The sequence below is a fragment of the Salmo salar genome, chromosome 11 (assembly GCF_965601325.2).
Source record: "Salmo salar chromosome 11, fSalSal1, whole genome shotgun sequence".
Taxonomy (NCBI): domain Eukaryota; kingdom Metazoa; phylum Chordata; class Actinopteri; order Salmoniformes; family Salmonidae; genus Salmo; species Salmo salar.
Window position 1 is genome coordinate 47,441,695 of NC_138301.1, and position 71,800 is coordinate 47,513,494.

General features: G+C 45.9%; 3 protein-coding genes across 7 annotated transcripts; 2 read left to right on the plus strand and 1 right to left on the minus strand.

The window, feature by feature from the left end:
• The first annotated feature begins 2,107 nt into the window (after positions 1-2,107).
• LOC106562797 (KH homology domain-containing protein 4) lies at positions 2,108-11,753 on the plus strand. Its single transcript, XM_045689652.2, has 15 exons — positions 2,108-2,237; positions 2,420-2,642; positions 3,440-3,725; positions 4,319-4,438; positions 4,671-4,750; positions 4,832-4,884; positions 5,162-5,373; positions 5,878-6,086; positions 6,727-6,787; positions 8,249-8,306; positions 8,829-9,097; positions 9,956-10,075; positions 10,298-10,392; positions 10,630-10,814; positions 11,220-11,753. Exons 2-15 carry the CDS (start codon positions 2,614-2,616, stop codon positions 11,354-11,356), a joined length of 1,914 nt encoding a protein of 637 aa, XP_045545608.1. The 5' UTR covers positions 2,108-2,237; positions 2,420-2,613; the 3' UTR covers positions 11,357-11,753.
• Positions 11,754-12,314: 561 nt separating this feature from the next.
• Positions 12,315-29,561, minus strand: LOC106562798 (fibronectin type III and SPRY domain-containing protein 2). 4 transcript variants are annotated; one of them, XM_014127814.3, is made up of 14 exons: positions 29,203-29,561; positions 28,435-28,709; positions 27,874-27,976; positions 26,238-26,333; positions 25,350-25,583; positions 24,769-24,791; positions 23,466-23,587; positions 20,749-20,916; positions 20,160-20,294; positions 19,809-19,959; positions 18,803-18,936; positions 17,848-17,980; positions 17,379-17,555; positions 12,315-12,631 (listed from the first exon to the last, which is right to left on the minus strand). In XM_014127814.3, the coding sequence occupies exons 2-14, from the start codon at positions 28,662-28,664 to the stop codon at positions 12,379-12,381; spliced, it is 1,959 nt and encodes a 652-aa protein (XP_013983289.2). In that variant the 5' UTR covers positions 28,665-28,709; positions 29,203-29,561; the 3' UTR covers positions 12,315-12,378. The 4 variants fall into 4 exon arrangements, with proteins under 4 accessions (XP_013983289.2, XP_082814126.1, XP_082814127.1 ...); XM_082958000.1 differs by lacking the exon at positions 17,379-17,555; XM_082958001.1 differs by lacking the exon at positions 29,203-29,561 and having other exon boundaries at positions 27,874-27,950; positions 28,435-28,620.
• Positions 29,562-29,563: 2 nt separating this feature from the next.
• On the plus strand, positions 29,564-59,093 carry LOC106593560 (WASP homolog-associated protein with actin, membranes and microtubules). 2 transcript variants are annotated; one of them, XM_082957999.1, is made up of 12 exons: positions 29,564-30,247; positions 37,933-38,106; positions 41,266-41,416; positions 42,700-42,869; positions 47,069-47,237; positions 50,043-50,056; positions 50,256-50,429; positions 53,285-53,371; positions 54,094-54,189; positions 54,291-54,705; positions 55,281-55,432; positions 57,407-59,093. In XM_082957999.1, the coding sequence occupies exons 1-12, from the start codon at positions 29,669-29,671 to the stop codon at positions 57,566-57,568; spliced, it is 2,343 nt and encodes a 780-aa protein (XP_082814125.1). In that variant the 5' UTR covers positions 29,564-29,668; the 3' UTR covers positions 57,569-59,093. The 2 variants fall into 2 exon arrangements, with proteins under 2 accessions (XP_082814125.1, XP_045545605.1); XM_045689649.2 differs by lacking the exon at positions 50,043-50,056 and having other exon boundaries at positions 29,565-30,247; positions 50,242-50,429.
• The last annotated feature ends 12,707 nt before the right edge of the window (positions 59,094-71,800 follow it).

Consider the following 71,800-nt stretch of genomic DNA (forward strand, 5'->3'; position numbering starts at 1 on the left):
ACGACAGCGTATTCCAGTTCCCGCCAATATTCAGCAACTTCGCACAGCCAGGCAGGCCAGGCGCATGCATGCTGACACGGTCGCCAGTTGTACGGTGTTTCCTCCAAAACGTTGCTGCAGCTGGCTTCCGGGTTAAGCGGGCATTGTGTCAAGAAGCAGTGTGGCTTGGCAGGGTTGTGTTTCGGAGGACTCATGGCGCTAGACCTTTGCCTCTCCCGAGTCCGTACTGGAGTTGCAGCGATGGGACAAGACTAACTATCAATTGGATATCACGAAATTGGGGAGAAAAAGGGGGTAAAAAGTACAAAAATATATATATAATTCGCACAGCGATTGAAGAGGAGTGGGACAACAACCTGATTAACTCTATGCGAATGAAATGGGTCGTGCTCTATGAGGCAAATGGTGGTCACACCAGATACTGACTGGTTTCCTAATCCATGCCCCTACCTTATCTGTGACCAACAGATGCTATCTGTATTCCCAGTCATGTGAAATCCATAGATCAGGGCCTAATGAATTTATATAAATTGACTGATTTCCATGTTGCGCTTACATTTCTGTTCAGTATACTATGCTAATTCCAGCCTCAACCTCATATATCCTTATCCAGATACTTTATATTTTTTATTTATTTTTGTTTTACCTTTATTTAACTAGGCAAGTCAGTTAAGAACAAATTGTTATTTACAATGACGGCCTACACCGGCCAAACCCGGATGACGCTGGGCAAATTGTTGCACCGCCCTACGTGACTCCCAATCACGGCCGGTTGTGATTCAGTGCTGGAATTGAACCAGGGTGTCTGTAGTGTCCCATAGGATTTGTCTAGAGTAAAGAAACTTGTCCTACAGCGGACCTCCATTGGGAAGCAGTATGTTTACAATGCAAATACAGGGCCTATAGAAAGTCAACAACCCCTTGGATTTCTTCAACAAATAAAATGTGTTACAAAGTGGGATTGAAATGTATTTCATTGTAAAAAATAAAAAAATGTCAACGATCTACACAAAATACTCTGTAATGTCAAAGTGGAAGAAAAATTCTACAATTTTTGGGGGAAAATGAACGAAACCTAAAACACTAATATAGATTGATGATAAGTATTAATCTTCCTTAGTCAATACATGTTAGAAACACATTTGGCCCCGATTACAGCTATGAGTGTTCTTGGCTAAGTCTCATAAGAGCTTTGCACACCTGTATTGTGCAATATTTGCCCATTATTCTTTCAACATTCGTCAAGCTTTGTCAAGGTGTTAGGGATCATGGCTAGAGAGCAATTTTCCAAACTTGCCATAGATTTTCAAGCAGATTTAATTCAAAACTGCAGCTTGTCCACTCAAGAACATTCTGTCTTAGTAAGCAACCCATGTTGTAGGTTATTGGCTGCTGAAAGGTGAATTCCTCTCTCAGTATCTAGTGTAAAGCAGAATAAAGCAGATTTTCCTCAGGGAGTTTGCCTGTGCTTAGCTCCATCCCGTTTCTTTTCGTCCTGAAAAACTCCCCAGTCTTTTCCGATGTAAAGCATACCCATACCATGATGCAGCCACCACCATGCTTGAAAATAAGGAGGCAGTTACTCAGTGATGTGTTGCGTTGGATTTGCCCCAAAACATAAGGCTTTGCATTTAGGCCAAAATGCCGTGTTTTGTAGTTTGTAGTTTTTTGTTGCAGTATTACTTTAGTGCTTTGTTTAATACAGATGCACGTTTTGGAAGACTTTTAGTATTATTTGTATTATTATTATTTTCACTCTTTCATTTAGGTCATTATTGTGGAGACACTACCATGTTGTTGATCCATCCTCAGTTTTCTCCCATCACAGCCATTTAACTCTGTAACTGTTTTAAAATCACCAATGGCCTCATGGTGAAATCCTTAAGCAGTTTCCTTCCTGTCCTGCAGCTGTTCAGAAGGAGGACTGCATCTTTGATGTGTCTGGGTGGTTTAATAAATCATCCACAGCATCGTTATTAATTTGACCATGCTTAAAGATATATTCAATGTCTGATTTGTTCTACCAATCACTGCCCTTCTTTATGGAGCTCCCTGGTCTTTGTAGTTTAATCTGTGCTTGAAATTCAAAACTTCACTGAGGTGCCTTACAGATGTTGTACATATGGGGGACAGAGGAAGGGGTAATCATTCAGAAATCATGTCCATAGAATGTATTATGTGATTTGTTAAGCCACATTGTAATTCTGAATTAATTTAGGCTTGCCTAAACAACCAGGGTAAGTACTTATGCAACAACTATATTTTTTATAAATACATTTTAAAAAATGAACAAATGTGCAATGCACTTTCCAAACTGTGAAAGGCAGCAATACGCAACATAGCGTCTAGTCTGTCGGAAAGCCACTGGAAGAAGAAAGATTTGTCCGTTTTTCTTTGACTTTGCTCTGGTGTTATGCAGTAGAGGGTAGTGTGAAGTTCCCGGGGTGTTTTCATTACGAGCGTGACGGAAATCCAGACTGCTCTGTACGACGACGTTGGCGGGCGACTGCCTTTACGACCGGACCGGAGTCCCGTGGAATGAGGACGTGTGCAAGGCTGAGTATAGTAGCTAGCTAGGACACACATTCCTCTACTAATTCAACTGTGCTAGCTATGTCTTCTGGGATGACTGGGCAGACACCGTAAGTTACACTTTTTATTTAGTACCATTTACTTTTATATTCTGAATAAGTTACGGACGCAAGAACACGTATTTTCTTTTTAGCTTCGTGCTAACATGTTAGCTACCTAACTTAGTACAGTTACGTTAGCGGCGGTTGCTGGTTTTACAGCTAGATAACGTTCTTATTCCACTGTATGAAAGTACAATTCATTATAACTAGAATATTTCTTAAAGGTTTATCCGAAATTGATGACCAAGCCACAGTCGTAAATTCTGGTTTTTACCATAGCAGTAAATTGATTCGTGCTAACGTTGCTAGAAAACGGTATGCTAATTGAGCTAACGTGAACTAGCTAACGTTAGTTAACAACACCGGTTTCTGGCAAAGTTTAATTGTCTAACGTCGTTAACTAGACACCTTACATATCGCTAGTAAGTGGAGGGTCAAGAAAGCGGTCTCTCTAAAGTTGTGGTTACCTGCTGATACTACCCTCCAAGATAAATGATTTGTAGAGGAACAGGCCAGAATAGTTTAAGAGACTGCCGAGGCCTACTAACTCTACGAACACTAATGTTGGCAAGCGGCGCATTCGCGACTAGTGTTACGCTAACTAACTTGCAAACACAAGCTAGCCCTCGAACCCGCCCTACAAAATGATCTTGAGTTAGATGAAATGATAGGCAACCGGGCAAATTAGCCCCAAACTGTTGGATAAATTATCTAATCTCAATATGGAGAGCGTCCCAGTTCAGTTATTGTTTCAAGCCACTTGATGTTGAATTGTCTCTCATTTCTCTCCATCATAATGGATCCAGGTGCCTAACCAGTAGCAGCAGATGGGATCAGCCTGCTCAGCCCAAAACTAGAGTAGACGTCATGCAAGGCTTCGCTTCCTCTGCCCAGACCTGCACATCGGCCACTACGACCCCTCAATCAGCCCAGCACCCTGTAGCTGGTCCCATGGGGCCCCAGACATTGCAGGGGGACATGCCAGCAGCACAGGGGGGAGGCGTGGAGATGGCTGCTGCTATGGCTGCTAAGATCAACGCTATGCTGATGGCCAAGGGAAAACTGATGGTTCCTCCACCACTACCTGGCAAGGTGAGAGGGAAAGGGTTAATGTACCTTTCTCTTACTCTGTCCTGGTCCTGAGGAATCACTGTGCAGGTGTTTAATCCAGTCCTAAGGGTTCACCTGGCCAGTCATAAGAGGCTCAAGCCACAGACTAGAATGGTTTCCTTAGGTGGTGCAACTTGTCTCTGAGAACAGGGAGAGTGATGATTGTCATTGTTTTCAACCACATAATATAATGTAGCCATGTCCCATAGCTGGAGGTAATAGAAGGTGAGGCCAGTTGAGACCATGTGACCTTCACTGATACCCACCTCCTAGAGTAACACAGCAGAGAGAACCACCCTGGTCTCCAGACACCACGGTTACTGCTGCTGCTCACAACACTCTAGGCAGTCTCTCTAACTCAGTGTTAGTACTTCTGCACACTGTGATTCCCTGGCTTTTGATCCAGCTCAGTACTAACAAACCTAACTCAACCAAATAGGGCCTTTAGTAGGATCTAAAGCCTGGAACCTGGGTGGCTTCCTAGGAGGGTTAAACACAGACCTAACTGCATGACCACCATGACTTTAGTTATTTAATGTTTGTATGTGGATTCATATGAAACGTGTTGCCCACAGATCCCTCCGTGTATGTCAGCTGCCACTAGTGGAGACGAGACTGTGGTGACAGAGGTGGATATCAACGATGTGCCCATCAACAGCAGAAACCTACTCACCAAAGGAAAAACACAGGAAGAGGTAAAAAAAAACTGCGTTTTCATCTCTCCTTGATTCTTCTCTTGCATCATCTCCACTTGGCTACTTCTTAAAATGCATTGGGGACAAACCTTGGACCTTTCCTCCTATCGGCCTGAATCGCAACCCTTTCTGAATAATATATATCTAATATATTCTATTTAGAAGACGTGTGTACATACATTTTATGTATTCGTTGCCCCAACTAATACTGAAACGTTTCTCTTTGTTTCAGATTCGTCAGTTCAGCGGTGCAGTAGTCTCAACCAGAGGCCACTACATGACCAGTGCAGAGAAGTCCCATGGAAAAGGAGTGTATGTATGCAGTTGATGTTACTGTGTGTATCTGTAGTTGACTCTGACCATGTGGAGATCTAACCGACTCTTCTTATTTAGAGAAAGGCCTTTGTATTTACACGTCCAGGGGAAGAGCCAAGAGGAGGTCAATAGTAAGTAGAATTTCTATAACCCTCCCGTCTACAGTTGCATTAGATACTTTATTGTCCTCAGATCCTGTAAATTACACAACCTAGTCAAGACCACACATCTCAGAAGATGACGGTGGGTTGGTTTGGGTAACTGGCTGTTGTTTTTCTCAGTATATTATTCCCATATTTCTTCCAAGTCCCCTTGTCTATCTATTCCCTGTGTTGTCTTACGGAGGCAGTGCTGAGGATAAAGTCCCCATAGACCCCTTGTCTATCTATTCCCTGTGTTGTCTTACAGAGGCAGTGCTGAGGATAAAGGAGATCATCTCTGAGGATGTGTTGAGGACAGCTGCAGCATTAGGATCCCAGCTGAGACCCGTCATACCCCCCCTGCCTCTCTACCCCCAGCCCCCTCGCCCCATGGCTGCCCCCCATCCACACCTACCCAGGATGCCTGGTGTCAACCCTCCTGTGCCACATGGACACCGGCCCGCCGCGCCACACCAAGGGGTAGATACAGGGGTCCCTGGTCCTCACAGAATTTTCCCCTGAAAGGTTTTTAAGAAATCCTGCTTGGACGATTCCCTCCCTCCTTATTCCCTCCCAATTCTGGGAATCCTCTAACTGGGATTTCTAAAAACCACAGGAACTTTGGGTTTTCACAATTTTGCAGCAGGGAAACGTGTTTTTCAGTTTGCAATCTGGCCCATGTCCCATAGCTGGAGGTAATAGAAGGTGAGGCCAGTTGAGACCATGTGACCTTCACTGATACCCACCTCCTAGAGTAACACAGCAGAGAGAACCACCCTGGTCTCCAGACACCACGGTTACTGCTGCTGCTCACAACACTGTTCTCTAGCTAGTCATTTAGTTGGATTAAAAAGTTAGCAGTTCAGACATCGACCAGCTCCCTACTCTACTGCTTCCTGTTGTCTGTTTGTAATGTGGTGGTTGAACTATGTGTTGACCTGACCCAGGGTTATCCAAATGTAACTGTCATCTCTCCCTGTCAAGAGTTTTGTGCACGTCAAGATTTTTGTGGGTCTGGACCAGTCCCTGCCCTCGTTCAATGTGAATGAGAAGGTGGAGGGTCCTGGAGGGATGTACCTGGGACACATCCAGACAGAGACAGGAGCCAGAGTGTTCCTCAGGGGGAAAGGCTCAGGGTACATAGAGCAGGCCTCACGACGGGAGTCCTTCGAACCACTCTACGTCTACATCAGGTAACAGTGATTTTTACTTCCGGGTCAAACACCTTTATTTCTCCAGCCTATAAGGGCTTAACAGACCCTGATTCAGCCTATAAGGGCTTAACAGACCCTGATTCAGCCTATAAGGGCTTAACAGACCCTGATTCAGCCTATAAGGGCTTAACAGACCCTGAAATTAGAATCATGCAAATTGCATTGAGACAATTTTCATTGGGGGGTGGACTCATCAATATACACCAACCTGTGATGAGTACAAAAGCCATGTGAACTATTTGGAGGTTAAAGAAGGTGAAACTATTGAAGTGTGTAGTTGTCACTGATACCCACCTCCTATAGGAAACAGTAGAGTGAACCATCTGACCTACAGACATAGGTCTACGGTGCTCTGCACCTACTCACATCCAGAACCAGTACAGACTTAACCGTTGAATTCTCTACCATGCTCTACAACTCAGTCGTATGCATTCAGAAGACTGCTCACCACACGTTGGCTAGCTGTCAGTCCTGCTGCTCTCCTAGATGTTTGGTGAACCATCTGTTCGTCTCGTAGGGTCTGAAATAGTTTCTTTCCTCCTGTAGTTGTTCCCTGCTGTGGTGGTGGGTTGTTGTTGTCGGTTTCATTCCATTTCAACACTGTTGTCTTTTCTTGTAGCCATCCCTACTCCACGGGGCTGGAAGCTGCCAAGAAACTCACAGAGAGCCTGTTGGAAACTGTAAGTCAATAAAGTGTTTCTCCCAGATGACTTGTTAGATATTACTGCACTGTCGGAACTAGAAGCACAAGCATTTCACTACACTCGCATTAACATCTGCTAACCATGTGTATGTGACCAATAACATCTGCTAACCATGGGTATGTGGCCAATAACATCTGTTAACCATGGGTATGTGGCCAATAACATCTGTTAACCATGGGTATGTGGCCAATAACATCTGTTAACCATGTGTATGTGGCCAATAACATCTGTTAACCATGTGTATGTGACCAATAACATCTGTTAACCATGTGTATGTGACCAATAACATCTGTTAACCATGTGTATGTGACCAATAACGTCTGTTAACCATGTGTATGTGACCAATAACGTCTGTTAACCATGTGTATGTGACCAATAACGTCTGTTAACCATGGGTATGTGGCCAATAACATCTGCTAACCATGTGTATGTGACCAATAACATTTGCTAACCATGGGTATGTGGCCAATAACATCTGCTAACCATGGGTATGTGGCCAATAACATCTGTTAACCATGGGTATGTGGCCAATAACATCTGTTAACCATGGGTATGTGGCCAATAACATCTGCTAACCATGGGTATGTGGCCAATAACATCTGTTAACCATGTGTATGTGACCAATAACATCTGCTAACCATGTGTATGTGACCAATAACATCTGTTAACCATGTGTATGTGACCAATAACATCTGTTAACCATGTGTATGTGACCAATAACATCTGTTAACCATGTGTATGTGACCAATAACATCTGTTAACCATGTGTATGTGACCAATAACATCTGCTAACCATGTGTATGTGGCCAATAACATCTGCATGTGACCAATAACATCTGCTAACCATGTGTATGTGACCAATAAAATGTGATTTGATACACAGCAAGGGAAACAGACAGTGTAGATGAGAGCGTATGCTAAATGACTCCAATGTACATGATCACGTTTATTTGAACTGGGTCGTGATCATTGGGCACCAAACAGAGGAAAACTGACTGAAACAAGGAGGGACTTCCTGGACTAACTTTGTTTTCTGTTGTAAAACGTTTTCCATTTGCGTGCCCTAATGAACACGCCCCATGATGGAGGTTAAAGAAGGTGAAACTATTGAAGTGTGTAGTTGTCACTGATACCCACCTCCTATAGGAAACAGTAGAGTGAACCATCTGACCTACAGACATAGGTCTACGGTGCTCTGCACCTACTCACATCCAGAACCAGTACAGACTTAACCGTTGAATTCTCTACCATGCTCTACAACTCACTCTGCGTTTTTATACCATGCATGTTGTGGGATTAAAAGTGTGTTATTGATATACCTGCTTGTCTGAGACTTATTTCACAGGATTTCTTCCTCTGCTTACTCTAAACATGATTCACTTCCCTTTTGTTAGAGTTGAGTGTTGTCATCCTGTTCCCTCTGTGTCTGTTGTCCAGGTGAGAGCTGAACATAGCCGCATGGTGTCCATCTACACAGCCACCGGCTCCACCCAACGTAAGTCTCCTCTCTCTCACACACACCAGAACTAACTAAAATACCACAGTCTTAGAACCAGCGTCCGTATTCATAAAGCGCCTCTGAGTACTGAGTGCTGATCTAGAATCAGTTTTGGATTTGAATGGACAAGGGGGGACCTGATCCTAGATCAGCATTCTTACTCCAAGACATTTTATGAATATGGGCCCAGGAGTTTTCCTGATCAGGTGAAATAACCAGCCAGGTCCGGGTTTTCCTGATCAGGTGAATTGACCATCCAGGTTACGTGGACAGAGAAACTCCTGGCCCTGCTCATTTACTTGAATATTATAGAATGACCAGAACGTTTCCGTTCCAGTAAATCACTTCCTATGTTTGTTTAAACCACAGACACAACTAGCTACTGTGGTAAATGAATCTCTTTCTGTCTCTAGTGGCACAACAACAAACAGAACAGTCAGACAGACAACAACCCTGTCTGTGAATGACAACCTCTTCAATCACATCCATTAACCCTGATCTCCTATACTTCCCTTTCAGCACACCCAGCTCATGGATACCCAGCTAATAGCTCTTACTCTAGCCAGGGCTGGTACAGCAGCAGCAGTGGTTACCCAGGGTGTAACGGGCTGGCTGGGGGCTATGCTGCCTCTACCAGCTACCCCACACCGCCAGGACCCTCTGGCTATTGGACTAGTGCTGCTAGTGGTCAGCCCAGTCAATCTAACCTGTCGACAAACCCTCCATCTTCTCAGGCTATGGTTCAGTATCCTGTCTGTCCCAGGAAGACACACGCATACCTATTACAGGTACGTAGTGGCTAGGAAACCATACCTCGACCTATTACAGGTACGTAGTGGCTAGGAAACCATACCTCGACCTATTACAGGTACGTAGTGGCTAGGAAACCATACCTCGGCCTATTACAGGTACGTAGTGGCTAGGAAACCATACCTCGGCCTATTACAGGTACGTAGTGGTTAGGAAACCATACCTCGGCCTATTACAGGTACGTAGTGGCTAGGAAACCATACCTCGGCCTATTACAGGTACGTAGTGGCTAGGAAACCATACCTCGGCCTATTACAGGTGCGTAGTGGCTAGGAAACCATACCTCGACCTAGTACGTAGTGACTAGGGAACCAGTACCTCGGCCTAGTTCTACGTAGTGGCTAGGGAACCAGTACCTCGGCCTAGTTCTACGTAGTGGCTAGGGAACCAGTACCTCGGCCTAGTTCTACGTAGTGGCTAGGGAACCAGTACAGGCATGTATTGACAGGAACATATAGGGTTTAGAACAGACAACACCATGACACTCATAAGAAAGAAGAAAAGGCTTCTCACCTGAAAAGTCAGGACATCAGTTTAGAAACTGTCTGTATCAGTTTCATTAGTTAGTAGCAGCCAGGAGATTGTTGTACACCATTATAAGGGCTAACCAGATGTTTTGATAAGGGACACCATTATAAAGACTAACCAGATGTATTGATGAGGTACACCATTATAAGGGCAGGACTAACCAGATGTATTGATGAGGTACACCATTATAAGGGCTAACCAGGTGTATTGATGAAGTTGTACACCATTTTAAGGGCAGGACTAACCAGGTGTATTGATGGCCCTGGGATTAGACTAACTGTTGTTTGGGTTTGACCTTGGTGTCTCAGGACCCTGGGTGCAGTGACCAGACGGAGAGTGACCTGTCGTCATCCAGCTCCCCTCAGGCAGGGGCAGGAAGTCCTAAACGACGCTTCCAGGAAAAGACTGAGGATAAGCAGGCTTCTCAGGTGAGACGGAGCTAAAACTGCTGAAATATGCAAGAGAATGATTTAAAAGAATGGCTTGTCAACTGAATAACCTGGCTAAACAAAATCAGTAAAGGCTGTCCCCAACCCAGATGTGTTAGCTCAGTGGTTACTCCAAGTGCAGAACGTGTTTTTTTGGTTTTAGGAATTCAAACAGTGCTCAGTGATCTTATGCTAACAGTCCTACCTGTCTCTCTCTCTCAGCCTGCCAGCAGCTCACCTGAGGCCCCGGTGAGAGAGAAGTCTCCTCCTCTACCTCCAGCTCAGAGAGAGGAAGAGCCAGGACAAGGAGCTGAAAGGTTTCTACATTGATCTCTGCTCTAAATCTATAACAATGTTTCTGGTTTTGCCCAGAATGTTGCAGCCACTGGGGTCGTGTTCAAAAGGGCACAACGGGAATAAAAGAGAACCATTGTTTCTTGTTACACATTCAGATCAGTTTTGGGTTGTTTTCGTACATTTTGCTCCTACTGAACACAGCCCTAAATGAAGCCTCCTGATGTTTCTCCACCTGGTTCCTTTGTCTCTGTCTGTAGGATGTTGATGCCACCTCCTCTCCCTGTGTTTCTGGCCCCTGGCCCTGTGGCACGAAAGAGACACAGAGAGACAGCAGTACCAGTGGTCCCACCCAGTCTACCACCTAGCACCCTCGGCCCTGTGGCACACAAGAGACCCAGAGAGGTCCCACCCAGTCTACCACCCAGCACCCCTGCATCACAGGGTACGCTTCTTACTGGGAACATACTTAACTGTACTTGATGCCTGAATGGGCAGACTTTTTGACCATGATGAAGTTGAGTGGTGTTTTCAAAGATGGCTTCTCCCCTCAGTAGTGGAGTAATGGAGACAGACAATCTGTTCGAGCTCCTCTGTGATTGGCTAAGCCATGCTAACTGTCACTTCCTGTATGTGTTCTTTGTCTTCCCCTTGTTCTCTCTCCACATGTCTCCTGGACCTGCTGCTACATAACATGGGTCTATCTCATCTGGTGTCTGTGATCCCTCTGCTCTGACTGGCTGTGGATCAATCCAACCAACTCAAACATGGGCTGGGCTCCTCTTGTTTTGCTCTCTCTCTCTGTGTCGCTCTCTTTTTCTGTCTTGCTGTCTGTCTTTGTTTTCTACAGATTTTCCTCAGGAGGTGAAGAAGATGAAGGTAGTGGAGAACCCTTCAGGTTTAGTGCCCTATGGAGGTAGGGTATTGGACACTTCATGCCTAGTACCCTACGGTGGGGATTCTTCTGATGAAGGAGAGGACTCCTAGCAGTAAGACTAACTCATACGCCCACTACCCTTCACTAATCCCATCAGCCCCACCCTAAAGTGTCCTCATTCCACTTAGACGCTGGGTTGCCGTGTTCAGCCCAAGTCTAGCTAGCTCTGCTATTACCGTCATCGACTACTGGACAGAGTGTTGCATTGCTACGGCCCTGCCCCCAAAAACAAAGCTACTTTATATTATTATAATTATTGAAGACAGTTTTCATTTGAAAAGGTCATTTTTATTTCAAATCTGAAAAAGCATCCACGACCGAGCCCGCTCCACGACCGAGCCTGCTGTACATGAATTCACTGATTATTACTGTTATATTGTATATAATGGAAAATGGTGTGAATCTGTTCCCATGGAATACTTTAATAAATGGATTTGGAAACAGCCATCATCTTGTTTGTTTAATAGTGTTGTGGTAGTCCAGTCCAGGGTTTCATCATGTTAGTCTCTAACAGTGTTGTGGTAGTCCAGTCCAGGGTTTCATCATGTTAGTCTCTAACAGTGTTGTGGTAGTCCAGTCCAGGGTTTCATCATGTTAGTCTCTAACAGTGTTGTGGTAGTCCAGTCCAGGGTTTCATCATGTTAGTCTCTAACAGTGTTGTGGTAGTCCAGTCCAGGGTTTCATCATGTTAGTCTGGAACAGTGTTGTGGTAGTCCAGTCCAGGGTTTCATCATGTTAGTCTGTAGCAGTGTTGTGGTAGTCCAGTCCAGGGTTTCATCATGTTAGTCTGTAGCAGTGTTATTTGAAACAGCTGCGTAGTCCTTGGGTAAAAAAACTGTACCGGGGGCATCAGTTTAGCAAACCCTGGTCTAAACCACTGAAATGTTTTTATTCAGATATGGTTGTTAATCCACTTACACAAAAGGGTCAAACATGTTTTTGTAGTATAATTTTGCGCTAGCATGCAGTGTTGTCCAGAGGGTTAGAATAAAAAACAGACAACAGAAAGATGTTTCCATGGACAATACACCTGTATTCTGTGTGTTTTTAATGTACATCGTGGTAGGTAAGCTCAGACCAAGTGGACATACTGCGGTGCCTCTACCCCAGTGCGAACAGTGAGCGCACCGGGGTTGTCCAGAGCAAAGCAGGGATGAACGTAGTGTAGGAAGCTACAGTAGAAGGTGTGGAGGTGTTGTTCCAGGTCTACGTTGAAGAAGGACAGGATCCCTCTCTCATAGTTCAGACTGAGCCCTATCCTCACAGGGTTCACCGTTATCCGAATGTCTGGGCTCCAGCCGCTGTGGAGGAACTCATACTTGTGTCTGGAGAGGAGGAAGGGGGAGACAGAATGGAAGAGAGGGGGAGACAGAATGGAGGAGAGGGGAGGCAGAATGGAGGAGAGGGGGAGACAGAATGGAGGAGAGGGGGAGACAGAATGGAGGAGAGGGGGAGACAGAATGGAGGAAAGGAGAAGACAGAATGGAGGAAGGGGAATACAGAATGGAGGAAGGAGAAACAGAATGGAAGTAATGATGTCATTTAGAAAGTGATGGTTCTATGTGACTTGTTACACATCATACTTCTATATACACTCAGTGGCCAGTTTATTAGGTACACCACCATGTTCACAAAAATGGTTCTCTCCTACAGACTGAGTCACATGGCCGTGGCGGAAAAGGGTCCGACCTGGTACTAGATGGGTGGAACCTAATAAACTGGCCACTGAGTGTACAGGATATAGAAGAAGAAGAAGAATGTGACAGGAAGTCGTACTTGCGTCTGGATGGAATGGAAGAGAGGGGAGGAAGGGGGAGACTGATGTCATTAAGACCATACAATGTTATGTGACTTACACTTAACTCATTCATAACATGTATGTCTGTGCTGTGATAATATAACATAAGTAACGATACAATCATTTTTAGCAGACGCTTTAAAGCGACATACAGTTAAAAGATTTCTGGATGGTTTTCCCGGATACAGATTAGACTAGTCCTGGACAAAACATCAATTGAGAATCTCACTTGAACATAACCTTTTAGTCCAGGCCTAGTCTCTGTCAGGGAAACAAACCCTTAGGCTTCCTGGTCCCAACGCTATGAAACCGGACCAATAATGTCACAGTAAATTACTACATGAGACCCTTGATGCAGGAATCAAATGGTGTTGAACCTGTAGCTTAAACTAGCAGTACCACGGGGAGACAGTATGTACATCCTCAACCCAACACTGTATCTTAAACTAGCAGTACCACGGGAAGACGGTATGTACATCCTCAACCCAACACTGTATCTTAAACTAGCAGTACCACGGGGAGACAGTATGTACATTATCAACCCAACACTGTATCTTAAACTAACAGTACCACGGTGAGACGGTATGTACATCCTCAACCCAACACTGTATCTTAAACTAGCAGTACCACGGTGAGACGGTATGTACATCCTCAACCCAACACTGTATCTTAAACTAACAGTACCACGGTGAGACGGAATGTACATCCTCAACCCAACACTGTATCTTAAACTAGCAGTACCACGGGGAGACGGTATGTACATCCTCAACCCAACACTGTATCTTAAACTAGCAGTACCACGGGGAGACGGTATGTACATCCTCAACCCAACACTGTATCTTAAACTAGCAGTACCACGGGGAGACGGTATGTACATCCTCAACCCAACACTGTATCTTAAACTAACAGTACCACGGTGAGACGGTATGTACATCCTCAACCCAACACTGTATCTTAAACTAGCAGTACCACGGGGAGACGGTATGTACATCCTCAACCCAACACTGTATCTTAAACTAGCAGTACCACGGGGAGACGGTATGTACATCCTCAACCCAACACTGTATCTTAAACTAGCAGTACCACGGTGAGACGGTATGTACATCCTCAACCCAACACTGTATCTTAAACTAGCAGTACCACGGTGAGACGGTATGTACATCCTCAACCCAACACTGTATCTTAAACTAACAGTACCACGGTGAGACGGTATGTACATCCTCAACCCAACACTGTATCTTAAACTAGCAGTACCACGGGGAGACGGTATGTACATCCTCAACCCAACACTGTATCTTAAACTAGCAGTACCACGGGGAGACGGTATGTACATCCTCAACCCAACACTGTATCTTAAACTAGCAGTACCACGGGGAGACGGTATGTACATCCTCAACCCAACACTGTATCTTAAACTAGCAGTACCACGGGGAGACGGTATGTACATCCTCAACCCAACACTGTATCTTAAACTAGCAGTACCACGGTGAGACGGTATGTACATCCTCAACCCAACACTGTATCTTAAACTAGCAGTACCACGGGGAGACAGTATGTACATTATCAACCCAACACTGTATCTGGGCCAAATAAAACCCTTTCACTGCCAAAGAGAGGATTAGCAGGGGATATGAGAAGTGTGTATTGTCAGGTTCTGCGTAGGCAGTAGGTACTCTCTCTCTCTCCCTTCTCTATCTTTCTCTCCTATCTCTCTCACACACTTTGAGGTGGTGGTGTTCCGTGTTGAGATGTCTCAGTGAATGATCTCCTAGTAAAGAGAGAGTTCCACAGTCCTGTTTAGTGCCAGGAATAGTAGAGTTGCTATGGCAACAGCAGCTATAAGGCAACAGTATTCTATTCTATGTGCTTTTTCACAAGAATAAAAAAAACTTGACTTGTTACTTCTGCCTCAGAAAAGGTTTAGGAGGCGAAATGTGAGAAGAAGCGAGCCAAGCGCATCAGGAAGGGGAGAGATATTTTAATGACCAAAAATCTCCTTGGCTGGCCTACTTTTCAGACAGTGTGTGGTAATGGTGGACCCTGTGGGAAGATAAGCATACATCTCCCTCTGGGAAGCCATGCAGTGGTAGTGGTGAGTCAGCTGAATTTAAAACACCGCCAGGAGTCAGCCCTCTAGAACAGTGTTTAACAACTCCCAGTCTGTCCAGTAGTCAGCTGAATTTAAAGCACCGCCAGGAGTCAGCCCTCTAGAACAGTGTTTAACAACTCCCAGTCTGTCCTGTAGTCAGCTGAATTTAAAACACTGCAGGAGTCAGCCCTCTAGAACAGTGTTTAACAACTCCCAGTCTGTCCAGTAGTCAGCTGAATTTAAAGCACCGCCAGGAGTTAGCCCTCTAGAACAGTGTTTAACAACTCCCAGTCTGTCCAGTAGTCAGCTGAATTTAAAGCACCGCCAGGAGTTAGCCCTCTAGAACAGTGTTTGCCAACTCCCAATCTGTCCAGTAGTCAGCTGAATTTAAAGCACCGCCAGGAGTCAGCCCTCTAGAACAGTGTTTAACAACTCCCAGTCTGTCCAGTAGTCAGCTGAATTTAAAACACCGCAGGAGTCAGCCCTCTAGAACAGTGTTTAACAACTCCCAGTCTGTCCAGTAGTCAGCTGAATTTAAATCACCGCCAGGAGTCAGCCCTCTAGAACAGTGTTTACCAACTCCCAGTCTGTCCAGTAGTCAGGTGAAAGGCCCTGTTTGAGGACTATCAAAATGTTGTGATTGTAGTGTATTGGGGGCCTCAGTCTGTGCAGACTTGAGTTTCAAACCAGCACTCACACGCCGGATTCAACTACCAACTGCTTCTCTGGACCTCCATTAGGTTATTCAGGTGGGATTGTGTGGGGCTAAAACAAACAATCGTAGAACTGACTATCCTACCGATCCTTGACTTCGGCGATGCCATTTACAAAATAGCCTCCAACACTCTACTCAGCAAATTGGATGCAGTCTATCACAGTGCCATCTGTTTTGTCACCAAAGCCCCATATACTACCCACCACTGCGACCCGTATGCTCTCGTTGGCTGGCCCTCACTTCATATTCGTCGCCAAACCCACTGGCTCCAGGTCATCTATAAGTCTTTGCTAGGCAAAGCCCCACGTTATCTCAGCTCACTGGTCACCATAGCAGCACCCACCCGTAGCACGCGCTCCAGCAGGTATATCTCTCTGATCACCCCCAAAGCTAATTCTTCCTTTGGCCGCCTTTCCTTCCAGTTCTCTGCTGCCAATGACTGGAACGAATTGCAAAAATCACTGAAGCTGGAGACTCATATCTCCCTCACTAGCTTTATGCACCGCTGTCAGAGCAGCTCACAGATCATTGCACCTGTAAATAGCCCATCCAACTACCTCATCCCCATATTGTTATTTTTTTGTTGTTGCTCCTTTGCACCCCAGTATCTCTACTTGCACGTTTATCTTCTGCACATCTATCACTCCAGTGTTTAATTGCTAAATTGTACTTCGCCACTACGGCCTATTTATTGCCTCACCCCCCTTATCCTACCTCATTTGCACACACTGTATATAGACTTTTCTATTGTATTATTGACTGTACGTTTGTTTACTCCATGTGTAACTCTGTGTTGTTGTTTGTGTCACACTGCTACGCTTTATCTTGGCCAGGTCGCAGTTGTAAATGAGAACTTGTTCTCAACTAGCCTACCTGGTTAAATAAAGGTGAAATAAATAAAATAAAAATTACAACAGGTTGAGAATCGCTTGTGTAACCTATCACAGCAGTCCGTTACCTGGAGGGAGGGAGGGAGGGAGGGAGGGCGGGAGGGCAGGTTGGTTCTTTCCCGGTTACAGTTAGTGATAGCTAGGTTAGAGGGTTAGAGGGCTAGGGGGTTAGAGGGTTAGGGGGTTAGAGGGTTAGGGGGTTAGGGGTTAGAGGGTTAGGGGTTAGGTTAACGTTAGGGATTCTCACCTGGACGGGTTGAGTTTAGGGTTGAACAGGGATGTGGACATTAAGCTAGGGTTAGGGACCATGCACCAGGACGTGTTGGCTCCTCCCAGGTAGGAGTTAGTGATAGGTTAGGGGTTAAAGGTTAGGGTTTCTCACCTGGATGGGGTGAGGACATGTCTCATGCACCAGGACGTGTTGGCTCCTCCCAGGTAGGAGTTAGTGATAGGTTAGGGGTTAAATGTTAGGGTTTCTCACCTGGATGGGGTGAGGACATGTCTCATGCACCAGGACGTGTTGGCTCCTCCCAGGTAGGAGTTAGTGATAGGTTAGGGGTTAAATGTTAGGGTTTCTCACCTGGATGGGGTGAGGACATGTCTCATGCACCAGGACGTATTAGTTCCTCCCAGGTAGGAGTTTCTCTGAGTATCTTCATAGGCCACTCCAATCCTGTACTCTGTGTCCTCCTCCAGTTCCACCTCCCAGTAATGCCTGCCTCTCACAGGGATTAGGTCCCCTAACACAGCTACACACCTGGACCAAACACACACGCATACAATATACACTATCAGAGGGAGGAGACACATCTACACACAACTACACACACACCTACACAGTACACACACTACACACACCTACACCTATACACTACACACACCTACACACAACACACACGCCTACACATTCACAACACAATCACGGGATGAGTACACTCACATTTTCAGGTGTTTTATTTTGAAAGCAACAGTAAATCTCCCATGTCATTAACAGATCCCTATTAGCTGAGGTGTTCAGCAGGTGTAAACCACCTGGTTGGTTTGTCTACCTGGCGAAGGTGTTGTCATCGAAGGTCATGGCGGAGAGCGGGAGCTCCTCGTCTCCGTAGAACATGGAGAAGCCGTCCTCAGAGATGGACAGACAGGGGTGGGCTGTGTCCTGCAGCAGGTGGAAGATGGTTCCTAAACACACGCAAACAGTAACAACCTCGCTGTCTGGTCTTGACAACTATAAAACACAGTAACAACCTCACTGTCTGGTCTTGACAACTATAAAACACAGTAACAACCTCACTGTCTGGTCTTGACAACTATAAAACACAGTAACAACCTCACTGTCTGGTCTTGACAACTATAAAACACACACAGTAACAACCTCACTGTCTGGTCTTGACAACTATAAAACACACACAGTAACAACCTCACTGATACCTATAAAGGTGCTATGAGACAGAATAATATTTGACAGTGAACAACATCAACTAAACATACTACAGCATCAGGACATGGGGGTCTGTCCTCTCACCTGTAGTAGAGACGGTAAAACACTGAACAACATAAACTAAACATACTACAGCATCAGGACATGGGGTCTGTCCTCTCACCTGTAGTAGAGACGGTAAAACACTGAACAACATCAACTAAACATACTACAGCATCAGGACATGGGGGTCTGTCCTCTCACCTGTAGTAGAAACGGTAAAACACTGAACAACATCAACTAAACATACTACAGCATCAGGACATGGGGGTCTGTCCTCTCACCTGTAGTAGAAACGGTAAAACACTGAACAACATCAACTAAACATACTACAGCATCAGGACATGGGGGTCTGTCCTCTCACCTGTAGTAGAGACGGTAAAACACTGAACAACATCAACTAAACATACTACAGCATCAGGACATGGGGGTCTGTCCTCTCACCTGTAGTAGAAACGGTAAAACACTGAACAACATCAACTAAACATACTACAGCATCGGGACATGGGGGTCTGTCCTCTCACCTGTAGTAGAGACGGTAAAAGCCTCGCTCCTGTCACTGGGTCCTCCGATGTTGACAGCTCTGACGTAGATGAGGTACTGTCTTCCTGACTGCAGCTGGATCAGACTCTCACAGGTAGGAACAGCCACGATGGACCTGCAGGGAGAACAAATCACATTATAGACCAGGAGGGAGAACCAATCACATTACAGACCTGCAGGGAGAACAAATCACATTATAGACCAGGAGGGAGAACCAATCACATGTTATTGGTCACATACACATATTTAGCAGATGTTATTGCGGGTGTAGCGAAATGCTTGTGTTCCTAACTCTAAAAAGTGCAGTAATATCCAGCAATTCACAATACACACAAATCTAAAAGTAAAATAATGGAATTAAGAATTAAATATTAGATTGAGCAACGTCGGAGTGGCATTGACTAAAATACAGTAGAATAGAATACAGTATATACATATGAGATGAGTAAAGCAGTATGTAAACATTATTAAAGTGACCAGTGATTCAGAGCTGCAGGGAGAACCAATCACATTACAGACCTGCAGGGAGAACCAATCACATTACAGACCTGCTGGGAGAACCAATGGGGAGTAGAACTGATGTCAACTCTTTTTCAGTTTAGTCAATTCAGGAAGTGGATTAAATTCACATTTTATATTGAAACTTCAGTGTGTGGGTGTGTATGTGTGAGTGTTTATGTGTGAGTGTTTATGTGTGAGTGTTTATGTCTGTGTGTTTATGTGTGAGTGTGTATGTGTGAGTGTGGATGTGTGAGTGTTTATGAGTGTGTGTTTATGTGTGAGTGTGTATGTGTGAGTGTGTATGGGTGTGTGTTTATGTGTGAGTGTGTATGTGTGCGTGTGTATGTGTGAGTGTGTATGTGTGAGTGTGTATGTGTGAGTGTGTATGTGTGAGTGTGTATGTGTGTGTGTTTATGTGTGAGTGTGTATGTGTGAGTGTGTATGTGTGAGTGTGTATGTGTGAGTGTGTATGTGTGTATTTCTTACTCATTGACCCCACTCTGTCCATCAGTGCCCGTCTCACTCAGCTCTACGGTGTAGGAGTCGACTGGGTTGGTGTTTCCTGACTCCCAGCGAATCAGAGCGGCTTCCGGACAACTGCTACACTCCCTCTGTCTGATGACTGGTGGAGAGGGGACTGGAGGGGGAGGAGAAGAGGAAGCGAGAGAGGGAGATACAGGGGGATTAAAGAGGGAGGGAGAGAGAGCTGAGAGAGCACAGCATTAAAATAGTGCAACCCATTGTATTCAGTTGTGTCTTCCACTGACACATTCCTATTGAAAACCACTGTTAGTCAGTTTGAAAGTGGTGTTCCCTGTAACAGGCCCATGGTTTTACCTGTCACGTAGACAGCCTTCTCACTGGCAGGGCTGATGCCTGTAGTGTTGGTAGCTGTGACCCAGAACTCATACTGCACGTTAGGTAGTAGCTCTCCTACACTACAGTGGGTTTCCTTTACCTTCACATTAAACACTGAGGAGGAGAGACAACTCACTTCAATCATTTACAACATTACAACAATACATTATAAAGTTTTATTAAAGCCTTATACCTGTTGGTTTAGGTAAAGTAACCATAGTCTCCCTCATAGGGGAATAGTTGATTACATTAGATTAAATTAATCCTCTTAGAGAGAGATTGAACATTCCAAATAGTACACCCAATATATTGTCTCTGTGTCGGTCCATAATGTCATGAAACATTCAACTGGAATGTCTGTCTATGTTATGTTCTGAATCTATGTTTTACAGGTTGTGACTACTATTTCCAGATTCTATATTCAGATTCTATGTCCAGATTCTATGTTCAGATTCTATGTTCTGATTCTATGTTCTGATTCTACATTCTGATTCTACATTCTGATTCTACATTCTGATTCTCTGTCCTGATTGTAAGTTGTACTGGTTGTGGTTGTACTAGTTGCTACCATCAGGCCCCTTGGTGCTGTCTGCAGCCGGTGTGTCCTCCAGGACAGGTCTGTAGTAGAGCTCGTAGTATTCCACAGAGTCGTCTGAGAACAGGCTCCAGCACACACGCAGAGACGTGCGCGTGGCTGAGTTAGACACCTGGGGGTTGATGACCGGGGCAGATGGGGCTGGAATGACATAACAAACACATGATATCATGTTACAATCACATCAAGATTAAAATCAGAAACATGATCGTGACATTACAGAGAGAGAGAGTAATACCTTTATGTGAATTAGTTTGTACTGCATTCATGTTTTATTTTCCTCCACAGAGGTTTATTTCATGGTCTTGACACTTTTCTAAGTGACTGTGACAACATAATACTAAGTCTCTATTTCATTGATTTTCACACTGCGCTCTCCCCACAGCCAATTTTAAACACAAAGGACTTTATTAAGACTATTTTATTACAGGATTTTTCTACATTTTGAAATTTCTCTCAAATGTGTGTCCTTCTGTGGAATCAGAGATTGTGAGAAACAAAACAAAGCTGTCTGAGGTGAGTCACCAAGTGAATCAAAGATAGACACACGTCACAGACTAGTGCATTCCTAATGACACCCTATTCCCTGCAGTGCAGTACCTTGGACTAGATCTTTACAGGCCCTGGTCAACAGAATATAGGGAACAGGGCCCTGGTCAACAGAATATAGGGAACAGGGCCCTGGTCAACACTATATAGGGAACAGGGCCCTGGTCAACAAAATATTGGGAACAGGGCCCTGGTCAACAGAATATAGGGAACAGGGCCCTGGTCAACACTATATAGGGAACAGGGCCCTGGTCAACACTATATAGGGAACAGGGCCCTGATCAACACTATATAGGGAACAGGGCCCTGGTCAACAGAATATAGGGAACAGGGCCCTGGTCAACACTATATAGGGAACAGGGCCCTGGTCAACACTATATAGGGAACAGGGCCCTGATCAACACTATATAGGGAACAGGGCCCTGGTCAACACTATATAGGGAACAGGGCCCTGGTCAACACTATATAGGGAACAGGGCCCTGGTTAACAGAATATAGGGAACAGGGCCCTGGTCAACAGAATATAGGGAACAGGGCCCTGGTCAACACTATATAGGGAACAAGGTGCCATTTGAGGCACACAGCCATAATCTCTCTTCAGACAGACTGAGCCACAGCCATAATCTCTCGTCAGACAGACTGACATCACAGCCATAATCTTTCTTCAGACAGACTGACATCACAGCCATAATCTCTCTTCAGACAGACTGACATCACAGCCATAATCTCTCTTCAAGACAGACTGACATCACAGCCATAATCTCTCTTCAGACAGACTGACATCACAGCCATAATCTCTCTTCAGACAGACTGACATCACAGCCATAATCTCTCTTCAGACAGACTGACGTCACAGCCATAATCTCTTTTCAGACAGACTGACGTCATAGCCAGCCTCAACAAGCATTAGCTATAGAAGCAGTATGGAGATTGCATGTGTCCCAAATGGCACCCTATTCCCTATGTAGCGCACTGCTTTTGACAAATAGGCTCTGGTCCAACGTAGTGTTCTATATAGGGAATAGAGGGCCATTTGAGACACAATCATTGACTCAGTCAAACTTCAGCAGAATGAAAGCATCACTCAAAAGTGCCTGACTCGTCACTCCAGTGGCCTTATTTAATTAAATACTCAGGGAAATTAAATAACTTTTTCATCAAAGTCATTTGTTTCTAAGCAACCAAACTCCCCAAGCTAACCTCCATTTATATAAAAGGTAGAGTTTGGAGTCTGGAAGGATTTCTCCGGGGCTCTGCTCTGCTCTGTTCCAAACTCATACTCCTGATCTAAATCAGGGACCGGCAACTTTGATGTGGGTGGGGGCCACAAATAATCTGAACTCATCATGGGGGGCCTGCAGTGGCTCGCGGGTCTGCGTATCCACATCCATACTCCCACCTTGCTAGCAAAACATTTTAGCGGCCCCCCTCTTGACAACGGAGAGAACAAGTTTTTAGAGTTAATTTCCTGTAATTCTACACATTTTGGCATGACGCGTAGAGAACATTTTGTCGTTTTAAAGCAAGAATGCGGCAAATCTACATATTTTGCCATGGGGCGGGGAGAAGATTTTGCAATTTTATAACACATTTCATGCAATTCTATTCATTTTGCCATGGGGCGGAGAGAAACATTTGCAGTTTTACATATTATTTCCTGTAATTCTAGACATTTTGGCATAGGATGGAGAGAAATGCTTGAGTCCCCTGACCAAAATACAAAAAATTATGTTTTTTATTTTAGACTTTGTAAATTGATCCGTTGCCCATCCATGGCCTAAATCTAATTGTGTTTAAAAATAAAAGTATACTTAACATTTATTTAACTAGGTAAGTCAGTTAAGAACAAATTCTTATTTACAATGACGGCCTACCCCGGCCAAACCCGGACGACACTGGGCCAATTGGGTGTTTGGGTGGGTGGGTGGGTGAATGGATGGGTGTGTGTGTATGGAAGGATGGATGGATGAATGGATGGGTGGGTGTATGGAAGGATGAATGGATGGGTGGGTGGGTTTGTGGGTGGGTGGAAGGATGGGTTGATTGACTGATGGGTGGGTGAGTGGGTGTATGGAAGGATGGGTTGATTGATTGATGGGTGGGTGGGTGTATGGAAGGATGGGTTGATTGATTGATCAGACCTGGTACGATGTTGATGGAGTCCATCATGGTCTTGACGTCTGACAGGTCAGCGAGGGGCATGTCAAACTCCAGAGGGGTCACCAGCGTCAGGTCAGGCTTCTCCTTTGCAAACTCCTCAATTCTGATTAGGCAAACAAAATATCAATCAGCAAAAACCTTGATTCTGAATCGACAAAACGCACCCAAGTCAGCAAACTCCTTGATTGTGATTGGACAAACAAAACACCTGTCAGCAAACTTCTCAATTCTGATTGGACAAACAGACCTGTATTCAGTGAGGTGAAACGTTCAGAACATTGCATATAGAAATGGAACGAATAGAGCTGACAAGATGCCCAATTCTACAGAACGAAAAATCATACCTGTTCTACAAAATTGATTTCTATCCAAATGTTTTGTAACGTTGCAACCTTCTGAACAGAGCCCACCTAAAACGACACTGAAATGAACATTGGATGTAGCATCATGCGTCATCATGCTATTCAAAACATAAGCTATGTCAACAAACCCTCTTCAACATCAAACACATTCATTATACTGCTTAGTTTAAATTAGTTGAATTAGTTGGCTAATTAGGATCGGAAGCTATTTTGGTTTCAGAATGAGCGTTGATGACATCAAACATAACCTGCAATATTATCCTAATGAAACACTCCTAATCAGGCTGTTACACAGTTCACAGCAAATCACATGATTACACTGTTATTAACCAGACTCACTACCATGCAGTTGTAAACAAACACTTATAATAGTTTTGTTATAGCCTGGTTCCAGATCTCTTTGTGCCTTGCCAAGTCCTATGGTCATGGTCAAGCAACAAGATAACACAAATGGATCTAGCATGTTGGCAAGAGAACAAACAGATCTGGAACCAGGCTGAAATGGATCTGGAACCAGGCTAAAATGGATCTGGAACCAGGATAAAATAGATCTGGAACCAGGATAAAATGGATCTGGAACCAGGATAAAATAGATCTGGAACCAGGATAAAATGGATCTGAAACCAGGATAAAATAGATCTGGAACCAGGATAAACTTGATCTGGAACCAGGCTGAAATAGATCTGGAACCAGGATAAAATAGATCTGAAACCATGATAAAATGGATCTGGAACCAGGCTGAAATGGATCTGGAACCAGGATAAAATGGATCTGGAACCAGGCTAGTTCAGTTATATTCACAGGCTAGCAATGTTAGTCTCCTTACAGTATAGTATAGTATAGTATAGTATAGTATAGTATAGTATAGTATAGTTCTGTTGTAGTCTCAGGCTGCAGTGTTAATCTCCTTTAAGTACTTTACCTCTTCATGGTGGGCATAACAGCCTGTCAAGGGAAAGTTCACAACATCAAAAGTCAACTCCTCCAGTGGTCATTAACATTTTAAGGTTCATAAAACCTTTAACTGGCAGATTAAAACATCACAAAGACCACAGAATATACAGTCAGTTGCCAGTTTATTAGGTACAACACCCCGTTCACGAAAATGGTTCACTCCTACAGACAGTGAGTCATGTTGCCGTGGCTTGCTATATAAAGCAGGCCGACAGGCATTGAGGCATTCAGTTACTGTTCGATTGAACGTTAGAATGGGCTAAACGAGTGACCGAAGCACATTTTAACGTCGTCATAGCCAGGTGCGCTGGTTCCAGTATCTCAGAAACAGCCGGCCGGCCTCCTGGGCTTTTCACTCACGACAGTGTCTAGATGTGGGTGTGTCTGTCACACCCAGAATGGTGTGACAAACAAAAAACATAACTCATAGCAAAACAAAGTTATCTTAAACTTTTAAACGTTTCAAAGTTATTTCAAGTTATAAAGCTATATAAGCAATTCAATGATTTAATCTTGAATAAGTCATTCTGACAACCCACTACAACAGACCTGTAGAAAGAGTCGTTTGTCCTCGGTGCGGTACAGTTCCTGGGCGGTCTCAATCAGGTCCTTGGATGCGTCCAGGGTGCGTCCGCAGCCCAGCAGCTGAGTGTACAAGGACTCCAACTTCCTCTTCTTCTCCTCCCCCAGCGCAGCGGCTCGCTCGTCGTAACGATGGGATAACGTCTGTAGAACATCGTTGCAGTGCTGCTCCAGGTGTTGCTCCTGACGACCAAAATTCTCCTGAAAGATATGAAACGTTTCATTAAGCGATGGTCAGGGGCTCCCAAACGGGGTTTGCTCACAGATCCATGGTTGAAAACCCATAGATGTGTCTTTGTTGTGTGTGTACTGTGGTTGTTGTGTCAGTGATAGTGGTTGTTGTGTCAGTAGTAGTGGTTGTTGTGTCAGTAATAGTGGTGGTTGTTGTGTCAGTAATAGTGGTGGTTGTTGTGTCAGTAATAGTGGTTGTTGTGTCAGTAATAGTGGTTGTTGTGTCAGTAGTAGTGGTTGTTGTGTCAGTAGTAGTGGTTGTTGTGTCAGTAATAGTGGTTGTTGTGTCAGTAGTAGTGGTTGTTGTGTCAGTAATAGTGGTTGTTGTGTCAGTAGTAGTGGTTGTTGTGTCAGTGATAGTGGTTGTTGTGTCAGTAGTAGTGGTTGTTGTGTCAGTAGTAGTGGTTGTTGTGTCAGTGATAGTGGTTGTTGTGTCAGTAGTAGTGGTTGTTGTGTCAGTAGTAGTGGTTGTTGTGTCAGTAGTAGTGGTTGTTGTGTCAGTAATAGTAGTTGGTGTATCAGTAATAGTGGTTGTTGTGTCAGTAGTAGTGGTTGTTGAATCAGTAATAGTGGTTGTTGTGTCAGTAATAGTGGTTGTTGTGTCAGTAATAGTGGTTGTTGTACCTCCACAGTGAGGAAGATCTCTTCTAGATGTCCTGCAAAGTTCTCCATCTCCACCACCTTCTCCTCCAGCTTAGTCCTGATGTTATTCACCTTGTTCTGAAGGCACAGCAGAAATGAACTCTTACAGAGGGTCATGGGTCGCCTGAGGGCAAATCTGTTTGTGCTCTCACCAACTTCTGTTGTGCCGTCACGCCAAACAATGCCTGTAGAAGTTGGCAGGAGAGCACACACAGACTGGCACTCAGGCTAGATTAAGGGTATATTCACATGGAATTAACACACACACACACCTTCCCCTTTCTCCCCGACTCAACACACACCCTCCCCTTCCTCCGACTCAACACACACCTTCCCCTTCTTCTGACTCAACACACACCTTCCCCTTCCTCCGACTCAACACACACCTTCCCCTTCTTCTGACTCAACACACCCCCTCCTTCCTCCGACTCAACACACACCTTCCCCTTCTTCTGACTCAACACACACCTTCCCCTTCTTCTGACTCAACACACACCCTCCCCTTCCTCCGACTCATCACACACCCTCCCCTACCTCCAAGTCATCACACACCTTCCCTTTCTTCTGACTCAACACACACCCTCCCCTTCCTCCGACTCAACACACACCCTCCCCTTCCTCCGACTCAACACACACCTTCCCCTTCTTCTGACTCAACACACACCCTCCCCTTCCTCCGACTCAACACACACCTTCCCCTTCTTCTGACTCAACACACCCCCTCCTTCCTCCGACTCAACACACACCTTCCCCTTCTTCTGACTCAACACACACCTTCCCCTTCTTCTGACTCAACACACACCCTCCCCTTCCTCCGACTCATCACACACCCTCCCCTACCTCCAAGTCATCACACACCTTCCCTTTCTTCTGACTCAACACACACCTTTCCCTTTCTCCGACTCAACACACACCTTCCCCTTCTTCTGACTCAACACACACCTTCCCCTTTCTCTGACTCAACACACACCTTCCCCTTCCTCTGACTCAACACACACCTTCCTCTGACTCAACACACACCCTCCCCTTCTTCTGACTCAACACACACCCTCCCCTACCTCCGACTCATCACACACCCTCCCCTACCTCCGACTCATCACACACCCTCCCCTTCTTCTGACTCAACACACACCCTCCCCTACCTCCGACTCAACACACACCTTCCCCTACCTCCGACTCATCACACACCTTCCCCTACCTCCGACTTATCACACACCCTCCCCTTCCTCCGACTCATCACACACCTTCCCCTACCTCCGACTCATCACACACCTTCCCCTTCCTCCGACTCATCACACACCCTCCCCTTCCTCCGACTCAACACACACCCTCCCCTTCCTCCGACTCAACACACACCCTCCCCTACCTCCGACTCATCACACACCCTCCCCTACCTCCGACTCATCACACACCTTCCCCTTCCTCTGACTCATCACACACCCTCCCCTTCCTCTGACTCATCACACACCCTCCCCTACCTCCAAGTCATCACACACCCTCCCCTTCCTCCGACTCATCACACACCCGCCCCTTCCTCCGACTAATCACACACCTTCCCCTTCCTCTGACTCAACACACACCTTCCCCTTCCTCTGACTCAACACACACCCTCCCCTACCTCCGACTCCTTGTGCTCCTCAAACACGTCCTCGTGTCCGTCCACAGAGCTGTCAGGTGATGGAGTTCCCTCCTCATCTGAAGACGGGACATACGCCTCAAACCTGATGATGATTGCTTTATTGTATCCATTATTAAATGATTGATGCATGCAACATGTCATGCAAAGATGACATACATAGTGCATTAGACACTGGGATGGCAGTAGCCTTGGTGGCGGTAGCCTTGGTGGCAGTGGCCTTGGTGTCAGTAGCCTTGGTGGCAGTAGCCTTGGTGGCAGTAGCCTTGAGGTTTAAGAGGCGGGCCAGTAACCAGAGGTTTGCCGGTCCGAACCCCTGAACCCCTGCCTGCAGGGGAAATCTTCAGGGAGTGAGCCGGAAGCCGGAGGATCCTGTACACTACCTACTACTGTTGTGCCCTTGAGCAAGGCACTTTACCCCTAAGTACCCCTCGCAGCCTGTGATGTTTGTGTTGTGTATCAGGTTGGGTAACTGTGACAGCAACAAATAAAAAAATAATATCTGTGCAAATGGACCAATAAAGCAAGTGTTGTATTACGGACCTTAGAGAGTCGTTGGTATCCGTGGAGAAACGCTGGGAGGTAGAGGACAACTCTCTAGTCTCTGTTCTCTCTGACACCACTACGAAGGCCTCTTTGGTAGGGAGATCCCTGTTCACCTCCTCCTCCTTCACCTCCTCCTGGTGCTCCTCTCCATGCTCCTCGTCTCCACTCAGCACCTCCTCAGTGATGACATCCAGCCTGCTTCCTGTGTAGACCTCATACAGGTCCATGATGGGAGGAGGGTGGAGGTACTGTGGTGGAGGTACTGTGGTGGACTGGGCAATCAAATGAAACATGTCAGATTAATATTTTTCCACTAAGGACCAGGAAGTAGGTATTGGAAGTAGGTATTGTCAAATATTTTGATGTTCTATTTACCCAACATTAACCAACCAGTCATTCACTTGTGTAAATTTGATATGCTTTATTTACCTTTAAAAATAAGTATAAATATTTAATTAGTTAACTTATGGAAGCCATGCAAAGAGTTCATTATTTGCAATCAAAACAAGTATGATTCATAGTCTTAATGTTTAGAAAAACACTTGTTCAGAAAGAACTGTACACAGTGATGACAGTTAAAGGAGGGTTTGCTTCTCTAACATCCTGGACCTCTGTCAAAACATGGATCAGGCATGCTGTACACATAAACTCAACACACCATTTAAACTATGCTGGAGTTTCAGATTTATTTGCTATAATTATGACTAGATATATCAGTTATTATAGCCTAGTTGTTACTAAATCAAAAACACTGGTTAAGTTTACCTTGGTGATAAATTATTCAATATCTCCCCCAGTAACGTCGATTCAGGGCGACCATTGACAGTGTTTTTGACAGGCTAACCAAGGAAGCAGATACAGTTTGTGACAAATATAGCAGGAACCCCAACTGTTATGCACACAGATCAAGTGTCAGCATGGGTATTTTGACATAGTGCCAAAAGCTGCCTTTAGTCGCCTAATAGAGTGATAATATTGTATTTAATCGAATAGTATTTGATTGTGAATGTGGTCATTATTTTCTTGAAGGCGACCCATTGTATAAAAGATACATTATAGCGAATCAAATTAGCTGTGGAATTCCCCCTGAGCATGTGATCGAAAGGTCAAAGTTGAAGGTAAAGAGAACGCCTCAGGAAACACTACGTCATCGTTACAAATGGCGGACGTTGTAAACAAGGCAGAGGAATACAAGTTTTAGCTAGCTAGCAAGCTACATGTTTACCACAAAATGAATAGCATAGACTGCGAGCGTTTGGACAGCTTGGACGGCTGGGTTGCCATCAAAACGAACATATTCGAAGAAAACGAGACGTTCAAGCTCGGTTTTATCGTGCAGTGGAATGTTATCGAGTCCAAGTTCGCTGTCACCTGTCACAACAGAACTCTCCAGCGACAGAAGCGCAAAGACCAGCTTGCTGTCTGCGAAACCGAAACCAGCTGGGCCGGACTCTTCTCTGTTAACGACTTAAAAAATGTCCACCGTCAGTTTACAGGGGTCGGGGATGTCGTCGCACCCTATTTCCCCGACCTGTCGGACTTCAAGGAGGGTAACATTTGGGACATGATCTTTCTCAGCAGCAATCGGACGTTCAACCAAGATGATCAAGAGAGAGATCTGGATACACCTTGTCGTCAGCTGGAGAAGTACTTCAGCACTGCGATAGATATCTGTGGCAGGAAGATAGTGCTGGACTCGCTTTTCCCGCAGGACGAGCGAGATGTCGAGGAGTACTTTGAGAACATGCAGGAGTTTAAGAGGAAAACCATGCAGGATGAAGTCACCAGGGCTAAGGATCACCTTAGAAAGGTCAGTGGCCAATTTTAATTAGTGATCTATACAAGCTGTGGCTTGTCACTGTTCTTCAATCCTGGTCCTGCCACATGGTTTGCAAACTTTTGTTCCAGCCCAGCACTAACAAATCACTAGGCCTACGCCGTTGCTCATTTGAATCAGGAGTAGGCTACATTGCTGGGCTGAACAAAAGCCTGCAGACTCAGGGGGCCCCCTTGAGGTATACTGGTAGTGTACTCTGCTTACCGATGCCCCCACTATCCAGTAATCAAGTCACTGTGAGTTAACCCTAAAAATGCCTGTCCAACATTAGGCATTTAAATCCCCTCATGACATTGGGATAGACACCCTTCCACCCTGGTTCACATAGGGGGTTTAATAAAGATGCAGTGTCACTGTCGTCACAATTGTTGCTCAATATGACAACACGTGAGAAGGAAAACATGACCAATCCTGCTCCCAGCAGTTGATAATCCAGTCATGCTTAATTCCTGTTACTCATGTTGTTATCACCCTGCAAGGTGTTCTCCCCTGAGGTCTTGGCTAGAAACAAGGAGATTGGCCTGTCATTCATTCTCTGTTGACAGTACTTTTAGGCTAATTATTTTAATTTAACTAGGCAAGTCAGTTAAAAACAAATTCTTATTTACAATGACAGCCTACCAGGTAACAGGGGCAAATGTTTACCTTGTCAGCTCGGGGATTTCGGTTACTGGCCCAACGCTCTAACCACTAGGTTACCTGCTGGTTACTGGCCCAACACTCTAACCACTAGGCTACCTGCTGGTTACTGGCCCAACACTCTAACCACTAGGCTACCTGCTGGTTACTGGTCCAACACTCTAACCACTAGGTTACCTGCTGGTTACTGGCCCAACGCTCTAACCACTAGGCTACCTGCTGGTTACTAGTCCAACGCTCTAACCACTAGTCTACCTGCTGGTTACTGGTCCAACACTCTAACCACTAGGCTACCTGCTGGTTACTGTCCCAACTCTCTAACCACTAGACTACCTGCTGGTTACTGGCCCAACGCTCTAACCACTAGACTACCTGCTGGTTACTGGCCCAACGCTCTAACCACTAGACTACCTGCTGGTTACTGGCCCAACGCTCTAACCACTAGGCTACCTGATAGCCAATGACACTATGCATTAGAGCCCAACTAATATGGTTTTGGGGTCCGATACCTTAGCCTAGTGTTTCACAGTGTCATTTTCCCAAACTGAATTCTCATAAAATTGCCATCCAATTTGGCTTCTGCTTTCAAAAGTATCTCTGTAGAACATGCAAGAATAAACTATAGCCATTGAATTCCGCTGTGCTGATATACCGTGCATTATAGGAAAATAATGCACACTCTAGAATGGTCTTCAAGCCAATCAGAGACAAGTATTCAAGTACTGCTACTCTCTCTTCATCATATATGCATAGACACTTTAACCATATCTACATGTACATACTACCTCAATCAGCCTGACTAAACGGTATGTAGCCTCGCTACTGTATATAGCCTCGCTACTGTTATTTTTCACTGTCTTTTTACTGTTGTTTTATTTCTTTACTTACCTATTGTTCACCTAATACCTTTTTTGCACTATTGGTTAGAGCCTGTAAGTAAGCATTTCACTGTAAGGTCTACACCTGTTGTATTCGGCGCACGTGACAAATAAACTTTGATTTTAACAATGCCATGGTATGAACTGTGTTAAAGAAGATAGGCTTTATAAAAACGTTCAAACGGCAGATACATGACTTCGTTTTTACACTGTTGCTACTCGCTGTTTATTATCTATGCATAGTCACTTCACCCCTACCTACATGTACAAAATACCTCATCTAACCTGTACCCCAGCACACTGACTCAGTACCGGTGCCCCCTGTATATAGCCTCGTTATTGTTGTCATTTTATTGTTACTTAAAAAAATATTTTGTAAATATTTTCTAAACTCTATTTTTTTAACTGCATTGTTGGTTAAGGGCTTGTAAGTAAGCATTTCACGGTAAGGTCTACACCTGTTGTATTCGGCGCATGTGACAAATAACATTTGATTTGATTTCTCTCTCCCTATTATCCATGCACAACCCTGTGCATGAATGTAGGCCTGTACAGTGTCTATATACACAACAACCAAGATAGTAGCACATATAAAGATGTTTCAAAGGCCGAAAAAATGTATTCTTCTCTCCTTATTCCCTGTACCATGCTGCTCTAATCCTGTGGGTCTGAGGTGAGCACTGAGGCTGGATTAGCTTGGCAAGAGAGTGGAGATGTGTAAGATGAAGAGAGAGAGAGCGAGAGAGAGAGAGAGGAGATGTTTAAGAGGAGAAGAGAGAACGATCTGAGAGACAAGGCAAAAAGGGCCTTCTATGCCATCAAAAGGAACAAAATTCGACATCCCAATTATTAGGATCTGGCTAAAAATACTTGAATCATTTCTAGAACCCATTGCCCTTTATGGTTGTGAAGTCTGGGGTACGCTCACCAACCAATAATTCACAAAATGGGACAACCACTAAATTCAGACTCTGCATGCAGAATTCTTCAAGAAAATCCTTCATGTACCATGTAAAGCACCAAGTAATGCATGCAGAGCCGAATTAGGCCGATACCCGCTAATTATCAAAATCCAGAAAAGAAATTCTACAACCACATAAAAAGAAGCGAATCCCAAACCTTCCTTAACAAAGCCATCATCTACAGAGAGATGAACCTGGAGAAGAGTCCCCTAAGCAAGCTGGTCCTGGGGCTCTGTTCACAAACAGACCCCACAGAGCCCCAGGACAGCAACACAATTAGACCCAACCAAGTCATTAGAAAACAAAAAGATAATTACTTGACACATTGGAAAGAGCAAACTGGAATGCTATTTGGCCCTAAACAGAGAGTACGCAGTGGCAGAATACCTGACCACTGTGACTGACCCAAAATTAAGGAATGCTTTGAATATGTACAGACTCAGTGAGCATAGGCTTGCTATTGAGGAAGGTCGCCGTAGGCAGACCTGGCTCTCAAGAGAAGACAGGCTATGTGCACACTGCCCACAAAATGAGGTGGAAACTGAGCAGCACTTCCTAACCTCCTGCCAAGTGTATGACCATATTAGAGACACATATTTCCCTCAGATTACACAGACCCACAAAGAATTTGAAAACAAATCCAATTTTGATAAACTCCCATAACTACTGGGTGAAATACCACAGTGTGCCATCACAGCTGCAATATTTGTGACCTGTTGCCACAAGAAAAGGTCAACCAGTGAAGAACAAACACCATTGTAAATACAACCCATATTTATGTTTATTTATTTTCCCTTTTGTACTTTAACTATTTTCAGATCACTACAACACTGTATAGAGCCATAATGACATTTGAAATCTATCTATTCCTTTGAAACTTGTGAGTGTACATTTTTTGTTTATTTCACTTTATTTATTATCTATTTCACTTGCTTTGGCAATAGAGAGAGACAGTCCTGAAAGGCCAATGAGGGAGAGAGAATGATTTTTTGAATTTGTTTTTATTTAACTAGGCAAGTCAGTTAAGAACAAATTCTTATTTCCAATGACGGCCTACACCGGCCAAACCCGGACGACGCTGAGCCAATTGTGCGCCGCCCTATGGGTCTCCCTATCACGGCCGGTTGTGATTCAGCCTGGATTCGAACCAGGGACTGTAGTGACGCCTCTTGTCCCCCCCCCCACACACACACACACACACACACACACACACACCCAGGGAGTGGAGAGAGAGAGAGAGAGAGAGAGATGTAAACCCAGTGAGTCACTGTCCTAAAGGTCAAGAAAGGAATAATAATTGTCCATATCATAGGCAGATATGTAATTACTCTGTCTAATGAATGGATTCACCTACAAGGCATACAGCTGAAGTATGAACACAATACTAACATGACAAGGCATTATTCTAGATCAGACAGGAAGAGAGGGGGTCATAACCTAAAAGGCCCCAAGAGTCCCCAATATAACATCGGAATTGTTGACCAATAGCATTACTGTAAAGTTAACTTCCAATCAGATATCAGACCTACAGGATGTAAAGACAGCTTCACAGAGGTTTGACGGAATGGGGATGGTTGAGAGCAGCACAGAGGTTTGACGGAATGGGGATGGTCGAGAGCAGCACAGAGGTTTGACGGAATGGGGATGGTCGAGAGCAGCACAGAGGTTTGACGGAATGGGGATGGTCGAGAGCAGCACAGAGGTTTGACGGAATGGGGATGGTCGAGAGCAGCACAGAGGTTTGACGGAATGGGGATGGCGAGAGCAGCACAGAGGTTTGACGGAATGGGGATGGTCGAGAGCAGCACAGAGAAGGCTGAATTCCTGAGAAGACAATACAACCGTTTACATAGAGCGTAATGAGTCACATTCGGGGGCTCGACAGCCCTACATACAGTGCCTTGCGAAAGTATTCGGCCCCCTTGAACTTTTCGACCTTTTGCCACATTTCAGGCTTCAAACATAAAGATATAAAACTGTAATTTTTTGTGAAGAATCAACAACAAGTGGGACACAATCATGAAGTGGAACGAAATTTATTGGATATTTCAAACTTTTTTAACAAATAAAAAACTGAAAAATTGGGCGTGCAAAATTATTCAGCCCCCTTAAGTTAATACTTTGTAGCGCCACCTTTTGCTGCGATTACAGCTGTAAGTCGCTTGGGGTATGTCTCTATCAGTTTTGCACATCGAGAGACTGACATTTTTGCCCATTCCTCCTTGCAAAACAGCTCGAGCTCAGTGAGGTTGGATGGAGAGCGTTTGTGAACAGCAGTTTTCAGTTCTTTCCACAGATTCTCGATTGGATTCAGGTCTGGACTTTGACTTGGCCATTCTAACACCTGGATATGTTTATTTGTGAACCATTCCATTGTAGATTTTGCTTTATGTTTTGGATCATTGTCTTGTTGGAAGACAAATCTCCGTCCCAGTCTCAGGTCTTTTGCAGACTCCATCAGGTTTTCTTCCAGAATGGTCCTGTATTTGGCTCCATCCATCTTCCCATCAATTTTAACCATCTTCCCTGCCCCTGCTGAAGAAAAGCAGGCCCAAACCATGATGCTACCACCACCATGTTTGACAGTGGGGATGGTGTGTTCAGGGTGATGAGCTGTGTTGCTTTTACGCCAAACATAACGTTTTGCATTGTTGCCGGAAAGTTCGATTTTTGGTTTCATCTGACCAGAGCACCTTCTTCCACATGTTTGGTGTGTCTCCCAGGTGGCTAGTGGCAAACTTTAAACGACACTTTTTATGGATATCTTCAAGAAATGGCTTTCTTCTTGCCACTCTTCCATAAAGGCCAGATTTGTGCAGTATACGACTGATTGTTGTCCTATGGACAGAGTCTCCCACCTCAGCTGTAGATCTCTGCAGTTCATCCAGAGTGATCATGGGCCTCTTGGCTGCATCTCTGATCAGTCTTCTCCTTGTATGAGCTGAAAGTTTAGAGGGACGGCTGGGTCTTCGTAGATTTGCAGTGGTCTGATACTCCTTCCATTTCAATATTATCGCTTGCACAGTGCTCCTTGGGATGTTTAAAGCTTGGGAAATCTTTTTGTATCCAAATCCGGCTTTAAACTTCTCCACAACAGTATCTCGGACATGCCTGGTGTGTTCCTTGTTCTTCATGATGCTCTCTGCGCTTTAAACGGACCTCTGAGACTATCACAGAGCAGGTGCATTTATACGGAGACTTGATTACACACAGGTGGATTCTATTTATCATCATTAGTCATTTAGGTCAACATTGGATCATTCAGAGATCCTCACTGAACTTCTGGAGAGAGTTTGCTGCACTGAAAGTAAAGGGGCTGAATAATTTTGCACGGCCAATACTTCATAATTGTGTCCCACTTGTTGTTGATTCTTCACAAAAAATTACAGTTTTATATCTTTATGTTTGAAGCCTGAAATGTGGCAAAAGGTCGAAAAGTTCAAGGGGGCCGAATACTTTCGCAAGGCACTGTAATTCTCCCTTGAACTCCCTTGATTCTGGATCAGACAGAAGTGTTAAAAACCAGCCGGACCGCGTGTAGACGACCTAGCCGGACCGTGGCCTAGCCGGACAGCGTTTAGGCGACCTTGCCGGACCGCGACCTAGCCAGACTGCGTGTAGAAGACCTAGCCGGACCGCGTGTAGAAGACCTAGCCGGACCGCGTGTAGACGACCTAGCCGGACCCCGTGTAGACGACCTAGCCGGACCCCGTGTAGACGACCTAGCCGGACCGCGTGTAGAAGACCTAGCCGGACCGCGTGTAGAAGACCTAGCCGGACCGCGTGTAGAAGACCTAGCCGGACCGCGTGTAGGCGGCCTAGCCGGACCGCGTGTAGGCGGCCTAGCCGGAACGCGACCTAGCCGGACCGCGGGTAGACGACCTAGCCGGATCGCGGCCTAGACAGACCGCGGGTAGACGACCTAGACGGACCGCGGGTAGACGACCTAGCCGGACCGCGACCTAGCTGGACCGCGGGTAGACGACCTAGCCGGACTGCGTGTAGGCGACCTAGCCGGACCGTGACCTAGCCGGACCGCGTGTAGGCGGCCTAGCCGGACCGCGTGTAGGCGGCCTAGCCGGACCGCGTGTAGGCGGCCTAGCCGGACCGCGTGTAGGCGGCCTAGCCGGACCGCGTGTAGGCGGCCTAGCCGGACCGCGTGTAGGCGACCTAGCCGGACCGCGTAGAGACGACCTAGCCTGACCGCGGTCTAGCCGGACCGCGTGTAGACGACCTAGCCGGAACGCAACCTAGCCGGACCGCGTGTAGGCGACCTAGCCGGACCCCGTGTAGACGACCTAGCCGGACCGCATGTAGACGACCTAGCCGGACCGCGTAGAGGCGACCTAGCCGGACCGCAACCTAGCCGGACTGCGTAGAGACGACCTAGCCGGACCGCGTGTAGGCGACCTAGCCGGACCGCGTAGAGACGACCTAGCCTGACCCCGTATAGACGGTCTAGCCGGACCGCGTGTAGGCGACCTAGCCGGACCCCGTGTAGACGACCTAGCCGGACCGCGTAGAGGCGACCTAGCCGGAACGCAACCTAGCCGGACTGCGTGTAGACGACCTTGCCGGACCGCGACCTAGCCGGACCGCGTGTAGACGACCTAGCCGGACCGCGTGTACACGACCTAGCCGGACCGCGTGTAGACGACCTAGCAGGACCGCGAAGAGACGACCTAGCCGGACCGCTTCCTAGCTGGACCGCGTAGAGACGACCTAGCCGGACCTAGTGTAGACGACCTAGTGGGACTGCAGCCTAGCTGGACCGCGTGTAGACGACCTAGCCGGACCGCGTAGAGACGACCTAGCCTGACCGCGGCCTAGCTGGACCGCGTAGAGATGACCTAGACTGTGTTAGTCACTGAGCTAAAGGCATTAGCCTAGCTCTGGGAGAAGACTTAAAGGATAGTTTGGGATGTTGTCCTTTGTCTGCTTCCCCAGAGTTCATTGGCATATAAAGGACTTCATACAGGTCAGTGACTGGACTTTGACTTCTTGCTTCACCTGATGTTGGACGTAGTTCATTCCACAGGTCATAAAGTGAATTAGCAGTCACCTGACAAATACATTAGATTTTTTTGTATACGTGAGATACTGTAATACGCTAGTCTGTTTCGTGTAAATATAATTTGATTGATTAGCCTAATAGATGAATGTATTGATTGATTGACAGATCCTCCAGAGTCATGGAGCTGCAGACAGAATGATCCTACTGCTACAGATCTACCACGAGGAGGACCTAGCCTACCAGGACCTGGTCACCGTAGCAACCACCTTCTACCAGTACCTGCTGCAACCCTTCAGAGACATGAGAGAACTGGCAGGGCTCTACAAGATGGAGATACTGGTAGGTGGAGATGCACACACACACACACACACACACACACACACACACACACACACCTCCCTTCAGAGACATGAGAGAACTGGCAGGGCTGTACAAGATGGAGATACTGGTAGGTGGACACACACACACACACACACACACACACACACACACACACACACACACACACACCCACACACACACACTTCAGGGACATGAGAGAACTGGCAGGGCTCTTACCAAATGGAGATACTGGTAGGTGGAGACACACACTACGCCGACACACACTACGCCAACACAAACTACGCAGAAACACACGGTCGTACACACACACTGATTGGTTGTAATTTATCGTGAACCAGAGACACACTGCTCATGAGTTTTTGATAAAAGGTGGAATACAGCCAGAATCCAACTGCTCTGGTCTCCATCACTAAGCTGAGGTCAAAGCCACATTTCACTCATTTAGAATAAAAATATGCTCTGCCACGTTCACAGAAGTCAAATAATCAACGTTTTGAATTCTATTATCATGTTCATCTCATTTTGTGCCCAAATCAACTCATTTGTGAATACCTCTAATTTCTCTTTTTGAAACGTGAGGGGGAAAAGCTGTGTTGTTTCAACATGATGATGAGAGACCCTGACTTTCAGTGGTTTTGTCCTAAACCCTTATACAACATGTATACAAAAGTATGTGGACACCCTTTCAAATTAGTGGATTCAGTTATTTCAGCCACACCCGTTACTGACAGATGTATAAAATTGAGTGCACAGCCATGCAAACGCCATAAAAAAACATTGGCAGTAGAATGGCCTTAATGAAGATCTCAGTGACTTTCAACGTGGCACCGTCATAGGATGCTACCTTTCCAACAAGTCAGTTCGTCAAAGGCCACACAAGCTCACAGAACGGGAGTGTTGAAGCACGTAGCGCGTAAATAATCGTCTGTCCTCGGTTGCAACAGTCACTACCAAGTTCCAAACTGCCTCTGGAAGCAACGTCAGCACAAGAACTGTTCGTCGGGAGCTTCATGAAATGGGTTTCCATGGCCAAGCAGCCGCACACATAAGCTTAAGATCACCATGGGAAATGCCAAGCGTCGGCTGGATTGGTGTAAAGCTCGCCGCCATTGGACTCTGGAGCAGTGGAAATGCATTCTCTGGAGTAATGAATCACGCTTCGCCATCTGGCAGTCCGACGGACGAATCTGGGTTTGGCGGATGCCAGGAGAACACTACCTGCCCGAATGCACAGTGCCAACTGTAAAGTTTGGTGGAGGAGGAAAAATGTTAGGGAGCTGTTTTTCATGGTTTTGGTCCCTTCATTCCAGTGAGAGAGATCTTAACGCTACAGCATACAATGACATTCTAGCAAAATTTTTGGCAAAGCCATTTCCTGTTTCAGCATGACAATGCCCCCGTGCACAAAGCGAGGTCCGTATAGAAATGGATGGTCAAAATTGGTGTGGAAGAACTTGACTGGCCTGTACAGGAGCCCTGACCTCAACCCAATCGAACACCTTTGTGATGAAATGGAACGCCGACTGCGAGCAGGCCTAATCGCCCAACATCGGTGCCCGACCTCACTAATGCTTTTGTGGCTGAATGGAAGCAAGTCCCCGCAGTAATGTTCCAACATCTAGTGGAAAACCTTCCCAGAAGAGTGGAGGCTATTATTACAGCAGCAAAGGGGGGACCAACTCCATATTAATGCCCATGATTTTGGAATGAGATGTTGGACGACAGTTGTCCAAATACTTTTGGTCATATAGTGTATGTCTGTGTCCCTCTTACTGCGTTTTAAACAGGCAGGCCAAATAATTGGTGATGCTGATCTGATCAGTCAAAAAAACTATTAATGAAAAGAATATTGTAAAAGAATTGGTCTGCCTGTCTAAACTCAGCCAGTGCCTCTGGAGGAGGAGCTGGGTCCTAATCCCCCAATGTCGCTGTTCTAATCCCCCCGATGTCGCTGTTCTAAACCCCCCGATGTCGCTGTTCTAAACCCCACGATGTCGCTGTTCTAAACCCCCCGATGTCGCTGTTCTAATTCCCCCCGATGTCGCTGTTCTAATCCCCCCGATGTCGCTGTTCTAATCCCCCCGATGTCGCTGTTCTAATCCCCCCGATGTCGCTGTTCTAATCCCCCCGATGTCGCTGTTCTAATCCCCCCGATGTCGCTGTTCTAATCCCCCCGATGTCGCTGTTCTAATTCCCCCGATGTCGCTGTTCTAATCCCCCCGATGTCGCTGTTCTAATCCCCCCGATGTCGCTGTTCTAATCCCCCCGATGTCGCTGTTCTAAACCCCACGATGTCGCTGTTCTAATCCCCCCGATGTCGCTGTTCTAATCCCCACGATGTCGCTGTTCTAATCCCCACGATGTCGCTGTTCTAATCCCCCCGATGTCGCTGTTCTAATCCCCCCGATGTCGCTGTTCTAAACCCCCCGATGTCGCTGTTCTAATCCCCACGATGTCGCTGTTCTAAACCCCACGATGTCGCTGTTCTAATCCCCCCCGATGTCGCTGTTCTAATCCCCCCCGATGCCGCTGTTCTAATCCCCCCGATGCCGCTGTTCTAATCCCCCCGATGTCGCTGTTCTAATCCCCCCGATGTCGCTGTTCTAATCCCCCCGATGTCGCTGTTCTAAACCCCCCGATGTCGCTGTTCTAATCCCCCCGATGTCGCTGTTCTAAACCCCACGATGTCGCTGTTCTAATCCCCCCGATGTCGCTGTTCTAATCCCCCCGATGTCGCTGTTCTAATCCCCCCGATGTCGCTGTTCTAATCCCCCCGATGTCGCTGTTCTAATCCCCCCGATGTCGCTGTTCTAAACCCCCCCGATGTCGCTGTTCTAATCCCCACGATGTCGCTGTTCTAAACCCCCCCGATGTCGCTGTTCTAATCCCCACGATGTCGCTGTTCTAATCCCCACGATGTCGCTGTTCTAATCCCCACGATGTCGCTGTTCTAATCCCCACGATGTCGCTGTTCTAATCCCCCCGATGTCGCTGTTCTAATCCCCCCGATGTCGCTGTTTTAATCCCCACGATGTCGCTGTTTTAATCCCCCCCGATGTCGCTGTTCTAAACCCCCCGATGTCGCTGTTTTAATCCCCCGATGTCGCTGTTCTAGAATGTAAAGCCTTTCTTCTGTTCTCTCCTGGCCCCCATCAGAAGTCTCTGGATGAGGAGGAGCTGGGTCCTAAGAGGATAGCAGCACTGGAGAGAGAGGCGGAGGAGTGGAGGAGGAGAGGAGAGGATGCAGTCTCCTCCATACAGGACATCACAGTCAGCTACTTCATAGAAACTTCTAAAGCCCTTGGAGGTAGAGAGAGACTGTGTGTGTGTGTGTGTGTGTGTGTGTGTGTGTGTGTGTGTGTGTGTGTGTGTGTGTGTGTGTGTGTGTGTGTGTGTGTGTGTGTGAAGCATTAAGAGCCCCTTATAGCAGCTCTCCAGACCCTCTCAGCTGTCTCCCCCCTTTAGAGCAGCTCTCCAGACCTCTCCGTTTCACCCCCCCTCCTCCTTTAGAGCAGCTCTCCAGACCCTCTCCGTTTCACCCCCCCTCCTCCTTTAGAGCAGCTCTCCAGACCGTCTGTTTCCCCCCCTCGTTTAGAGCAGCTCTCCAGACCCTTTCAGTTGCCCCCTCCTTTAGAGCAGCACTCCAGACCCTCTGTTGCCCCCCCTCGTTTAGAGCAGCTCTCCAGACCCTCTCAGTTGCCCCCCCCTCCTCCTTTAGAGCAGCTCTCCAGACCCTCTCAGTTGCCCCCCCCTCCTCCTTTAGAGCAGCACTCCAGACCCTCTGTTGCCCCTCCTCCTTTAGAGCAGCTCTCCAGACCCTCTCAGGTGCCCCCCCCCCCTTTAAAGCAGCTCTCCAGACCCTCTCAGTTGCCCCCCCCCTCCTCCTTTAAAGCAGCTCTCCAGACCCTCTCAGTTGCCCCCCCCTCCTCCTTTAGAACAGCTCTCCAGACCCTCTCAGTTGCCCCCCCCTCCTCCTTTAGAGCAGCTCTCCAGACCCTCTGTTGCCCCCCCTCCTTTAGAGCAGCTCTCCAGACCCTCTGTTGCCCCCCTCCTTTAAAGCAGCTCTCCAGACCCTCTCAGTTGCCCCCCCCTCCTCCTTTAAAGCAGCTCTCCAGACCCTCTCAGTTGCCCCCCCCCTCCTCCTTTAGAGCAGCTCTCCAGACCCTCTCAGTTGCCCCCCCCCTCCTCTTTAGAGCAGCTCTCCAGACCCTCTGTTGCCCCCCCTCGTTTAGAGCAGCTCTCCAGACCCTCTGTTGCCCCCCTCCTTTAGAGCAGCTCTCCAGACCCTCTCAGGTGCCCCCCCCCTCCTTTAGAGCAGCTCTCCAGACCCTCTCAGTTGCCCCCCTCCCCCCCCCTCCTCCTTTAGAGCAGCTCTCCAGACCCTCTCAGGTGCCCCCCCCTCCTTTAGAGCAGCTCTCCAGACCCTCTCAGTTGCCCCCCCTCCCCCCCCCCTCCTCCTTTAGAGCAGCTCTCCAGACCCTCTCAGGTGCCCCCCCCTCCTTTAGAGCAGCTCTCCAGACCCTCTCAGTTGCATATAGGGGAAACCCTGTGCCAAATGTACCTGTCTGTGTGGTTGATCTGTGTGGCCAGGTATGCTGCGTGTGATGGAGGAGGATAAGCGTGGTTTTGGCCAGGCTTCCTGGGCCTCAGCAGCTCCTAGACTGGAGAAGCTGCGTTTCCTGCTGGCTAAAGAGACCCTGCAACACATGAGAGCTGCTGAGATGTGTCTGCACCGCAAGAAACACACCATCAGAGAGAAGGTAGTGGATGTGTTTGTTTTAAGAGGCCATTCTCTGAATTAGTATTCCTATCTGATCAGATTCCCTGGGGGTGTCTGTAGCTGTGTCTGTAGCTGTGTCTCTCTCTCTGTCTGTAGCTGTGTCTGTAGCTGTGTCTCTCTCTCTGTCTGTAGCTGTGTCTGTAGCCGTCTCTCTCTCTCTCTGTCTGTAGCTGTGTCTGTAGCCGTCTCTCTCTCTCTGTCTGTAGCTGTGTCTGTAGCTGTCTCTCTCTCTCTGTCTGTAGCTGTGTCTGTAGCCGTCTCTCTCTCTCTGTATGTAGCTGTGTCTGTAGCTGTGTCTCTCTCTCTCTGTCTGTAGCTGTGTCTGTAGCCGTCTCTCTCTCTCTCTGTCTGTTGCTGTGTCTGTAGCTGTGTCTCTCGCCGTGTCTGTAGCCGTGTCTGTAGCTGTGTCTCTCTCTCTGTCTGTAGCTGTGTCTCTCTCTCTCTGTCTGTAGCTGTGTCTCTCTCTCTGTCTGTAGCTGTGTCTGTAGCCGTGTCTGTAGCTGTGTCTCTCTCTCTGTCTGTAGCTCTGTCTCTCTCTCTGTCTGTAGCTGTGTCTGTAGCTGTGTCTGTAGCTGTGTCTGTAGCTGTGTCTCTCTCTCTCTGTCTGTAGCTGTGTCTGTAGCCGTCTCTCTCTCTCTCTGTCTGTAGCTGTGTCTGTAGCTGTGTCTCTCTCTCTGTCTGTAGCCGTGCCTGTAGCCGTGTCTGTAGCTGTGTCTCTCTCTCTGTCTGTAGCTGTGTCTGTAGCCGTGTCTGTAGCTGTGTCTCTCTCTCTGTCTGTAGCTGTGTCTGTAGCTCTGTCTCTCTCTCTGTCTGTAGCTGTGTCTGTAGCTGTGTCCCTGTCTGTAGCTGTGTCTCTCTCTCTCTGTCTGTAGCTGTGTCCCTGTCTGTAGCCGTCTCTCTCTCTCTGTCTGTAGCTGTGTCTGTAGCTGTGTCTCTGTCTGCAGCTGTGTCTGTAGCTCTGTCTCTCTCTCTCCGGGTCTTTGATCTTTCTATAGAGCTGAGTGTGAACAGAGAATTCCCCAGACAGACAGACAGACACCCCTCCAGCTGTGTGTCTACATGTGTCAACTACCAACACTAGTCTGGATTCTGAACATCTCTCAACTCTAGGAACAAGAAAATAGCTTCTCAACTTTCAGAACTCTGTTTCTTAATGGAAAATAAGAACCGTTTTTTCCATTTCCTGAAAAGTTTCTCTTTTGGAGACCAGAGCTTTTCATCCAACATCGATATGCAGAAACATTTATATTGTTTGACATCACATTGTAAGAAAACAGGTCAAGAGATTTGATCTGTCTAAATATATGGACTTCTGTATGGAATATCTATAGCTAACCCTCGTGGTAAAACTGTGGTCCAGTTTATTCTAGATATATTAGTGACCCAGTGAGAAGGTGTAACCCCGGCCATAATAAAGTATTGCATCGGAGGTAATATACTGTGCGGCTACTCCTCTAGCCAGCCCCTCTCCTAACCAGGTGTGTTTGTTCCTCCTCCAGACTATCCCAGGTGATAACCATCAGTATCTGTATCCAGCCTCTGTCTCTTTTAGTGATGTCAGAACCCCCCTTTTGACCACTTAGTGTCAGTACTATAGTCTCCCTCTGCAGACGGGTTCTCTCCCACATTAACAATGTTCCTGTTGTCTTAGGTCTGGGAGTGCTGAGACTAGCAGTACTATATTCTCCCTCTGCAGACGGGTTCTCTCCCACATTAACAATGTTCCTGTTGTCTTAGGTCTGGGAATGCTGAGACTAGCAGTACTATATTCTCCCTCTGCAGACGGGTTCTCTCCCACATTAACCCTGTTCCTGTTGTCTTAGGTCTGGGAGTGCTGAGACTAGCAGTACTATATTCAGTGCTTGACTTGTACTGTAATAGGTGCTTGTACTCATTTTGGGTGCAGGGGAGCTCCACAGTAGTTTCTAGTTAATATTCTATAAGAGGAACAGGTGCTCCGCAGTAGTTTCTAGTTAATATTCTATAAGAGGAACAGGTGCTCCACAGTAGTTTCTAGTTAATATTCTATAAGAGGAACAGGAGCTCCAGCAGTAGTTTCTAGTTAATATTCTATAAGAGGAACAGGAGCTCCAGCAGTAGTTTCTAGTTAATATTCTATAAGAGGAACAGGAGCTCCAGCAGTAGTTTCTAGTTAATATTCTATAAGAGGAACAGGAGCTCCAGCAGTAGTTTCTAGTTAATATTCTATAAGAGGAACAGGTGCTCCACAGTAGTTTCTAGTTAATATTCTATAAGAGGAACAGGAGCTCCAGCAGTAGTTTCTAGTTAATATTCGATAAGAGGAACAGGTGCTCCAGCAGTAGTTTCTAGTTAATATTCTATAAGAGGAACAGGTGCTCCACAGTAGTTTCTAGTTAATATTCTATAAGAAGAACAGGTGCTCCACAGTAGTTTCTAGTTAATATTCTATGAGGAACAGGAGCTCCACAGTAGTTTCCAGTTAATATTCTATAAGAGGAACAGGAGCTCCAGCAGTAGTTTCTAGTTAATATTCTATAAGAGGAACAGGTGCTCCAGCAGTAGTTTCTAGTTAATATTCTATAAGAGGAACAGGAGCTCCACAGTAGTTTCTAGTTAATATTCTATAAGAGGAACAGGTGCTCCAGCAGTAGTTTCTAGTTAATATTCTATAAGAGGAACAGGTGCTCCAGCAGTAGTTTCTAGTTAATATTCTATAAGAGGAACAGGAGCTCCAGCAGTAGTTTCTAGTTAATATTTTATAAGAGGAACAGGAGCTCCAGCAGTAGTTTCTAGTTAATATTCTATAAGAGGAACAGGTGCTCCAGCAGTAGTTTCTAGTTAATATTCTATAAGAGGAACAGGAGCTCCAGCAGTAGTTTCTAATTAATATTCTATAAGAGGAACAGGAGCTCCAGCAGTAGTTTCTAGTTAATATTCTATAAGAGGAACAGGTGCTCCAGCAGTAGTTTCTAGTTAATATTCTGTAAGAGGAACAGGAGCTCCAGCAGTAGTTTCTAGTTAATATTCTATAAGAGGAACAGGAGCTCCAGCAGTAGTTTCTAGTTAATATTCTATAAGAGGAACAGGTGCTCCACAGTAGTTTCTAGTTAATATTCTATAAGAGGAACAGGAGCTCCAGCAGTAGTTTCTAGTTAATATTCTATAAGAGGAACAGGTGCTCCAGCAGTAGTTTCTAGTTAATATTCTATAAGAGGAACAGGTACTCCAGCAGTAGGACATTTGAGGTGCTGGTACTCAGCTCCAGTGAGCTCCTGCCTAAGTCAACCACATACTATATTATACTATGTTGTGTTGTGAGTTCTAACAACCATACAATGATATATACCTATATACTGTTCTGTCCTAGACTGTTATGTAGTGTTGTAACCATACTGGAACTGTTATAAACAGTGTTCTATATTCTATATTAGATGTTATGTAGTGTTATAACCATACTAGAACTGTTATAACCATAGTGTTCGATATTGTATCCTAGATGGGAGGTCTGTCTGGCCAGGACCGGAGTGAACCAGAGACAGTAGATAGTACTGAAGATCTAGGTTATGTTATGTAGTGTTATAACCATACTGGAGCTGTTATAACCATAGTGTTCTATATTCTATCCTAGACTGTTATAACCATACTGGAACTGTTATAACCATAGTGTTCTATATTCTATCCTAGATGTTATGTAGTGTTATAACCATACTGGAGCTGTTATAACCATAGTGTTCTATATTGTATCCTAGATGGGAGGTCTGTCTGGCCAGGACCAGAGACAGTAGATAACCTAGAGCTTCAGTACTATGCTATGTAGTGTTATAACCATAGTCTTCTATATTGTATCCTAGATGGGAGGTCTGTCTGGCCAGGACCAGAGACAGTAGATAACCTAGAGCTTCAGTACTATGTTATGTAGTGTTATAACCATACTGGAGCTGTTATAACCATAGTGTTCTATATTGTATCCTAGATGGGAGGTCTGTCTGGCCAGGACCAGAGACAGTAGATAACCTAGAGCTTCAGTACTATGCTATGTAGTGTTATAACCATAGTCTTCTATATTGTATCCTAGATGGGAGGTCTGTCTGGCCAGGACCAGAGACAGTAGATAACCTAGAGCTTCAGTACTATGTTATGTAGTGTTATAACCATACTGGAGCTGTTATAACCATAGTTTTCTATATTGTATCCTAGATGGGAGGTCTGTCTGGCCAGGACCAGAGGGGACCAGAGACAGTAGATAACCTAGAGCTTCAGTACTATGAGGCTCAGCTAGAACTCTACGATGCCAAGTTTGAGATCCTCAAGAACGAAGAGCTTCTATTGGTCGCTCAGATCGACACCCTGCGACGCCAGATCAAAGGTAGGTTACAGACACGCGCACACACACAGGCTCGGTAAGCACAGATCTATACATTTAGATTTTTCAAAATGCAATGCAAAATGTTCAGAGTTTTAAAAATGACTAAAGATGCCAGTCTGAAATCTCATTGACATCAGATGTCTGTGGTTCTAGAAGAGCAGCCTAGCTTCCCCTACTGTCCGTAGATAGATATCTGCTTCTGCTGTGCCACTGGATGAGAAATAATGTCACACAAGCATATTTTCTGCATGTAAATTCTTTAATTACTGCCCATGGGGAAAATACTGTTTGTTTCCAAGGGTGTGTGTGTGTTACTGTGTCTTCCATCCTTGGCATGGCTTAGAGTACTTGGCTCTAGAGTCTAGATGTATTTTTATAACATGAGAGAGGAAGGCAGCAACCCCCTACCACTTCATTGTTCTTCCCCGATGAAAAGAGAGAGAAAGCAACAGAAAAGAGGAGGGTGAAAGACAGAGTGGGAGCAAAATAGGGAGAGGAGTGCGGGGGGAGGGAGAGAAGGCGCGACGGAGAAGAGGAGGGAGTGAAGGAGTGACAGAGAGGAGTGCAGGGAGAGTGGGAGGGAGAGAAGAAGGAGCGACAGAGAGAGGAGTGCGGGGGGAGGGAGAGAAGGAGCGACAGAGAGAGAAGTGTGGAGGGAAGGAGTGACAGAGAGGAGGGAGAGAAGGAGCGCAGGGGTGAGGGAGAGAAGGAGCGACAGAGTGGGGGGGAGGGAGAGAAGGAGCAACAGAGTGGAGGGGAGGGAGAGAAGGAGTGACAGAGTCGGGGGAGGGAGAGAAGGAGCGACAGAGAGAGGAGTGCAGGGGGAGGGAGAGAAGGAGCGACAGAGTGGGGGGGAGAGAAGCAGCAACAGAGGAGTGCGGGGGGAGGGAATGAAGGAGCGACAGAGAGAGGAGTGCGGAGGGAGGGAGATAAGGAGCGACAGAGTGGGGGGAGGGAGAGAAGGAGTGCAGGGGGAAGGAGAGAAAAAGCAACAGAGAGGAGGAGTGCGGGGGGGGAGAGGGGGAGGGCAGAGAGAGGAAGGAGATGGAGAAAGGGAGCAACAGGGAGGGAGAGAACAACAGAGGAAGAGGAGATGGGAAGCGACAGATGTCTGCTTATCAGATTGTGTCAACAGAGATTTAGAAGAGTTCACACTCCGTGGCATCAATGAGAGAACACCTGAGAGAATGTTTCAGAGCTGAAAGAGGAGGTGTATTATGATGTGTGTGTTTCAGAGCTGAAAGAGGAGGTGTATTATGATGTGTGTGTTTCAGAGCTGAAAGAGAAGTGTATTATGGTGTGTGCTTCAGAGCTGAAAGAGGAGGAGGTGTATTATGGTGTGTTTCAGAGCTGAAAGAGGAGGTGGTGTATTATGGTGTGTGTTTCAGAGCTGAAAGAGGAGGTGGTGCGTTATGGTGTGTTTGTTTCAGAGCTGAAAGAGAAGTGTATTATGGTGTGTGTTTCAGAGCTGAAAGAGGAGGAGGTGTATTATGGTGTGTGTTTCAGAGCTGAAAGAGGAGGTGGTGTATTATGGTGTGTGTTTCAGAGCTGAAAGAGGAGGTGGTGTATTATGGTGTGTGTTTCAGAGCTGAAAAAGGAGGTGGTGTATTATGGTGTGTTTGAGCTGAAAGAGGAGGAGGTGTATTATGGTGTGTGTTTCAGAGCTGAAAAAGGAGGTGGTGTGTTTGAGCTGAAAGAGGAGGAGGTGTATTATGGTGTGTGTTTCAGAGCTGAAAAAGGAGGTGGTGTATTATGGTGTGTGTTTCAAAGCTGAAAGAGGAGGTGGTGTATTATGGTGTGTGTTTTGAGCTGAAAGAGGAGGTGGTGTATTATGATGTGTGTTTCAGAGCTGAAAAAGGTGGTGTATTATGGTGTGTTTGAGCTGAAAGAGGAGGAGGTGTATTATGGTGTGTGTTTCAGAGCTGAAAAAGGAGGTGGTGTATTATGGTGTGTTTGAGCTGAAAGAGGAGGAGGTGTATTATGGTGTGTGTTTCAGAGCTGAAAAAGGAGGTGGTGTGTTTGAGCTGAAAGAGGAGGAGGTGTATTATGGTGTGTGTTTCAGAGCTGAAAAAGGAGGGGGTGGTGTGTGTTTCAAAGCTGAAAGAGGAGGTGGTGTATTATGGTGTGTGTTTTGAGCTGAAAGAGGAGGTGGTGTATTATGATGTGTGTTTCAGAGCTGAAAAAGGTGGTGTATTATGGTGTGTTTGAGCTGAAAGAGGAGGAGGTGTATTATGGTGTGTGTTTCAGAGCTGAAAAAGGAGGTGGTGTATTATGGTGTGTGTTTCAGAGCTGAAAGAGGAGGTGGTGTATTATGGTGTGTGTTTTGAGCTGAAAGAGGAGGTGGTGTATTATGATGTGTGTTTCAGAGCTTAAAAAGGTGGTCTATTATGGTGTGTGTTTTGAGCTGAAAGAGGTGGTGTATTATGGTGTGTGTGTGTTTGAGCTGAAAAAGGAGGTGGTGCATTATGGTGTGTGTGTGTGTGTTTGAGCTGAAAGAGGAGTATTATGGTGTGTGTGTGTGTTTGAGCTGAAAGAGGAGGAGGTGTATTATGGTGTGGTGTGTGTTTGAGCTGAAAGAGGAGGAGGTGTATTATGGTGTGTGTGTGTTTCAGAGCTGAAAGAGGAGGAGGTGTATTATGGTGTGTGTGTGTTTCAGAGCTGAAAGAGGAGGAGGTGTATTATGGTGTGTGTGTTTCAGAGCTGAAAGAGGTGGTGTGTGTTTCGGAGCTGAAAGAGGAGGTGGTGTATTATGGTGTGTTTGAGCTGAAAGAGGAGGAGGTGTATTATGGTCTGTGTGTGTTTCAGAGCTGAAAGAGGAGGTGGTGTATTATGGTGTGTGTGTGTTTCAGAGCTGAAAGATGAGGTGGTGTATTATGGTGTGTGTTTCAGAGCTGAAAGGGGAGGTGGTGTATTATGGTGTGTATGTTTCAGAGCTGAAAGAGGTGGTGTATTATGGTGTGTGTGTGTTTCAGAGCTGAAAGAGGTGGTGTGTTGTGTGTTTCAGAGCTGAAGGAGGAGGTGGTGTATTATGATGTGTGTGAGGATCCAGAGGAGCTCCAAAGCCTATCACAGACAGCTGCACCTTTAGACCCCACCCACTCACCTGTCAATCACCTGGGGCGACGCCTACAGCAGCTGGAAGCCAAGAGAGGGAACATCTGTGCCCGCCGCGCATACCTCCGCAACAAGAAGGTACCGTGGGGATGGTGTGTGTGTTAACCTACCTCCACAATAAGAAGGTACCAGGGGGTGTGTTAACCTACCTCCACAACAAGAAGGTACCAGGGGGTGTGTTAACCTACCTCCACAATAAGAAGGTACCAGAGGGTGTGTTAACCTACCTCCACAACAAGAAGGTACCAGGGGGTGTGTTAACCTACCTCCACAATAAGAAGGTACCAGGGGGTGTGTTAACCTACCTCCACAATAAGAAGGTACCAGGGGGTGTGTTAACCTACCTCCACAACAAGAAGGTACCAGGGGGTGTGTTAACCTACCTCCACAATAAGAAGGTACCAGGGGGTGTGTGTGTGTGTTAACCTACCTACACAACAAGAAGGTACCAGGGGATGTGTGTTAACCTACCTCCACAATAAGAAGGTACCAGGGGGTGTGTGTTAACCTACCTCCACAACAAGAAGGTACCAGGGGGTGTGTGTTAACCTACCTCCACAATAAGAAGGTGCCAGGGGGTGGGTGTGTGTTAACCTACCTCCACAATAAGAAGGTGCCAGGGGGTGGGTGTGTGTTAACCTACCTCCACAATAAGAAGGTACCAGGGGGTGGGTGTGTGTGTGTTAACCTACCTCCACAACAAGAAGGTACCAGGGGGTGGGTGTGTGTGTGTTAACCTACCTCCACAACAAGAAGGTACCAGGGGGTGTGTGTTAACCTACCTCCACAATAAGAAGGTACCAGGGGGGGTGTGTTAACCTACCTCCACAACAAGAAGGTACCAGGGGGGGTGTGTTAACCTACCTCCACAACAAGAAGGTACCAGGGGGTGTGTGTTAACCTACCTCCACAATAAGAAGGTACCAGGGGGTGTGTGTGTGTTAACCTACCTCCACAACAAGAAGGTACCAGGGGGTGGGTGTTAACCTACCTCCACAATAAGAAGGTACCAGGGGGTGTGTTAACCTACCTCCACAACAAGAAGGTACCAGGGGGTGTGTTAACCTACCTCCACAACAAGAAGGTACCAGGGGGTGTGTGTTAACCTACCTCCACAATAAGAATGTACAAGGGTGTGTGTGTGTGTTAACCTACCTCCACAATAAGAAGGTACCAGGGGGTGGGTGTTAACCTACCTCCACAACAAGAAGGTACCAGGGGGTGTGTTAACCTACCTCCACAATAAGAAGGTACCAGGGGGGTGTTAACCTACCTCCACAACAAGAAGGTACCAGGGGGTGGGTGTTAACCTACCTCCACAATAAGAAGGTACCAGGGGGTGGGTGTTAACCTACCTCCACAATAAGAAGGTACCAGGGGGTGTGTGTTAACCTACCTCCACAATAAGAAGGTACCCCTTCCTGACAAACCTGTAATAAAGTTCCTCCTAAACATTTAGACTGTTCTAACTTAACGCCTCATGTGTGTAACGTGGTGTCTGTGTTGTGTTGTAACTTGTGTCTGTGTTGTGGTGTCTGTGTGTAACGTGGTGTCTGTGTTGTAACTTGTGTCTGTGTTGTGGTGTCTGTTGTGTTGTAACTTGTGTCTGTGTTGTGGTGTCTGTGTTGTGTGTAACGTGGTGTCTGTGTTGTGGTGTAACGTGGTGTCTGTGTTGTGGTGTAACGTGGTGTCTGTGTTGTGTGTAACGTGGTGTCTGTTGTGTGGTGTAACGTGGTGTCTGTGTTGTGGTGTCTGTGTTGTGTGTAACATGGTGTCTGTGTTGTGGTGTAACATGGTGTCTGTGTTGTGGTGTAACGTGGTGTCTGTGTTGTGGTGTCTGTGTTGTGGTGTAACGTGGTGTCTGTGTTGTGGTGTAACGTGGTGTCTGTTGTGGTGTCTGTGTTGTGGTGTAACGTGGTGTCTGTGTTGTGGTGTCTGTGTTGTGTGTAACGTGGTGTCTGTGTTGTGTGTAACGTGGTGTCTGTGTTGTGGTGTAATGTGGTGTCTGTGTTGTGTGTAACGTGGTGTCTGTGTTGTGTAACGTGGTGTCTGTGTTGTGGTGTCTGTGTTGTGTAACGTGGTGTCTGTGTTGTGTGTAACGTGGTGTCTGTGTTGTGGTGTAACTTGGTGTCTGTGTTGTGGTGTAACGTGGTGTCTGTGTTGTGGTGTCTGTGTTGTTTGTAACATGGTGTCGGGTGGTGTCGTGGTGTCTGTGTTGTGGTGTCTGTGTTGTGGTGTCTGTGTTGTGGTGTCTGTGTTGTGGTGTAACGTGGTGTCTGTGTTGTGGTGTAACGTGGTGTCGGTGTCGTGGTGTAACGTGGTGTCTGTGTTGTAACGTGGTGTCTGTGTTGTGGTGTCTGTGTTGTGGTGTCTGTATTGTGTGTAACGGGGCGGGTGGTGTCTGTGTTGTGGTGTCTGTGTTGTGTGTAACGTGGTGTCTGTGTTGTGGTGTCGGGGGTGCGGTGTGTAACGTGGTGTCTGTGTTGTGGTGTAACGTGGTGTCTGTGTTGTGTGTAACGTGGTGTCTGTGTTGTGGTGTAATGTGGTGTCTGTGTTGTGTGTAACGTGGTGTCTGTGTTGTGTGTAACGTGGTGTCTGTGTTGTGGTGTCTGTGTTGTGGTGTAACGTGGTGTCTGTGTTGTGTGTAACGTGGTGTCTGTGTTGTGGTGTAACGTGGTGTCTGTGTTGTGGTGTCTGTGTTGTGGTGTAACGTGGTGTCTGTGTTGTGGTGTCTGTGTTGTGTGTAACATGGTGTCGTGTGTGGTGTCGTGGTGTCGTGTGCTGTGTGGTGTAACGTGGTGTCTGTGTTGTGGTGTAACGTGGTGTCTGTGTTGTGGTGTAACGTGGTGTCTGTGTGGTGGTGTAACGTGGTGTGTGTGTGATGTTGTAACGTGGTGGTGTGTGTGTGTGTAACATGGTGTGGTGTGTTACAGGATCAGTGTGTGGAGGCTAACGAGCAGAAGCACCGTGCGGCCCAGCACAGCTCCACTCACTTTACCCAGCACCACGGAGTAGCCCTGGTGAGTTACCATGACAACACACACACACGCTCTTAAAGGAACCCTTTACCCAGCACCACAGAGTAGCCCTGGTGAGTTACTATGACAAAACGCTCTTAAAGGAACCCTTTACCCAGCACCACGGAGTAGCCCTGGTGAGTTACTATGACAAAACGCTCTTAAAGGAACCCTTTACCCAGCACCACGGAGTAGCCCTGGTGAGTTACTATGACAAAACGCTCTTAAAGGAACCCTTTACCCAGCACCACGGAGTAGCCCTGGTGAGTTACTATGACAAAACGCTCTTAAAGGAACCCTTTACCCAGCACCACAGAGTAGCCCTGGTGAGTTACTATGACAAAACGCTCTTAAAGGATCCCTTAACGCAGCACCACGGAGTAGCCCTGGTGAGTTACTATGACAAAACGCTCTTAAAGGATCCCTTAACCCAGCACCACGGAGTAGCCCTGGTGAGTTACCATGACAACACGCACACACGCTGTTAAAGGAACCCTTTACCCAGCACCACGGAGTAGCCCTGGTGAGTTACCATAGTAACGAGGGCAAACCCACCCACGGAAACACCCACACTGGAGACACCATCCTCAGTTTACATGATCTCTGTCTCTCTCTCTCTCCGTTTCTGTCTCTTATATAGCTACCTAAAATGTTCCTAAAGCAGTGGGGTAACTATCTCAGTTGATTCCACCAGTCTTGTCTTATTTCCCTCCATGTCCCTCCAGAAGAGAGAGAAGAGGAGAGAGGAGGAAGAGAGGAGGAAGGAGTGGATGGACCAGGAGAGAGAGAGAACCCTGAGCAGGCTACGCTCCTTCAGAGAGGTAATCAGTCAACCCATCACTTATCCTCTCATGGATGGAGGGATTAAAGGAAGATAGGAAGGATGTGTTGCTGAAGTGTTTTCCTGCTGTCTTTCCTGTAGAAGCGACAGGGAAGTTACGTCCTGAAGACTCCACGATCCAAGATGGCTGCCAGGGAGCCGCAGTGTTCCGACCTCTCCCAGCCTCTGTCAATCATTAGCATCGGCCCCTCCCCTTCATCTAATGGGGCCGCCCCCAGAAAGACCCCCAGGAAACTCAAACCTAAAGACCTCCCCATCCAAATCTTCACTCCTCCTCTCCCTTCTCCTTCACCTCTGCCAACTACACCTCCCACTACAGCTGTACCCCCACCTCAGACCTCCTCTCCTCCTCCCCCTCCTCCTCCTCCTCCCCTACCCCCACCTCCTCCACCTCCACCCCTCCCTGCCCTCACAGAGGTAGGGGACTCCCCCATGCCTCTCAGTGAGAAAGAGGCCGCTCCCTTCCCTGCCAAAACGACCCTGAAACAGAACCTAGGTGAGAATGATCCACCTTCCAATGACAATCTGTTTCTGATGCAGTAGCTACTTGTCCTGGCTCATTATTTCTCCTACTGTGGTAAAAAGGGAAACTCTCTGTCTTCTACAAGTTTCTACTGTAGCTGCACCTTGTGACAGCTCTCTTGACAGCTTCTACTCTCTTTCCGTATCTGTTCTCTCTCTCTCCCACCTTTCTTCCCCTGCTTCTTCTCTCTCGTTTCTCTCTCTCCCACCTTTCTTCCCCTGCTTCTTCTCCATCCCTCTGTTTCTCTCTCTCCCACCTTTCTTCCCCTGCTTCTTCTCTCTCCCACCTTTCTTCCCCTGCTTCTTCTCCCTCTGTTTCTCTCTCTCCCACCTTTCTTCCCCTGCTTCTTCTCTCTCGTTTCTCTCTCTCCCACCTTTCTTCCCCTGCTTCTTCTCCATCCCTCTGTTTCTCTCTCTCCCCTGCTTCTTCTCCATCCCTCTGTTTCTCTCTCTCCCACCTTTCTTTCCCTGCTTCTCTCTCTCTTTCTCTCTCGTTTCTCTTTCCCACCTTTCTTTCCCCCCCTTTCTCTCTGCTTCTTCTCCCTCCAGGTTCTATGGACGAGGTGTTGGCATCATTACAGCGTGGTCAGGTCAGGCTGCGTCGTGTCCAGCCCCCTCCTGGTCCCTGCCTGGCGCCCTCCGATGGCGACCTCAGGGATAACATAATGTCTGCCATCAGACTTGGGGTCAAACTACGCAAGGTCAGCATCACATTAATGACAATGTGCAGGAGTTAGCCATGAAGCTATGTTACATCACATTAATGACAATGTGCAGGAGTTAGCCATGAAGCTATGTTACATCACATTAATGACAATGTGCAGGAGTTAGCCATGAAGCTATGTTACATCACATTAATGACAATGTGCAAGAGTTAGCCATGAAGCTATGTTACATCACATTAATGACAATGTGCAAGAGTTAGCCATGAAGCTATGTTACATCACATTAATGACAATGTGCAGGAGTTAGCCATGAAGCTATGTTACATAATGGCTCAATAAGTGACTTGGCATAAAAAAGAGCATGGCATAATTAATTGTTCAAGTTGAACTTTCTTGATGAGCCAGAAAATAAAGTTATTTCTGAATGTTTATCAGTGACCTGCTCTGTGTCCACCACAACCCTCTACATTACTTCTATAGGAACCATTACACCCCCTGCTACATTACTTCTATAGGAACCCCTCTGGACCTATTACACCCCCTGCTACATGACTTCTATAGGAACCCCTCTGGACCTATTACACCCCCTGCTACATTACTTCTATAGGAACCCCTCTGGACCTATTACACCCCTGCTACATTACTTCTATAGGAACCCCTCTGGACCGATTACACCCCCTGCTACATTACTTCTATAGGAACCCCTCTGGACCATTACACCCCCTGCTACATTACTTCTATAGGAACCCCTCTGGACCTATTACACCCCCTGCTACATGACTTCTATAGGAACCCCTCTGGACCGATTACACCCCCTGCTACATGACTTCTATAGGAACCCCTCTGGACCTATTACACCCCCTCCTACATTACTTCTATAGGAACCCCTCTGGACCGATTACACCCCCTGCTACATTACTTCTATAGGAACCCCTCTGGACCGATTACACCCCCTGCTACATTACTTCTATAGGAACCCCTCTGGACCGATTACACCCCCCTCTACATTACTTCTATAGGAACCCCTCTGGACCGATTACACCCCCCTCTACATTACTTCTATAGGAACCCTTCTGGACCTATTACACCCCCCTCTACATTACTTCTATAGGAACCCCTCTGGACCGATTACACCCCCTGCTACATTACTTCTATAGGAACCCCTCTGGACCGATTACACCCCCCTCTACATTACTTCTATAGGAACCCCTCTGGACCGATTACACCCCCCTCTACATTACTTCTATAGGAACCCTTCTGGACCTATTACACCCCCCTCTACATTACTTCTATAGGAACCCCTCTGGACCGATTACACCCCCTGCTACATGACTTCTATAGGAACCTCTCTGGACCGATTACACCCCCTGCTACATGACTTCTATTGGAACCCCTCTGGACCGATTACACCCCCTGCAACATGACTTCTATTGGAACCCCTCTGGACCGATTACACCCCCTGCTACATGACTTCTATTGGAACCCCTCTGGCCCGATTACACCCCCCTCTACATTACTTCTATAGGAACCCCTCTGGACCGATTACACCCCCTGCTACATTACTTCTATTGGAACTCCTCTGGACCGATTACACCCCCCTTACATGACATCTTTGGGAATGGTATAGAGTGCCACAGTATGATTAATAATACCCATAAAACCTAGCGGTCAAACAGGGAAATAGTTCCAAATGTTTTTCCACCACTCATTTCTCATAGGGGGTTTTGATAACCGTGTAAATCTCTCTAGGACAAGGGGATCAACATATTCACTTGTATTTATTGTAAATATATTGTAAATATGGTACTGTCCCTGGATATAGCTACTTGTGTTTGTTCTACTTGTCTTTATTCATGTTTTGGATCACTACGGATATTAATTACTGCATTGTTGAGAAAGAAAGGAATTTCACTGTAGGAGTCACGTGACAAACACTTGAAAGGATGGGAAGCCCTCTGGAGCGATTCCACTGGCTAACCTGATGACCCTGCTTTGTGATGTCCCCTCCAGGTGGTCCCAGCAGTGCCCCTGCCCCAGGACAGTAGGGACACAGATCTACAGAAGAGCATCAAGGCAGCCATGCAGAGGATGAAGAAGGTCTCCTCTGACTCGGATGATGAAGATGAGGAGAGAGGAGAGGACAACACGCCCTCCGCTGAGTGGGACAGCTGAGAGAGGAGAGGAGACGTATACACGGACAGACAGACACTCGGACGCGCATGGACACATCCATAAAACAGACGTATAGGCACACACACACACGTACAAATCAAAACATTCACTAATCAATAGGTTAACCATGTTGCCAATGGTTTAGTTGTGTGATTATGCAGGTTTACTGTTTGATGTAAAACGTGATCCATAGAGAAGAGATGGTATCTTAAACACCCTGAAGATATTTAACTAAAGCACTGTGCCCAAATATCCACCACCTGGTACCAGGGTTCAAGGCTACAGCCTCTTTTTCACTAAGCTTTGAAACTAGCTGTTATCTTGCTAAAAAGCTCCCACCGATTCCAGATTTTCAGGAATTCTTGTTTGTATGCTTGTCTAGTCTTCCGTTTGCAAACTAGCCTGAGGACTTGACATTGAAGTATTGTCCAACTGCTTTACAGAGAGAGAGTGGCAGATCTAGAAATAGGGTGAAATAGATTCTGTCTATGGTTGCAGGCCCCTGTAGCGTGATCAAATCAAATCTTATTTGTCATATGTCGCCGAATACAACAGGTGTACCGTGTAATGCTGAATACAACAGGTGTAGACCTTTACCGTGAAATGCTTACTGTAACTGTGCCAGGATGTTCAGTTAGTCGTCGTATTACACTACTATATCTCCCTTAATGTTTTGTTTGTCTAGTGCCAGTTGGAACTGGTGTCCACCCTGCATAGCATAACTGGTGAAATCATTTGTTTTATCATTTTTTGTTTCTGCTTCATGATTGTATCTACGGATGAAAATGAGCTCGTTTGCCAACTCCGGCACATTTACTTTGATGAGGAAACTGAAATGTTGATGACTGTGCACTCTGTTTCTGTGTCCTACAATGCCCTATTAATCGCCATGACGATATAATAACCCTTTAAGTATGACCTCTGCTCTTCATGAATGAAGGAACAGAATAGAGCTTTACCCAGTTTACCACTTCCCACCATGAACTAAACAGTAGGATGAAGTTGACCCCGTTGGTACAGTTCTAGGATCAGCCTCCTCTCCCCCAATCCCAACCTTAACCATTAGGGGGAATAATCTAAAACTGGCCTTGGGTCAGTGTCTAGGGGGCAACTTCACCCTAGTATTTCTAATGATCATGTTCTCTATTGGTTTTGATGCTACGTTATTACATTGCACTTGATTTGACCGGATTGTCATGGAGACACAAAAGGCCGTGTTCCAGACTGCCTGCAAAGCAGCAGCTTTTACACAAATTAACCAATGATTGAATATGTAAGATTTGGTGCGTGACTGCAATGTAGGTGACCTGGAACATGGCCAAATGTATGAACGAGCGTTAGTGCACTGATTTAATATTTTTTGCTGCATTTTGTTTGCCAATTATTGTAAACTGTCAAACCCAGTTTCCATTCGACTGTTAAGTGTTATTTTAAAGTGAGAACATTATGAAATTATGCTCAAGTGCCTTGGGGACTGTAAGTTATTATGAGCTGTCATTCACCAATAAACTGTTGTTGAATAAGGTTTCTGTCATATACTTTTACAACAGTTATGTCTGGGAAACACACTAATAATTGATCATTCCAATTTTCACATATCATTACTGTGATATGTGGAGGAAGGTTAGTGTTAGGACATAGACAAACACACTATCCAGGATACATTCAATCCCCCAGGGGGCAGCAGCAACGTTGTCCAGATGCTGAGCCTGGTTGGTAAGGAGACCGGTGCTGACAGTTAGGGTGATTGTCAGTTCTGTAGAGAGAGAGGAGGCCAGAAGCCTCTGATCTGGGCTTTGTTAGCAAGGTTTAGATTCAATCAGATCACACGTTAACTAGGGGTGTTGGAGAAGTCAAATTGGTGAGCAGCTGCTCTTGATCAATGTCACGAAGCCACACCCGCGTTAGAATATCAGAGTGAGAAAGTGTAGGTTATACCGAAATAATCACGCTCAAATTGAAATAGATTCTTCCTAACGGAAGTATAGATTACATCTATCATCCTAACTGAGGTGTAGATTACATCTATCATCCTAACGGAGGTGTAGATTACATCTCGTGTTCCAATTTGTAAACAAGACTGCATGGGATTTCTGTTCATGTGACTCCGTGCAGCCAATGGCTATGTCCGCTTCAGGTATAATGGCAGGAGCCACTAGTGGATTTGACAGCTCTAACCCAGTTCCCCCTCAGACACCGATAAACAACCGCTATGTGGATTTTTCCTAAAGCGGCTCTGATTGAATAAAGCCCTTAACCTCATTAGTTGGGCCTTTTGGAGTTTTGGTTTTTATGTATATATTGGTCATCATTTTGAACTAATCTGCTTGGACTAGTCTCCCTGGACCAAGGTGAGGTTGCGTTGCTGTCTCCCTGGACCAAGGTGAGGTAAGGTTGCTGTCTCCCCGGACCAAGGAGAGGTAAGGTTGCTGTCTCCCTGGACCAAGGTGAGGTAAGGTTGCTGTCTCCCAGGACCAAGGAGGGGAAAGGTTGCTGTCTCCCTGGACCATGGTGAGGTAAGGTTGCTATCTCCCTGGACCGAGGTGAGGTAAGGTTGCTATCTCCCTGGACCGAGGTGAGGTAAGGTTGCTGTCTCCACGGGCACATGTCCATCCAACACGGTCCTCAAACTCAGATCTCACATAAACACACAAGTTCACTCATGTTATAGACCATGTAACTAGGACTAGGACCCCTAGACACATGTTCCCTCAGGTTATAGACCATGTAACTAGGACCCCTAGACATGTTCCCTCAGGTTATAGACCATGTAACTAGGACTAGGGCCCCTAGACACATGTTCACTCAGGTTATAGACAATGTAACTAGGACCCCTAGACATGTTCCCTCAGGTTATAGACCATGTAACTAGGACTAGGGCCCCTAGACACATGTTCACTCAGGTTATAGACCATGTAACTAGGACTAGGACCCCTAAACACATGTTCACTCAGGTTATAGACCATGTAACTAGGACCCCTAGACACGTTCACTCAGGTTATAGACAATGTAACTAGAACCCCTAGACACATGTTCCCTCAGGATATAGACCATGTAACTAGAACCCCTAGACACATGTTCCCTCAGGTTATAGACCATGTAACTAGGACTAGGACCCCTAGACCCATGTTCACTCAGGTTATAGACCATGTAACTAGGACCCCTAGACATGTTCCCTCAGGTTATAGACCATGTAACTAGGACCCCTAGACACATGTTCCCTCAGGTTATAGACCATGTAACTAGGACCCCTAGACATGTTCACTCAGGTTATAGACCATGTAATTGGGACTAGGACCCCTAGACACATGTTCACTCAGGTTATAGACCATGTAACTAGGACTAGGACCCCTAGACACATGTTCACTCAGGATATAGACCATGTAACTAGGACCCCTAGACACATGTTCACTCAGGTTATAGACCATGTAACTAGGACCCCTAGACACGTTCACTCAGGTTATAGACCATGTAACTAGGACCCCTAGACACATGTTCACTCAGGTTAAAGAACATGTAACTAGGACTAGGACCCCTAGACACATGTTCACTCAGGTTATAGACCATGTAACTAGGACCCCTAGACACATGTTCACTCAGGTTATAGACCATGTAACTAGGACTAGGACCCCTAGACACATGTTCACTCAGGTTATAGACCATGTAACTAGGACCCCTAGACACATGTTCACTCAGGTTATAGACCATGTAACTAGGACTAGGGCCCCTAGACACATGTTCACTCAGGTTATAGACCATGTAACTAGGACCCCTAGACACGTTCACTCAGGTTATAGACCATGTAACTAGGACCCCTAGACATGTTCCCTCAGGTTATAGACCATGTAACTAGGACTAGGGCCCCTAGACACATGTTCACTCAGGTTATAGACAATGTAACTAGGACCCCTAGACATGTTCCCTCAGGTTATAGACCATGTAACTTGGACTAGGGCCCCTAGACACATGTTCACTCAGGTTATCCTGTTGGGGCTCGGGGGCAGTATTGAGACATTTTGAAAAAAATATGTGCCCATTTTTAACTGCCTCCTACACCAACTCAGAAGCTAGGATATGCATATTATTAACACATTCGGATAGAAAACACTCTGAATTTTCTAAAACAGTTTGAATGGTGTCTGTAAGTATAACAAAACTCATATTGCATGCAAAAACCTGTGAAAAATAGATCCAAAAAAATGTGAATTTTGTGACTGTACTATTTAGTGTCATTGTTTTATAGATACCATAGTGAGAAAGGATTCATTTCGCATCACCTACGGCTTCCACTAGATGTCAACGATCTTTATAAAGTTGTTTGAAGCGTCTATGATAAACAGAGAGCAAATTAGAATCCAAGGAAGTTGACATGTCATCACTTCATTTTTTTGCGCCTGCGCATAAATCTGAGAAACATGAGTTTTGTCTTCATTGTTTATCTAGACATAGGATAGGTTGTGTGAAAATATTACTGATGTTTAACGTTAAAAATGGACCAAAAGATTAATGCTAAACAACATTTGACATGTTTGAACGAACATAAATAGATTATTTACTAGTTTTTTTTAGCTTTTCGGCGTGATTTTACAGTCCCCCCACCACGTTTTGTGGGAGCATAATGAACGCTAAGTACTTGGTGTTATTTGGACATAAATTATGAACTTTGTCAAAAGAAACCACATTTGTTCCGGACCTGGGATGCCTGCCTTCTGATGGAGATAATCAAAGGTAAGGGGATATTTACAATGTTATTATCGATTTTAGATGATGCTAACTGTATAGCATAGCCTGTTGTTCTTAGCATAGCACCCCGTTTATTGCAAAATGTGATTTCCCAGTAAAGTTATTTTGAGATCTGGCCATTCGGTAGCAATTACGAGATGATAATATATTATTCTTTGAATGACAATATTATAATTTACCAATGTTTTCGAATAGTAATTTTGTTATGTTCACCGGAAGCATTTCAGAGAAGAAAAAAATCTGAATTTCACGCTACTGTAAAATGCTGTTTTTGGATATAAATATGAACTTGATGGAACAAAAAATGCATGTATTGTATAACATAATGTCCTAGTAGTGTCATCTGATGGAGATTGACAAAAGTTAGTGCATAATTCAAGCTGGTTTCTGCTTTTGGTGACGCCTGACCTTGAATTGAAAATGGATGTTTGTACTTTTGTGGCTATGTACTGTCCTAACATAATCTAACTTTATGCTTTTGCCGTAAAGCCTCTTTGAAAATCGAACAATGTGGTTAGATTAAGGAGATGTTTATCATTTAAATTGTGTAAAATAGTTGATTGTTTGAGAAATTGAAATTATTAGATTTTTGATGTTTTGAATTTCCAGCCTTGTTAGCAATCCCGGCTCGGGGTTCATTGCTAACCTGTAGCCCCAACAGGTTAAAGACCATGTAACTAGGACTAGGACCCCTAAACATGTTCCCTCAGGTTATAGACAATATAACTAGAACCCCTAGACACATGTTCCCTCAGGATATAGACCATGTAACTAGAACCCCTAGACATGTTCACTCAGGTTATAGACCATGTAACTAGGACTAGGACCCCTAGACACATGCTCACTCAGGATATAGACCATGTAACTAGGACCCCTAGACACATGTTCCCTCAGGTTATAGACCATGTAACTAGGACTAGGAACCCAAGACACATGTTCCCTCAGGTTATAGACCATGTAACTAGGACTAGGGCCCCTAGACACATGTTCACTCAGGTTATAGACAATGTAACTAGGACCCCTATACATGTTCCCTCAGGTTATAGACCATGTAACTAGGACTAGGGCCCCTAGACACATGTTCACTCAGGTTATAGACCATGTAACTAGGACTAGGACCCCTAAACACATGTTCACTCAGGTTATAGACCATGTAACTAGGACCCCTAAACACATGTTCACTCAGGTTATAGACCATGTAACTAGGACCCCTAGACACGTTCACTCAGGTTATAGACAATGTAACTAGAACCCCTAGACACATGTTCCCTCAGGATATAGACCATGTAACTAGAACCCCTAGACACATGTTCCCTCAGGTTATAGACCATGTAACTAGGACTAGGACCCCTAGACCCATGTTCACTCAGGTTATAGACCATGTAACTAGGACCCCTAGACACATGTTCCCTCACGTTATAGACCATGTAACTAGGACTAGGACCCCTAGACCCATGTTCACTCAGGTTATAGACCATGTAACTAGGACCCCTAGACATGTTCCCTCAGGTTATAGACCATGTAACTAGGACCCCTAGACACATGTTCCCTCAGGTTATAGACCATGTAACTAGGACCCCTAGACATGTTCACTCAGGTTATAGACCATGTAATTGGGACTAGGACCCCTAGACACATGTTCACTCAGGTTATAGACCATGTAACTAGGACTAGGACCCCTAGACACATGTTCACTCAGGATATAGACCATGTAACTAGGACCCCTAGACACATGTTCATTCAGGTTATAGACCATGTAACTAGGACCCCTAGACACGTTCACTCAGGTTATAGACCATGTAACTAGGACCCCTAGACACATGTTCACTCAGGTTAAAGACCATGTAACTAGGCCTAGGGTCCCTAGACACATGTTCACTCAGGATATAGACCATGTAACTAGGACCCCTAGACACATGTTTACTCAGGTTATAGACCATGTAACTAGGCCTAGGGTCCCTAGACACATGTTCACTCAGGTTATAGACCATGTAACTAGAACCCCTAGACACATGTTCACTCAGGTTATAGACCATGTAATTAGGCCTAGGGTCCCTAGACACATGTTCACTCAGGTTATAGACCATGTAACTAGGACCCCTAGACACATGTTCACTCAGGTTATAGACCATGTAACTAGGCCTAGGGTCCCTAGACACATGTTCACTCAGGATATAGACCATGTAACTAGGACCCCTAGACACATGTTCACTCAGGTTATAGACCATGTAACTAGGACCCCTAGACACATGTTCACTCAGGTTATAGACCATGTAACTAGGACCCCTAGACACATGTTCACTCAGGTTAAAGAACATGTAACTAGGACTAGGACCCCTAGACACATGTTCACTCAGGTTATAGACCATGTAACTAGGACCCTTAGACACATGTTCACTCAGGTTATAGACCATGTAACTAGGACTAGGACCCCTAGACACATGTTCACTCAGGTTATAGACCATGTAACTAGGACCCCTAGACACATGTTCACTCAAGTTATAGACCATGTAACTAGGACTAGGGCCCCTAGACACATGTTCACTCAGGTTATAGACCATGTAACTAGGACCCCTAGACACGTTCACTCAGGTTATAGACCATGTAACTAGGACCCCTAGACACATGTTCACTCAGGTTATAGACCATGTAACTAGGCCTAGGGTCCCTAGACACATGTTCACTCAGGATATAGACCATGTAACTAGGACCCCTAGACACATGTTCACTCAGGTTATAGACCATGTAACTAGGACTAGGACCCCTAGACACATGTTCACTCAGGTTATAGACCATGTAACTAGGACTAGGACCCCTAGACACATGTTCACTCAGGTTATAGACCATGTAACTAGGCCTAGGGTCCCTAGACACATGTTCACTCAGGTTATAGACCATGTAACTAGGACCCCTAGACACATGTTCACGCAGGTTATAGACCATGTAACTCGGACCCCTAGACACAAGTTCACTCAGGTTATTGACCATGTAACTAGGACCCGTAGACACATGTTCACTCAGGTTATAGAACATGTAACTGGGACTAGGACCCCTAGACACATGTTCACTCAGGTTATAGACCATGTAACTTGGACTAGGTCCCCTAGACATGTTCACTCAGATTATAGACCATGTAACTAGGACCCCTAGACATGTTCACTCAGGTTATAGACCATGTAACTAGGACCCCTAGACATGTTCACTCAGGTTATAGACGATGTAACTAGGACTACGGCCCCTAGACACATGCTCACTCAGGTTATAGACCATGTAACTGGGACCGCTAGACACATGTTCACTGAGGTTATAGACCATATAACTAGGACCCCTCGACACATGTTCACTCAGGTTATTCACCATGTAACTAGGACCCCTAGACATGTTCACTCAGGTTATAGACCATGTAACTAGGACCCCTAGACACATGTTCACTCAGGTTATAGAACATGTAACTAGGACTAGGACCCCTAGACACATGTTCACTCAGGTTATAGACCATATAACTAGGACCCCTAGACACGTTCACTCAGGTTATAGACCATGTAACTAGGACCCCTTGACATGTTCCCTCAGGTTATAGACCATGTAACTAGGACTAGGGCCCCTAGACACATGTTCACTCAGGTTATAGACCATGTAACTAGGACCCCTAGACACATGTTCACTCAGGTTATAGACCATGTAATTAGGCCTAGGGTCCCTAGACACATGTTCACTCAGGTTATAGACCATGTAACTAGGACCCCTAGACACATGTTCACTCAGGTTATAGACCATGTAACTAGGCCTAGGGTCCCTAGACACATGTTCACTCAGGATATAGACCATGTAACTAGGACCCCTAGACACATGTTCACTCAGGTTATAGACCATGTAACTAGGCCTAGGGTCCCTAGACACATGTTCACTCAGGTTATAGACCATGTAACTAGGACCCCTAGACACATGTTCACTCAAGTTATAGACCATGTGACTAGGACTAGGAACCCAAGACACATGTTCCCTCAGGTTATAGACCATGTAACTAGGACTAGGGCCCCTAGACACATGTTCACTCAGGTTATAGACAATGTAACTAGGACCCCTATACATGTTCCCTCAGGTTATAGACCATGTAACTAGGACTAGGGCCCCTAGACACATGTTCACTCAGGTTATAGACCATGTAACTAGGACTAGGACCCCTAAACACATGTTCACTCAGGTTATAGACCATGTAACTAGGACCCCTAAACACATGTTCACTCAGGTTATAGACCATGTAACTAGGACCCCTAGACACGTTCACTCAGGTTATAGACAATGTAACTAGAACCCCTAGACACATGTTCCCTCAGGATATAGACCATGTAACTAGAACCCCTAGACACATGTTCCCTCAGGTTATAGACCATGTAACTAGGACTAGGACCCCTAGACCCATGTTCACTCAGGTTATAGACCATGTAACTAGGACCCCTAGACACATGTTCCCTCACGTTATAGACCATGTAACTAGGACTAGGACCCCTAGACCCATGTTCACTCAGGTTATAGACCATGTAACTAGGACCCCTAGACATGTTCCCTCAGGTTATAGACCATGTAACTAGGACCCCTAGACACATGTTCCCTCAGGTTATAGACCATGTAACTAGGACCCCTAGACATGTTCACTCAGGTTATAGACCATGTAATTGGGACTAGGACCCCTAGACACATGTTCACTCAGGTTATAGACCATGTAACTAGGACTAGGACCCCTAGACACATGTTCACTCAGGATATAGACCATGTAACTAGGACCCCTAGACACATGTTCATTCAGGTTATAGACCATGTAACTAGGACCCCTAGACACGTTCACTCAGGTTATAGACCATGTAACTAGGACCCCTAGACACATGTTCACTCAGGTTATAGACCATGTAACTAGGCCTAGGGTCCCTAGACACATGTTCACTCAGGATATAGACCATGTAACTAGGACCCCTAGACACATGTTTACTCAGGTTATAGACCATGTAACTAGGCCTAGGGTCCCTAGACACATGTTCACTCAGGTTATAGACCATGTAACTAGAACCCCTAGACACATGTTCACTCAGGTTATAGACCATGTAATTAGGCCTAGGGTCCCTAGACACATGTTCACTCAGGTTATAGACCATGTAACTAGGACCCCTAGACACATGTTCACTCAGGTTATAGACCATGTAACTAGGCCTAGGGTCCCTAGACACATGTTCACTCAGGATATAGACCATGTAACTAGGACCCCTAGACACATGTTCACTCAGGTTATAGACCATGTAACTAGGACCCCTAGACACATGTTCACTCAGGTTATAGACCATGTAACTAGGACCCCTAGACACATGTTCACTCAGGTTAAAGAACATGTAACTAGGACTAGGACCCCTAGACACATGTTCACTCAGGTTATAGACCATGTAACTAGGACCCTTAGACACATGTTCACTCAGGTTATAGACCATGTAACTAGGACTAGGACCCCTAGACACATGTTCACTCAGGTTATAGACCATGTAACTAGGACCCCTAGACACATGTTCACTCAAGTTATAGACCATGTAACTAGGACTAGGGCCCCTAGACACATGTTCACTCAGGTTATAGACCATGTAACTAGGACCCCTAGACACGTTCACTCAGGTTATAGACCATGTAACTAGGACCCCTAGACACATGTTCACTCAGGTTATAGACCATGTAACTAGGCCTAGGGTCCCTAGACACATGTTCACTCAGGATATAGACCATGTAACTAGGACCCCTAGACACATGTTCACTCAGGTTATAGACCATGTAACTAGGACTAGGACCCCTAGACACATGTTCACTCAGGTTATAGACCATGTAACTAGGACTAGGACCCCTAGACACATGTTCACTCAGGTTATAGACCATGTAACTAGGCCTAGGGTCCCTAGACACATGTTCACTCAGGTTATAGACCATGTAACTAGGACCCCTAGACACATGTTCACGCAGGTTATAGACCATGTAACTCGGACCCCTAGACACAAGTTCACTCAGGTTATTGACCATGTAACTAGGACCCGTAGACACATGTTCACTCAGGTTATAGAACATGTAACTGGGACTAGGACCCCTAGACACATGTTCACTCAGGTTATAGACCATGTAACTTGGACTAGGTCCCCTAGACATGTTCACTCAGATTATAGACCATGTAACTAGGACCCCTAGACATGTTCACTCAGGTTATAGACCATGTAACTAGGACCCCTAGACACGTTCACTCAGGTTATAGACGATGTAACTAGGACTACGGCCCCTAGACACATGCTCACTCAGGTTATAGACCATGTAACTGGGACCGCTAGACACATGTTCACTGAGGTTATAGACCATATAACTAGGACCCCTCGACACATGTTCACTCAGGTTATTCACCATGTAACTAGGACCCCTAGACATGTTCACTCAGGTTATAGACCATGTAACTAGGACCCCTAGACACATGTTCACTCAGGTTATAGAACATGTAACTAGGACTAGGACCCCTAGACACATGTTCACTCAGGTTATAGACCATATAACTAGGACCCCTAGACACGTTCACTCAGGTTATAGACCATGTAACTAGGACCCCTTGACATGTTCCCTCAGGTTATAGACCATGTAACTAGGACTAGGGCCCCTAGACACATGTTCACTCAGGTTATAGACCATGTAACTAGGACCCCTAGACACATGTTCACTCAGGTTATAGACCATGTAATTAGGCCTAGGGTCCCTAGACACATGTTCACTCAGGTTATAGACCATGTAACTAGGACCCCTAGACACATGTTCACTCAGGTTATAGACCATGTAACTAGGCCTAGGGTCCCTAGACACATGTTCACTCAGGATATAGACCATGTAACTAGGACCCCTAGACACATGTTCACTCAGGTTATAGACCATGTAACTAGGCCTAGGGTCCCTAGACACATGTTCACTCAGGTTATAGACCATGTAACTAGGACCCCTAGACACATGTTCACTCAAGTTATAGACCATGTGACTAGGACTAGGGCCCCTAGACACATGTTCACTCAGGTTATAGACCATATAACTAGGACCCCTAGACACATGTTCACTCAGGTTATAGACCATGTAACTAGGACCCCTAGACACATGTTCACTCAGGTTATAGACCATGTGACTAGGACTAGGGCCCCTAGACACATGTTCACTCAGGTTATAGACCATATAACTAGGACCCCTAGACACATGTTCACTCAGGTTATAGACCATGTAACTAGGACCCCTAGACACATGTTCCCTCACGTTATAGACCATGTAACTAGGACTAGGACCCCTAGACCCATGTTCACTCAGGTTATAGACCATGTAACTAGGACCCCTAGACATGTTCCCTCAGGTTATAGACCATGTATCTAGGACCCCTAGACACATGTTCCCTCAGGTTATAGACCATGTAACTAGGACCCCTAGACATGTTCACTCAGGTTATAGACCATGTAATTGGGACTAGGACCCCTAGACACATGTTCACTCAGGTTATAGACCATGTAACTAGGACTAGGACCCCTAGACACATGTTCACTCAGGATATAGACCATGTAACTAGGACCCCTAGACACATGTTCATTCAGGTTATAGACCATGTAACTAGGACCCCTAGACACGTTCACTCAGGTTATAGACCATGTAACTAGGACCCCTAGACACATGTTCACTCAGGTTATAGACCATGTAACTAGGCCTAGGGTCCCTAGACACATGTTCACTCAGGATATAGACCATGTAACTAGGACCCCTAGACACATGTTTACTCAGGTTATAGACCATGTAACTAGGCCTAGGGTCCCTAGACACATGTTCACTCAGGTTATAGACCATGTAACTAGAACCCCTAGACACATGTTCACTCAGGTTATAGACCATGTAATTAGGCCTAGGGTCCCTAGACACATGTTCACTCAGGTTATAGACCATGTAACTAGGACCCCTAGACACATGTTCACTCAGGTTATAGACCATGTAACTAGGCCTAGGGTCCCTAGACACATGTTCACTCAGGATATAGACCATGTAACTAGGACCCCTAGACACATGTTCACTCAGGTTATAGACCATGTAACTAGGACCCCTAGACACATGTTCACTCAGGTTATAGACCATGTAACTAGGACCCCTAGACACATGTTCACTCAGGTTAAAGAACATGTAACTAGGACTAGGACCCCTAGACACATGTTCACTCAGGTTATAGACCATGTAACTAGGACCCTTAGACACATGTTCACTCAGGTTATAGACCATGTAACTAGGACTAGGACCCCTAGACACATGTTCACTCAGGTTATAGACCATGTAACTAGGACCCCTAGACACATGTTCACTCAAGTTATAGACCATGTAACTAGGACTAGGGCCCCTAGACACATGTTCACTCAGGTTATAGACCATGTAACTAGGACCCCTAGACACGTTCACTCAGGTTATAGACCATGTAACTAGGACCCCTAGACACATGTTCACTCAGGTTATAGACCATGTAACTAGGCCTAGGGTCCCTAGACACATGTTCACTCAGGATATAGACCATGTAACTAGGACCCCTAGACACATGTTCACTCAGGTTATAGACCATGTAACTAGGACTAGGACCCCTAGACACATGTTCACTCAGGTTATAGACCATGTAACTAGGACTAGGACCCCTAGACACATGTTCACTCAGGTTATAGACCATGTAACTAGGCCTAGGGTCCCTAGACACATGTTCACTCAGGTTATAGACCATGTAACTAGGACCCCTAGACACATGTTCACGCAGGTTATAGACCATGTAACTCGGACCCCTAGACACAAGTTCACTCAGGTTATTGACCATGTAACTAGGACCCGTAGACACATGTTCACTCAGGTTATAGAACATGTAACTGGGACTAGGACCCCTAGACACATGTTCACTCAGGTTATAGACCATGTAACTTGGACTAGGTCCCCTAGACATGTTCACTCAGATTATAGACCATGTAACTAGGACCCCTAGACATGTTCACTCAGGTTATAGACCATGTAACTAGGACCCCTAGACACGTTCACTCAGGTTATAGACCATGTAACTAGGACCCCTTGCACATGTTCCCTCAGGTTATAGACCATGTAACTAGGACTAGGGCCCCTAGACACATGTTCACTCAGGTTATAGACCATGTAACTAGGACCCCTAGACACATGTTCACTCAGGTTATAGACCATGTAATTAGGCCTAGGGTCCCTAGACACATGTTCACTCAGGTTATAGACCATGTAACTAGGACCCCTAGACACATGTTCACTCAGGTTATAGACCATGTAACTAGGCCTAGGGTCCCTAGACACATGTTCACTCAGGATATAGACCATGTAACTAGGACCCCTAGACACATGTTCACTCAGGTTATAGACCATGTAACTAGGCCTAGGGTCCCTAGACACATGTTCACTCAGGTTATAGACCAT

Bases quoted from the DNA above. Each gene is read 5' to 3' on its own strand.
- LOC106562797 (XM_045689652.2), top strand. From the start codon at position 2,614: ATGTCTTCTGGGATGACTGGGCAGACACC. The intron at 3,726-4,318 runs GTGAGAGGGAAA...TGTTGCCCACAG, and splicing joins CTCCACCACTACCTGGCAAG to ATCCCTCCGTGTATGTCAGC. The intron at 4,751-4,831 runs GTATGTATGCAG...CTTCTTATTTAG, and splicing joins AAGTCCCATGGAAAAGGAGT to AGAAAGGCCTTTGTATTTAC.
- LOC106562798 (XM_014127814.3), bottom strand. From the start codon at position 28,664: ATGGACCTGTATGAGGTCTACACAGGAAGCAGGCTGGATGTCATCACT. The intron at 26,334-27,873 runs GTAGGGGAGGGT...CTGTGCCTTCAG, and splicing joins AGGAGCACAAGGAGTCGGAG to AACAAGGTGAATAACATCAG. The intron at 20,295-20,748 runs GTAGCAACTAGT...TCTCCTCCTCAG, and splicing joins CAGCACCAAGGGGCCTGATG to TGTTTAATGTGAAGGTAAAG.
- LOC106593560 (XM_082957999.1), top strand. From the start codon at position 29,669: ATGAATAGCATAGACTGCGAGCGTTTGGACAGCTTGGACGGCTGGGTT. The intron at 30,248-37,932 runs GTCAGTGGCCAA...ATTGATTGACAG, and splicing joins CTAAGGATCACCTTAGAAAG to ATCCTCCAGAGTCATGGAGC. The intron at 38,107-41,265 runs GTAGGTGGAGAT...GGCCCCCATCAG, and splicing joins TCTACAAGATGGAGATACTG to AAGTCTCTGGATGAGGAGGA.